The sequence below is a fragment of the Cornus florida genome, unplaced genomic scaffold, assembly GCF_030987335.1.
Source record: "Cornus florida cultivar Cherokee Brave unplaced genomic scaffold, ASM3098733v1 CherokeeBrave_3.0.0_Hap2_Chr10, whole genome shotgun sequence".
NCBI lineage: Eukaryota > Viridiplantae > Streptophyta > Magnoliopsida > Cornales > Cornaceae > Cornus > Cornus florida.
The window spans coordinates 104572141-104644207 of record NW_026775580.1 but is presented as its reverse complement, the minus strand read 5'-3'; the positions used below and the strand labels follow the sequence as shown (position 1 = coordinate 104644207).

The 72067-nt window shown below is 36.1% G+C and overlaps 3 protein-coding genes and 2 pseudogenes across 4 annotated transcripts; all 5 read right to left on the bottom strand.

Annotated features, from left to right (window-relative positions):
• Positions 1-11589: 11589 nt before the first annotated feature.
• On the bottom strand, positions 11590-18498 carry LOC132279654 (uncharacterized; annotated as a pseudogene).
• A 2607-nt stretch (positions 18499-21105) lies between these two features.
• LOC132276641 (kiwellin-1-like) lies at positions 21106-29152 on the bottom strand. 2 transcript variants are annotated; one of them, XM_059778166.1, is made up of 4 exons: positions 28697-29125; positions 24901-25050; positions 24657-24712; positions 21885-24557 (listed from the first exon to the last, which is right to left on the bottom strand). In XM_059778166.1, the coding sequence occupies exons 1-4, from the start codon at positions 29064-29066 to the stop codon at positions 24411-24413; spliced, it is 723 nt and encodes a 240-aa protein (XP_059634149.1). In that variant the 5' UTR covers positions 29067-29125; the 3' UTR covers positions 21885-24410. The 2 variants fall into 2 exon arrangements, with proteins under 2 accessions (XP_059634150.1, XP_059634149.1); XM_059778167.1 differs by having other exon boundaries at positions 21106-24557; positions 24657-25050; positions 28697-29152.
• Positions 29153-29627: 475 nt separating this feature from the next.
• LOC132276643 (kiwellin-1-like) lies at positions 29628-30194 on the bottom strand. Its single transcript, XM_059778168.1, has one exon. The coding sequence runs from the start codon at positions 30192-30194 to the stop codon at positions 29628-29630; it is 567 nt and encodes a 188-aa protein (XP_059634151.1).
• Positions 30195-31535: 1341 nt separating this feature from the next.
• LOC132276640 (putative ripening-related protein 1) lies at positions 31536-48429 on the bottom strand (annotated as a pseudogene).
• A 141-nt stretch (positions 48430-48570) lies between these two features.
• Positions 48571-54172, bottom strand: LOC132276639 (FT-interacting protein 3-like). Its single transcript, XM_059778165.1, has 2 exons — positions 53892-54172; positions 48571-51879 (listed from the first exon to the last, which is right to left on the bottom strand). Exon 2 carries the CDS (start codon positions 51781-51783, stop codon positions 48754-48756), a length of 3030 nt encoding a protein of 1009 aa, XP_059634148.1. The 5' UTR covers positions 51784-51879; positions 53892-54172; the 3' UTR covers positions 48571-48753.
• Positions 54173-72067: the final 17895 nt, after the last annotated feature.

The following is a 72067-nucleotide window of genomic DNA, read 5'->3' as shown; positions in this document are numbered from 1 at the left end:
CTCAATGGTTCCAGGATGAATTACATGTTTAAAAATAAAAACGTTATCTGTTTCATGTTAGAGTTTAACTGAAACTGAATTTGGTTTAAAAATTGTAAACTGTTTACCTTTGAACTTTCTTGTTTAATTCTTGGTTTAATCCATATTAGTAGCATAATAAGGACTGAGATAAGGGTTGGAAGCTTCTGGGATTAAGTTAAACTCTCTGAAAACCTATACTGTGAAGTGTCGGAGGCGTAAACGGCGACCGGAGAGGAGAACACGAAGAAGAGGAGGGAGAGAGCCGGCTCCTATTGGAGTGGAGCCGGCTCTCCTTGGACTGGAGGCGGCACCAATGGTCTAGGAGCCGGCTCCAGGGCCATTGGAGGCGGCTCCAATATTCTGGAGCCGGCTCCAGGTTGTTTGTTCGTGGATTTTTTGGTTCTGTTGGTTGTTTTTCCAATTTTCGGAGATTAGGCTTCATAGTGATTGTTTTAATGTGTTTTAGTAGAGAATAAATACTGTAATGGATGGTTTAGGAGTGGTCTAGAGTAAACATAAATATGCAAAGATCGGATTAACATAGAATTGGACACAAAGCATTAATCGTTAGGATTACATGGAGTTAATTACGAATATCTTGCAGACTTGTGTGGGTTTGGAGTTTCTAACTTCCAGATTATAATGTAAAATTTCTTGTGAGAGTTTGGGCACTGCTAATTGCAAATTCTTAGAGTATACCTACATACAAGGAATCTGTATTTTTGCTAAAGATTAATTGATGATTAAACTTAACATTTAATTCGTCAATTTTGTTGAATAGGAGCCTAACAGTATGATAAATTGTCTAGATTTATTATGCATGCCATGGAAATAAATATTATAACATTTGTTTAAGCTCTGTTAATTATGGATACCGGGAATAAACTTATATTTACAGACACAGTCCTGTGGGTGATCAGGTAATGGCTTATTGCTGGATTAATTAAGCATGTTTTCCTAGTATACTTTAATGTGCTTAGTTTGGAACTGTGGGTTTTGACACTGATACTGTTAGTACTTAATCAGTGGTTGGATTTATTAAAGCATGATGGTTAATCTATTCTAACATGGTTAGGTTGGAATTGTTGGTTTTGGCATTTATAAATTATTTAAATGCGTGGAATAGAGTAAATAATATTGATATTTATGTTTCCAATGTTAATCAATTTGTTGGGACTATTCAAGAACGGTTGTTACTACATTCTGATATGCTTGATATGGACTCGTTGATATTGTTATGTACGTGTATATGCTTTATCAACTATCGGACGGATTGGATTGTATGTACCAGTATGGGACGGTGACATACTAGGTTTGGATTAGCTCAAATTGCTAAGTCCTACCTATTTTGGAGTAAGGGCACGGGTTATAAAATACAATCCTCCTTATATATATAAGTCGGTACGGTTGAATACGCCGAGTGACTTACTGGATTTCTTATGGATGGTTAGAAACGGAGTTTAGATATATTTTTATGTTACCGTGTCATGAGCTTGAGGCTCAGTGTCGACGGTTAGGGTGCGTATATGCAGTTAGATGTGTAGCTGACTGTGAAGGTTGAGGTATACCCTGTTTAGGTTTAGGTATTCATGCCCACTCAGGTGCGTATTGTGTGATGCCTTCTATCCAAGTTGAGACCCCCTTCATGGCCTAGAGAGAGTCCAGTAGTGTGGATATATTTATGTACGGATTATTAGTTATTGTTGAACTATTTAGTATGTACATGCGTAACGAGTCTCTGCATGGATTGTAGTAGGATAGAACTTGTTCGTGGGCCTGACCCACTCCTATTTTTCAGGTGTACGTCAGTTCCAGGCTTGAGCTTGTTCGTGCTGAGCAGAGACGATTTTCCATTCTACCGACGATGTAGGGTTTCTTTCCAGATCTTGGATTTGGATAGACGATTTTCCATTCTACCGACGATGTAGGGTTTCTTTCCAGATCTTGGATTTGGATTTTATCTTTCATTTTACTTTTATTCAGTGTGAGATTTTTATTAGGGGTCCACTAGAGATGGATTCCCGAGTTGTTCAAATTATGGATATGTGGTTTATCAAATTTAAGTATTTAATTATTTAAGGATTATCTTTTAGTTTCTTTTCAGCTTTAAACTTTCATTTCTTAATTCATTTTGTATTCCGTGTTCGTTATAAAATATTAATTGTTTGATATTCCCTCGGGTTTGGGCCTGGGCCTGATCAATCCGTGTCCCGGATCCGAGGGGTATCACAACCACTCCCAATATAGTTCGGTGTATAGCAATTCAGCAGGAAGTTTATAGGGAATACTCCATGATATTTCCTTCGCCTGAACATTAAAAACCAATAGTGAAAACTGGTTTTCTTCAACAACTCTCTCATGAAGTGAAGAATTTAGTATCAAGGCTTTAGAGACAATAGATTATTCATTAATCTGATCAGGACCAAAGTCAGTGAGTTCGCATATGGCCGTGCATGTCCAATGAGATGAACAATGTTTATTGTTAGAATCAGGCACTTGAATAGCATTGCGACCAAAAAGTGAGTCACATACACTTAATGTCGTTCCTTGGACTCGTTGACTATTTTCGCTCTTTAAGATAGTCGGCTTTTGCTTTGCGAAACACTTGAACACCACCATGATGGATAACAAAGCTCAAATCGGTGTTGTTTAGAAGGAGGACTCAATTTCTGCTACGGTTGACACAAATCAAGTTGTTATACCCAATCAAACCCTGCAAAGAAAAAAAAAAGGGGTTAGAAAAAAAAAAAAAAAAAATTTGTTCCAGTATGCTACGTGGAGAGGAAAAAAAAAAAAAAAAATTTGGGCTCCTACATGCGTGGAGAGAGAAAAAAAAAAAAAAAAAAAGAAAAAAATTTCCTACATGCGTGGAGAGAGAGAGAGAGAAAAAAAAAAAAAAAATTGTTCTCCTACATGCGTGAAAAAAAAAGAAGAAGAAGAAGAAGAAGAAACACACGTACCAATTATTTGTGATCTGACAAGTCTTCAGAGATTTTTGGAATTGATATCAAATCCTACAATATTGAGGTTATATATAGGCAACAAGATACCTCCAAGTTGTATTGGGATTTGGACAATTCAATTTAAATAGGAACAAATGAACGAAGATCCTTTGCATAGCGCGCTGGTATGTTGATGACTTGGTGGTTAAGACACCAAAGAATTTATTGTTTTATTGTGGAGTATGTCGTCGAAGATCCTTTGTATAGCGCGCTGGTATGTTGCTCCCGCATTTTTTAGTCCAAAGGGCATAACTTTGTAACAATATATGCCTTTAGGAGTGCGAAAGGCAGTTAACTCCTCGTCCCTCGGAGTCATTCTTATCTGATTGTACCCAGAGTAACAATCCATAAAAGAGAGAGCTTCATGTCCAGTGGTTGCATCTACAGTGAGCTCAGGGATGGGAAGAGGAAAATCATCTTTTGGGTATGCCTCATTCAAATCACGAAAGTCCACACAGATTCGAATCTGTCCATTTTTCTTCTTCACTGGAACAATGCTCGAAATCCATGTTGGATATTTGACCTCATGGACAAACCCTACTTCAATCAATTTGTTGAGTTCTTCCTCTATCCTTGGAACTAGCTCTAGACGGAAGAAACGTTGAGACTGCTTAATCGGACGTGTCCCACGTTTAACAGCGAGATTGTGCACTGCAATTTTAGGATCAAGACCGGGCATCTCTTTGTATGTCCAAGCAAAGACATCCTTGTACTCAGACAATAATTGAAAGTAATCATTTTCTTCTGAAGGGTTTAGGAATGCACTAACAAAAACTGGTTTGGGTTAATCGTCAGTTCCTAAGTTGATTTCTTTGAGTTGATCAACAGTAGCCTGCCCCCCGTCTTCTAGTGTTGGTGGAGCTTTCTCGATATCATCTGGTTGTTCACAGTCAGGTTCCTCTTCAACAGTGATGTGGTATGAAGTAACACAAGACGATTCGCCAGTGCCTTCTATTCTATCCACTTCTGTTGATTGATTAGTAAATACAATGGTTCGCCTTCGAGCTTTCAATGTAACGTCATTGGTGACATCTATCTCTATCTTACGTTTCATTCGCGAAGGCATTAGGCTCTGAACCTCACTATTATTCACCACGTCAATGTTAGCTTCTTCTGACTTCACAATCTTGCTGTTTTTTAGTGGTGCATCATGGATAGTACCAATTCGAGAAAATACTGACTTTCGAGATTAAGGTTGTGCAGATTTTCTTCCTTAGTCATGAAAGCTCATTCTGTTAAAAACAGAGTTACGAGGCAAATTGCTGATATGAGAACTTGAAACATTTGATTCTCGGCTTGACAACCTGTTGAATACAGATGTTCGATCGCATGGAGCTCTTATACGGTCAAAGACTGATTTTTGATGCCCAGTCTGCTGATCTTGTTCATCCTCAACTTCTTCAAACCCAATGTATGAGGTGCTTGACTTCTTATCCCTCTTTGTGATTTGAATTCGAAGTGGCTCAGAAGCTACGAAACCGAGACCAGACTTAGGTGAAATGATTTTATGCCCTTGATCTTTTAACTTCTTCTATGTCTTATTGAGGCCGTGCACCTTCTCACCGGTGACCTCAGCATTCAGTTTTCCAAGGCTTGCAGGATTTGTAAAATCATACCTCGACTTAGCCAAGAGTTGGTATGCTTTAGGATCGAATCCTTCGTCGGTCCTTTGTTTTGGAAGTGATAAATGATCAACCATAGATTGAGAAGGCCGCACGAACCCTTTTAACGGAGACTTGGAAGGCGAAAACTTCTGAATCTTAGGGAGAGGAAGAATTAACTCTCCTTTAAGCTTTTGCATATCTTCTTTTTCCTTGGTTTGTGACATCTTTAATTTAAATTCCTTAGTTTCAATTATCTCGATAACAGGTGCCTGCCCTTCTTGTCGCTGAGATTTTGGAACATACTTTAAAATAGGTTTCGTCTGATGTGCTTTTATCGAGACCCCTCGCGTTTTAGCTACCTTTACAATGTTTGTCACTGAAACGTCTAGTGGATCACTTAATGCTTCTTTTGCTTTTGTAGATTGAATCTCTTGTGTAAACGGAAGGCTTGGGATGGGCACTTCCGAAGGTGTATCATGATCGATATAGAACTTGGCATCGGCAAAATGAGATTCTGCCTCTGTAAATGGCTTATGATCCGCCACAACCGTTTGTACGCCATTTTTGTAGAATTTGAAGCACTGATGAAGAGACGTTGGAATGACGCCATTACTATGTATCCAAGGCCTTCCCAATAACAAATTGTAGGACGTCTTTGCATCAATCACATGGAATAAGGTTTCTGCTTGGAGCTCGCCAATAGTTAGCTTTGCCCGAATCATGCCGATAGCTCTCTGTCCTCCTTGGTTAAAACCTTGAATAATAAGACGGCTACGCGATAACTCGTCAATTGTGATGCCAAGATTTTTCATCGTAAATTTTGGCATTAGATTCACCGCCGAGCCACCATCAACAAGAATACGAGTAACTCTTCGTTCTTTTATGTAACCGGAGACAAAGAGAGGACAATTGTGCGGCTTCAAACCCAACTGAAGATCCTCGTCCGTGAAAACAATTAGTGCACAACATGACTCAAACGTACCTCTGACCACTTCATCATCATCAGATTTTTCAATGATGGCTGTATTATAGTTCTCTACAGTCTGGACTTCATCTTGATCCTCGTTCTTCTCATCATCAAGGCTTGTTTTCTTAGTTGAAACCATGTAAGTTGTTACAACTTCGTCATTTAGGTATCCTTTTGGAAAGAACTCTCGCAAAGTAATAGGCTTCTGACTCTTTTTGCCTATAAAGGTGTGTTTAGTTGACTGTGTCTTCTTGACCCATTTTCTGTTATGGCCAGACTGTTTATGGTGATATTGGGGGTTCTTCTTCCTTTGCCCTATGTCAGAATAATTAGTCTGAAAAATATCAGCTTGTTGCTTCCGTGGTTTCTTTCTTGTCACCAGAGTCCATCCTTCTTCATCATCCTGAGGAAAAACCCTTCCAAATGTTGAAATATCACGTACACTCCCTTGGCCAATATAGATTGGGATTGGTTCCAATGAACCAAACTGGATACTTGTGCAAGATACCTTCGAAGTTAAAGGTTGAGAACGAGCACTCCCCACGACAGAGGTTGTCAAAGTAGCAGTAGTATGATTTGAAGTTACAACTTCGTCTGTATCAAACAAGATTTTTCCTTGTTTTGCCAGATTCATCACCACCTCCTTGAAGATAAAACACTTCTCAATTGGATGACTGATAATGCGATGATATTTGCAGTATTTTGGATCGTTGATACGTCCCATCTCTGGAGGACGTTTGCATTCAGGGAGTTCTATAACTTTACTTTCAAGTAAACATTCCAAGATGCCAGGAACATCGGAATCGGGGAAGGAGTATTCTTTCTTCTCTAACTCCTTTAGCGTAAGACGCTGTCTCTCCCTCTCTTGAAACTGGCGAGGCTTTTTATCATCCTTCTTGTCATCTTTAACGGATATCTTGATCGGGGTGGTTGAGACAGCCATTGAATCTTTAGCCGCATTTTTTGATGACTTGTCGCCCTTCTTCCAGTCCTTCTTATCTTTGCGTGGTTCTATAGTCACGGGACTTTTGCCGTCATAGGATTTCATACTGATCTCCATGTCATGGGCACGCGTAGCCAATTCCTCAAATGTGCGAGGTTTTATGCCTTGCAGAATGTAGAGCAGGCCCCAATGCATTCCCTACATACACATCTCCACAGCAGATACTTCTGACAAACGGTCCTTGCAGTCAAGAGTGAGGGCTCTCCACCGATTAATGTAGTCGATTACAGGCTCATCCTTCCATTGCTTCGTGTTAGTCAACTCTATCATACTAACAGTACGACGAGTGCTATAGAACCTGTTCAAGAATTCTCGTTCCATCTGGTCCCAACTATCAATTAATTCTGACTTTAGGTCAGTGTACCACTTGAACGCGTTTCCTTTAAGGGACCGGACAAACTGTTTGACTAGTAAGTCCCCCTCTGTTCCGGCATTGTTACAAGTCTCGACAAAATGGGCAATGTGTTGCTTGGGGTTACCTTTTCCATCAAATTGTTGAATCTTCGGAGGTTGGTATCCTACATGCATTCTCATACTGTCGATTCTCCTTGTATAGGGCTTTGAGTACATGAGAGTGCTCTGTGAGACACCACCATATTGAGCTCGGATTGTATACGTTATCATATCTTGCAATTGTTCGACAGATAATGAAGAGACTGAAGAAGAGGTATGATTGGTTTGACCAGTCGCCTGTTCTATCCCCGGCGTCTGGTTTTGACTGGTCGCTTGTTCTGTCACCGGCGTCTGTTTGGGATTCTCCCTATGAGTACCTTATGCTGTAGAATTAGGATTCTCCGTTAGTATTGCTGTGGAAGATGTAGGTTTCCCAGACGGTGGTGGTGTGAAAGTTGCACGATTCCCAGATGGCATTGGTGTTTCACCGAAGGTCTGAACTTCCAATTTATTCATTAGTGTAGCGATTTGCAAGTCCTTTTCTTCAATAGTCTTTGTGAGGTTCTCAATGGAATGAGCCATAGTTGCTAGTTGTTCCTCCACCGTAGCAGCTCCAGTTATCATAGCAGCAACCACATCTGAGTATGATAGGCCTTGAGAATCCACGTTCCTTGAAGTGATTGATTGCTCCGAAGTCTGACGTGGTGACTCTGGGGGTGAATCGACACTAGAGTGAGCATCATAGATAGAACGAAGTGAATCTGGTGGTGGAGCCTCCTCTGGAACAATGTCAAGGTTTTTGACATGTTGAGTTTTCACGTTCGCTGGTGTTGCAGGATTAGTTTTCACCACATCTTGCTGAAGTTTGAATGACGCCATCGCCTAGGACTTGCTATGTGTCACAGGGCCCGTCAAGGTACTTCCATCGCTTAATTTGGTTTTCATGCCACTTTTCATGGTGGCTTTAGCGTCGACCTTTGCAATAGCGATGTTCTTTTGGGCTTTCTTGTCTGTCTGAATCTTAGGGGGAGCCATAGAATCTGATAGAGAAAAAACTTGATGGTAAACACAAATTTTATTAATTTATGAATGTGAAGTACAGTCATTTGTAATATCTTTTACAAAAAAAGAATGGTCCTCTGATTCGATCTCCTTGTTTTTGGTTGGTTGGATCCAAGGGCTGCACGAGCTTGTTCTTGAATCACTGTGGAATTTGATGAAGAACGGCACGTTGTTGGATGTGCTTGATGTTCTTCGCTTTTGGGTTTCGATTCTGAATTTGTGTCTGAATTCTGAGTCTCTGGATTTCTGAGTCTCTGAACTTCTGAATTCTGAATTTGTGTCTGAATTTGTAAACTTCTGAATTCTGAATCCTCTCCTTGTTTTTCTTCCTCCAGGCCTTTATTTATAGGCTTCTTGGATTAATAGGATGATGACACGTGTCATCTCCTGATAAGGATAAAACTATAACTGGGCCGGGCCGGTTATATTGTGATAATTATCCTTAAAGATAATTATTCAAAATATATTTTATTAGGAATAATTATCGTTTCATTTAATTATCTGGGCTGGGCTAATTAAATAATTTAAGTGGACCAAGCCTAGTAAATTAAATAATTTATTTAAACATTAGGCCTATATTTAATGGGTCCATTCGTTAAAACCAAAGCCCACTAAATTTTAGTGTCTACATGGACCAACAATTCGTCCTTTTGAAATGTATTCTCCCTCCATTTTAAGATGCAGTGCAATCAATCAAAATAATGTTAAAAAAAATACAATCAGAAACATTACCAAAAAAATAAACTTCTTCACCTCTGGAACGTTTCATCACTAATCGGAATTTTTGTATTAGAAAATCAAGTGTTAAAAAATTAAATCGATGATTTGAATTGAATTCATGACTTGATACCAACCACATTGCAAAATGTTATCTACCTGTTATACAATTGTTCTCTCATGTAATGCAAAACAAAGGTTGCTTATATGATTTTTTTATTTTTTTTGGGATCTCATTTTCTGATCTTAATTTTGCATCTCAATTTCTGATCCGTCTAACTTGAAGAAATAATGGAGAGTGAATACCTTTCAAATTGAAGAATTCAAGAAGAATTATTGGTCCATGATGAATTTCTATTTAGTTTTTATATCAATTTATAATCTATGGTTTTTTTCTTAGTTTTTATTTTCTGTGAATTATTTTTATTTTTTTCACTTTTGTGTAAATTATGATCATCTCATATTTTCAATTTAGTGCAACAGAACTTTCCAAAACCTGTAAAAAAAGAACTTTTATCACACATATAACTAAATTAGAAAAAAAAAAAAAAAGTACAAGAATAATGTAGACAATAATGTAATAATTATTAATTATTTTGTAGCTCTTGCTTTGAGGGAGAGGTTATTTTGAGAGGTGAAAGAGATTTTTATTTATTTAGGTAATTACCATTTATTATTATAATTAGTAATATTGGTAAATATTAAATTTGGAAACTAGAAATTTGAATAGTGGTTTTGTATTAAAAGGAAATTATATAAGTGGGTTTGAAAGTTGACCAATAGATTAAATTTAATGACCACTATAAAAAGTGCGGATGATTTTTCTTACTCTATGGAAACCAATTGTGTCGTGGATTTCAAATTCAAACCCAATTATATCGTGGATTTCAAATTTGGATTGTTATTGATCTCTTGTAGCTAGGGTCCTAGGGAGGATTGTAATAATAACTTTGTGAGTTCAGATAAAGGTTAATGTTAGAGGAGATTTGTACACTTTAAATTCTAGATGATAAAGGGCTTGAATATATATGGATGGCATGCAACATTACTTAACAATTTAAACTTTTAAATTAAAAAAGTGAGAGTTTTTACAATATCAGTTTAGGATAAATTTAAATACATTAATATATTATTTTCGCCAAAAGTAACCATCACTTTAACACTAAAATTTAAACTTCTCACCCCAGTAGGTGTTTAAGGGTGTAATTTGCAAGTTTTATTAAATTGAAAGTGTTTTTTTGTCAATAAAAATATAAAAAAAAAAAAAAAAAAGTAGAGGAAGGTATTTTATAATTTTTTTAGCATAGAGGGGTTTAATGTAATTTAGTCTCATTTTCATTTAAATTTAGATATAATATTAAATATTTTTAATTTAAAAGTAGAGTTAAACGAAAAAGGATAATGAAAATTTTTGTATTTTACTGACTAATTTGGTAACACAGGAAATTAATGAGAATGAAAAGGAGGAGAAAACATAAATTATTAAAGTTTTACTTTGTATAGTAACTTTTTCAGGGAAAAAAAAAAAAAAAAAAAATTTCATGTGACTTAAATTGATCGCTGTTGAAGTTGATGGGAGCAAGAAGCACACCTCATTTTTTTATTTTTATTTTTATTTTTAATAAAAGAGAGAACAAAAAAATAATAATAAAATAAAAAAAAATTATAAGAACAAGATGCAGAGTACCCTTTAAACGGAGTATCACTTTTTAACAGATTACTCTCTTAAATATCAAATAAATAAATAAATAATCTTGAGTTAATGAAAAATATTCCAATCACCCCACTGTCTCAACTTGCGGTAAAGAATCACGGTTTTTCTTCATAGTTTAAGAAAAAAACCAGAATGATCTGTCTTTATTAGAAGTTTTGTTTGCTAGAACTAACTTATTTGTATTGCCATTGTATTTATTATTATTATTATCATTATTTTATGAGATACAACACCCACCCTAGAGGGATAATGGGTTATATAGCTTAACAACCATTTTGTCCGAAAATAATAACTTTTTTTTATTATATCTTTTTTTCTAATTGACGTTGTAAATAAAATGTGTTGTTTTGCAGTATATGTAATATTTTGCCTTCATAAGTGGCTCATGCTATATGTGTGGTTTTGCATCATATGTAATATTTTGCCTTCATAGTGGCTCATAGCGTGACAAACTTTAGGTTGTACTGGCTGCGAGTGCTAGATTCTTGGTATGCTCTATAAATCTTTCAATCCATTAGTTGAACTTGAATGGTAAGCTTCATAGTGAACTTAAAAATTTCAATGGTTTTCACTTCATCTCGATCTCCTCGTTCTCTCTGTGTCTCAGCTTTCTTTTTCTGAACCTCTCTCTCTTTCGCTCTCTATATCTATATTAGGGTTTGATGTTGTGGTACGTAAATGGGTAATTTTGTATATGTAATATGGATTGTAATTTTTATCCAAATTAACCCATTAGAGATGGGTTTAATCCATTTTTTAATTTAAGACACATGTTAGTTTTTTTTCCGGACCACAAGAAACTTCATTCTTATATAACCTAAGGCAAGCATTGTCCAATTTTTATGCCATTCATGCCGCGCTAACCAAGATGCTCACTGTGTTGCACATCATGCTCTTCCTTTGCGCTGCTGCCTGCGACACACATACTGGTCAATCATATTATATATTATACAATATTTAGTACACAAACACATGCACAATACAAGCAGTTCTAGATTTCATACCACCAAGAAATTGATGAGAACACAACAACAGAAATACTAAGAAAAAGGAGGAAACAGGAGACATGCAGCATTTTATGACTCTAGCAATCTGTACGTAAAACTTCAAGCATCAGACCAGGTAACATCCAACAAGCCCCTCTCATCGCGAGGAACACCCAAGGCTTCCCAAACTGCATTCGAGGCATCAACGATATTATTAGCACGCGGAGGCTGAAAATCATTGCCGGACTGCATCACATCCCACAGTGGAGTCACACTTGTCAACTACCATAGCCTTTACACTTCGCCCATTACCACTTATGATGATTCTGTCGAGGCACCTTCTCCCGTTGTTGTACCATCCGGTCGATAGTTCCACAACTGGTGTGTTGTCAAAGTGAAACTTGTAGTCGCATTCCGATGGTCCTCCACCATCTCCACCTGTCTCCAAACTGTTGAGAGTAAGAACCGGCTTAGTGTGACTCGTCACACGTGGTGAACACATAATAGTATTGTAAAGTTTACCTTGCACACAGCACTCGGAGTCATTCTCCCGGTTGCATAGTCCAGGAGGAGGTTTCTTCCCCCAAAGTTTGCCACTTGGTCTGCAAACTTGAGCTTCAGCTTCTAGACAATGAGCAATATGAGCAGCACAGGTGCTCCAAAGCTGAAGTTCTTCATCGTGTCTCTCTACTTGTATTGTATTGTTTGGTGCCAAACAGGATCTCAAGTGTTGGGCTATATATAATACCTGCTGAGGGGCAATCTGGTCAATTAGAAGTAGCTTGCTGTTTCTTCGGGCGACCGTTGACGCCTTCAGCCAAATAACAGCTTTTGCTTCTTGACATAAATAATGATACAAAGACATAATTTGAAAAATTCATTAAGAATGTGTAGTATGACATTCAGTTTTGATCTGTTTCTTATTGGGCTTTACAATATTTACAATGACAAGAGGTCAAATATAATAATATTTTGGGAAAATATGGAGACAAAAATGTAGTCTTTATTATGTGCAAATTATATCCTAGAACGTGTCAGGCTGAAGATTATTTCTAATGTGCAAGTGAAGGCAATTTCACACTACTCAATATCCTATGCTGGGTTAAGTGCAAAAAATCTGCTTATATATATATAGACTTTGTGCAAAATTGGTTCTTACTTTTTAAAAATATGCACGCAAGTTTACAAAATTTAAAAAAAGTGCATAACCGGTCCCTCTGACAACTTTTTACAAAAAATGAAACTAAAAATCCCATTTTATCCTTTTGTTACCCATTTTGCCCCTCACTATTTGTGCATAAAAGCCCATCAGCATTTGTGCATAAAAGGACCCCCACCCCTAAACCCAATTCATCTCTCTCTCTCTCCATGTCTGCTTCAATTCTTTGGGCTGTAAGAATAGTTCCTCGATGTGAGATAGATATACACACACACACACACATATATATATAAGTATAAAATGGTGCATCTCCATTGTGTGTGTATTTAACTAAAGTCAGCCGCAAAAAAGAAGAAGATGGCCGTCGCGGAGAGATGGTAGTCGAAGAGAATGGCCGTCATAGAGGCCCTCATCGCCGTCGATCCAAGGATGGCCGTCGGTACGTTTGGAGCTCACCTGAATTGGGTCACCCAAGGCTTGCCGGAACCGTGTTCTGTACTCATCACCGGACTGATACAAAAGGAAGCTCGCCGGACTGTACACTGAATTCTTCACTCGTTTTGGGTTTTTAATGGTGTTCACCGGAGATAGAACTGAAACGCACCGGAAAGGACCTATTCACAATGATCACCTGAACTGATTGCTAAGCCATGGTCGCCAAAGCTCTGTAATCTCACCGGAGTTGATCTCTAAAATTTTCTATGTTCCTACCGGCGACCTAACCAAGAAGATGTGTTAAAATTTTGAGGAACAGTTGGCTGAATATGGTTGCTACAGGCTTAAAAGTTTTCATCCAAACACAATTTGAGCTTAAATCGAACTGATGCTAGAAAGAGCTTATAGAGAAAATCTTTACACAGAGACAAAAATCCAATTGTCAGTTATTGTTTTGACATACATCAAACCATGATTGGATGATGTTGGGCTTCAATTTTGATTCCTTTCATCTTCCTTATAAAATCCTCACATTTCTTGTTCAGTTCCTCTGCACTCAACAACCCAATTCCTTCTCCCTCTTCTTCCACATCATGAAACTCTACTTCATCTTCATCTTCATCTTGTGCAGTCAAGAGCCTATTTTCATCACACTTTGCCGTAACCGAAATTCCATTTTCACTTCCATGATCTTCTTCATCTTCCACAATAACAACTTCATTAACCAATGCTTTTGGTTCAGAAAATTTAGGCACTATTGATCGCCGATCTTCGCCGTCCTTCTTGATGTGTTTGCCATCAACATCACTACCCAGTTGAGGGTTAGTGATCAGACCAGAGCTGGTGATCAGAAAAACAAGAATTCCATTGCAGAGGAGGAATATGTAGTTCCTGTGAATGGTAAAGGAAACTGTTTGGATGGAAAATGAAGTAACATCATGATTGAAGGAATGGAGAAGGAAAGGAAGTGGTGAGTAGTAAGAAAACAGGAAGGAAAATAGTGAGAGTGAGAGTAGAATTGGGATGGCTTTCTTCAAGAACTGGAATTGGCTGAATTGGCTCACAATCGTGGAGGCGGAGGCTGAAATGATTTGCCCTAAAACCCATAGATTTGTCCTAATGATATATAGTGCGCACACACACACACACACACACACACATATATATATGACAAATTTATTTATATTTTAAAATATGAAAGGGCATGTTTGGTCTTAGATTTAATTAGATTCAGGTTTAGGTTATCTCAATTTTATACAATTTGAGGTTTATACTATCCTTCTGCCAAACAAATCCCATTTTATACAAATTTGGACAAAAAAGTAAGTTTTATATGGCCTGTGTTATAATCATTAATTTATTCAACTGAAGCGAGGGTATTATTGTCATTTTACACCACCAGGGACCCAATCGCACCAAATTGATAGTATATGGGGATTTTTTACCACACAGGAACTAATATGCACTATATCGATAGTAGAGGGGTTTTTTTTTCACTTAACCCATTCTATGTTCTTGAAATGCTCAAGTGAAAACCAGTGTATTATCAAAAATGAATTTAATGAGAATATATTATCGTCATTTTACACCACCAGGGGCCCATTCGCACCAAATTGATAGTATAGGGGGATTTTTTACCACACAGGAACTAATATGCACTATATCAGTAGTAGAGGGGTTTTTTTGCACTTAACCCATTCTATGTTCTTGAAATGCTCAAGTGAAAACCGGTGTATTATCAAAAATGAATTTAATGAGAATATGTGAAGGCCTTGTCAAACTTGATTAATAATCATAGGAGATCAAAAGTAACATACAAAATGAAATTTAAAGAATCATAGGATTCAGAGCATCCAATGCAAAATAATTAGATATTGTAAGTTCATTTATACTAATAAGTATATGATAAAGCATATAAAACATAGGAGCAATTCATTATCAACCTCTACATTTACAGAAAAAGGAATTGAGTTGAATAAAGTAACAAGATAAAATGACCAAAAGGCGTTTACGATAAAAATCAAGCAGACTGTTTCACCATTAAGCAGACTCTAAGAAGAAATCAAAGGATTTAAAATTTGGTTAGAATCAAATTTTCAAAATACATGATCAGATCGCAATTATGAAGGACATGACGAGCAGCTTTGAGCCCTATAAAATATTTGACCTTTATCTATAAATAATCAAGAAAAACATTCGGATTCTGAAACCAAATTCTGATCTAGGAAAATTATGGAGAATCATCTAGGAGTAATTAGTCATTCAAGCAGAAAAAAGAAATCACAAGAGAATTGAGAAAGGACGCTGAAATTGAGATCATTACACAATCAAAATACTTGCAAATAAGTCCTCAACAAGTTCACATACTATTTCCTATTCAATTGAACTCAATTCTTTGATTAATTGGAGCAATTCAAAATGATAATTTTAGTATTTAGAATGTCAGAAACTTAGTTGAAATTAACAGAGACACTAATAGTGCAATTCGAGAGTAATAGAATCGAATTTGCACATAAAAGAGTGCAGAAATTTGATGTCTGTGAGGACTTTGCTCAGTGCATGGTGCACACCTACAATAAACCACAAGTACAAAGAAAATAATTGAAATATTCATGGACATGGTAGTTGAAATGGGTGGGAGTGGGACACCACAATTATGTTTCTTTGAATCCCAACCATTTTTCTCATCCTGACCGAGCATCCAGTTTGAGCTTGCTTTGGTTCCTCTCATTCTCTATGGTCTATCAAAAACAAAAAATAGATTTCAGGTAATCAAGTGAGTATATGAGTGTGGGTGCGAGCGTGTTAAAAAACAAGACAACTCTGCCTCAAGAACAACCAAAACCCAGGAAGAGGAAAACAAAGAATGAAATAAGTTTTGGGTTTTTTTCTTTTCTTTTTTTTTTCAAATCAGATTTTTGAAACTCAAATTCAAGTCGATACGGACAATATAATAGATAGAGAAAAAGCTTTATTTGCAGAGAAGAGAAAAAAAGTTAACCGTTGGGAGAGAGGCCGTTTGTCTTCCTTCTGCTCGACGTGTACAATATTTACTTGCATGGTTTTCTATGATTGGCCGAGAGCATATATATATATATATAAAATGAGAAATGATAAGCCTTTCGATTACAATTGACTATTCATCCTCCGAATATAATGTGATTGGATGATATTAGAACTCTTAAAACAAAATCCCGTAAAGATTTCTTTCTTTTTGGCTCATTCCTAACCATATTGTACTCGGAGAATGAATCAGTAATTGAAGTCGGAAGACATATCACTTCTCATATAAAATATATAAGGTACTAGTCAGGAGCACCTAATAATTTCTCACCTTAAAAAAAAAGGGCATTTATGTAATTTGAAGAACTTAACATCCCCACTTTCTCTTCGATGTTTTTCCACGCTTTAATCTGAACCTGAACCAGGTCGCCGCCCGAACTTGCCGTCGCCAAGCCGAGACCGTACTCTCTGCCGCCTCCGAGCGCCAGAACTTCGCTATGGGGTTGTCCCCGTCGTCTATGGAATTATCGCCGGAATATAACTTAGTTACTTCAGCTATGGGGTTTTTGATGGCGGTGGTTTTGGGGGTGGGAATGATGCTGGTGGTTTTGGGGGTGAGGACGGTGGTGGTGGCGCCACAGGTTGTGGCAGTATTGTTGGTGATTCATTCGCCGAAATACACTGTTGGTGGTGGTTATATGGGTGGGGATGGTGGTAGTTGTTTTGGGGTAAGTATGGTGGTGGCGCCGGCGCCGCGGTTGTGGTATTGGTGAAAAGATACACATTTACATTCGGAAAAAAACAAGAGGCACATTGGTCTGACATTAAACAAGAGACACCTTTATTATTAGAGGATTATAAGGGCTAGTTTGGCATTTTGCATTTTTTGCTCAGGTCTTGTAGGAAACAAAGAAACACTGAACGTATTTGGTAATGTTTGCTATTTGAATAGTATTAAAGTGCTTCCGAAAAAGAGATCAAACCCCGCAGTATAAAATGCTTTTGGTTGCTTGCTCTCTCACTATTGCAAAAAGCATTGCTCTCAGGGAAAAAAAAATAAACAAAAAATAAATAAATAAACAAAAACTTTAAAATGACATTTTAACTGGCAACACTTTTTTACCAAATATGCTTTCATGTTTTTGTTTCCAAAAATCTTATAACAAATTTAAGTTACCAAATAAGCTTCAGAATAATGTTAAACATACTCTGAAGTAAAAACATTTCTGCTTTTGTTTAAAGCAAAAGTCGTTGCCAAACTGACTCTAATGATCGAGGCCATGTTTTTTTTTTTTTAATTTTTTATTTTAACATCTTGTTCATGATGGGGAGATATATATATATATATATATATATATATATTTGGCAAATTAAGGGAAAGAAGGACTCGAAAACGCTTTACCAATTAGGTAACTGGATAATGCCTGTGGAAAATATATGGAATGAATATGTCAACTCTCACTGCTTACTACCTAAGTATCGGTCTGAAAAGAAGTGCGACCGGTTAGACTTGTCCAGATATGTGTCACCCTAAATATAAAATGTCATGTACTAATTGATGTTCCATCCAATCTATCCAATCAAACGGTACGAGGCACATGCAATTCAGTTTTGACAATCAAGATGCAAGATAAATCAAAAGTTACACCTTGGTAATCAAATTTTGAATTCGAAATTTGCGGATTACAATATATTGCCTATTTGAACTTCACAATACAATACATTATTAAACAAAAAGCATATGCACAGCACAAGTAGTTCTAGATCTCATAATACCACCAAGAAATGGAAACACAACAACAGAGATGCTAGGAAATGGAGGAAAACAGGAGACAACATTTTATAATACAATCAATCTATAAAACTTAAGCATCAGACCAGGTAATATCCAACCAGCCCCACTCCTCCAGAGGAACACCCAAGGCTTTCCAAACTGCTTTTGAGGCATCAACAATATTATTAGCACATGGAGGCTGATAATCGTGGACTTTATCACATCCCATGGTGGAGTCACACTCGTCAACTACCATAGCCTTTACACTTCGCCAATTACCACTTATGGTGATGTTGTTGAGGCACCTTCCCCCTTTCTTGTACCATCCGGTCGATAGCGCCACGACTGGTTTGTCATCAGAGTGGTACTTCTTGTCACATTCCGATGGTCCTCCACCATCTCCACCCTTCTGGAAACTGTTGAGAGTAAGAACTGCCTTAGTGTTACTTGACACACGTGGTGAGCACGTATAAGTAGTGTAAAGTTTGCCTTGCACACAGCAGTCAGAGTCATTCTCCTGGTTGCATTCACCAGGAGGAGGTTTTATACCTTTAATTTTGCCACTTGGTCTGCAGACTTGAGCTTCAGCTCCTAGACAATGTGTAACAAGGACAATGAGCAGTATGAGCACAGATGCTCCTAAGCTGAAGTTCTTCATGATCTGTGTGTGTGTGTGTGTGTGTTTGCATTGTATTGCTTGATGCCAAGCAGGATCATAAGTGGTAGGCTTTATATAAGATCTCCCGGGTTGTTATGCCAGTGGAATTTGCAGGAAAAGGACAATAAAGATTTCAAAGTGTGGGAAGATCAGCTTGCTGTTTTCTTAGACAAATGTTGATGAATTTGGCCAAAATAATAGCAATTGCCTCTTGAATGGACTAATGATTCAAAACCATAGTTTTAACTTATCAGTTATAATATAGTGGAGTAATGTATATCTAGAGTTGTAGAATTTTGATCTGTTTTTTGCTTTGGGGTGATAATATCCACAGTGACAAGAGTTGAGTTGAATATTTTTTGGAACACATACAGACAAAGTTGTAGTCTCAATTATGTGTAAATTACTTATATGAGGATGGATGAAGAAGGGTGCACTAGCTGAAAATTAGTTGTTCAGTTTATGTAAAACGGGAAATAAAGCACAGTGACGAGACTCTCACCATTGTGTGATTTACGGAGGGTCGGATGTATGCAATCTTACCTCCGCGTGAAGAGGCCGTTTCTATTTCTGCTGCTCATTTGTAATTGCTAAAACTAGAACTCTTTATGTCCAAGAGTGAAATAGATGAGAAGATGTAAGGACTATATGACTTGATTATTGATCATAACCTACAAATCGAATTTCAACAATGATAGGATTATGAGCATTCCATCCATGAAAGATTAATTCTTGTATAATATTTTTTACTAAAAAATGAGTGTCTTTGAATTTCCATTAAACATTTTTCTGTGACAGGCAAATTCAGCCTTAATGACCATTATTTTGGCCATTTTTGTTCCTTCAAATTTGTTTAGATTAATTCAAGGCCAACAAAGAGAACATTTTATTATGTAGTACAATACGAACAAGTAGAAGATGTATCAGAAATGCTATTTCAGAACACATTTTATAAAAACTTCTTTATGTTATCAGAGCCTTCCTCATAGACTACAATAACATTCCAGTCAACTATTCCAGTTCTTTAACTGTTTGTATTTTTAGATGATGAATATTTACAATTTGAAATTCTGATTCCAGTTAACCACATTATGCAGATTCACAAGAAGAAATGAAATGCAAATAATTTAATCATTATATTGAGGGCTAAAATCTGAAAACCCCCCTCTTGTTTACAAAAACTATCTACTAACCTCTCAGAAATTATCATAAAACCCCTCAATGTTTTAAAAAGTCTATCATAATGACCCCTCCCGTTAATTTTCCGTCACAAACTAACAGATCAGATCACATGATTGTCACGTGCCACAATATTTCATTTGAATATAACCATACTACCCTTTAACCACTTAATGACTAAACTGCCCCTACCTAAGTCTAAAGAATCTCTCCTCTCTTCAACAACGTCACTCCATGTTTTCCGGCGTGTTTCAGCAGTGGCCAACGTGAGTCCAAACAAGTCCGATCCACTCCTTTTCCAGATGAAACAAAGACCCAACATATTGCTTTATCTGTTGGAAAAAAAAATCTCGAATAAATGGAATAAGAGGGGTGAATTATTATTATTATTATTTTTATTTGTTCTTTTTTAGGTTAAAGTCAGAACTCAAAAGTTAGATGGGGCGTTTGCCACAATAAACCCTAGCAGCTTCAACCCAAAAAAAAGTTACTAGCTTCTCTTGCTTCCCCAAATCCTCAGCTCTTCTTTAGTGTCTGGTTCATCAATGGCGGGTGGTAAGATCAAGAAGGAGAAGTCTCGCCGTGGAGTGTTGGCACCGTTGAACCCACACTACCAGGGAGGCATACCCTTCCACAAATCGAAGGGACAACACATTCTCAGGAACCCTTTGCTCATCGACACCATCGTCGAGAAATCCAGTTCAATTGCCCTATTCCGTCCAAGAAACCCTAGGGCAATTATCCTATGTCATGCCGTTGATGTTGCTATTTATTGTTAATTGGCTTTTTCGTTTGCAGATAATGGAGGATATGTTGCTATATGTGTGTGAATATATGTGTATATATAATTCCTATATACTAGTAATTACTATAATTATAGTAATTATAATTATATAAATATAATTATTAAAAATACTATAATTATATATAAATATATATAATTACTATAATTATATTTAAATAAATATTAATATACTATCAAGGGCATTCTTGTCATTTTGCAGGAACTTAACGGTTCTTTGACGGAATGAGAGTAATGTGATAGTTTATGTTATATTAAGAGATTTTTTAATATTCGAGGGAGTTAGTAGATAATTTCGATGAACAACAAGGGTTTTTCAAATTTTAGCCCTCTTATCGATGAACACAATGATGATAGCTACTTGAGGGACTACGCAGTTTTCTTTCTTTCTGGTGAGACTAGCCATTATTCGCTTACTGATTCAAAATGACACACTTAGTCACTTACAGTCTAAAAGGCCACTGAAACCAAGAATGATTGAAAGTTGTTTCTTTTCACCAAAATTTGAATGGTTTGATCCATATGAAGTACTGTTGTAAACATCTTACAGAGTCATTTAAGACCAAGTTCTGGTCTTGAAAGTCATATATTTGACCTGTCAAGCATTGTACACCTATATCCGAAAGTTTTGCTCGTGTTTCATAATATCTGAAATTTTACAACATTTTTATTTAAAACACCAAGAATACATACAATACAAGATACATAATTTAGGATTTCATACCACAATGAACTGATACAATGAAAACATCTATCAGAAAGAAGAAAAAAAAGTGGGTGGGGGAAGACATAAAAAGTAGACAAGATTTTAGAACACAAGTAATAGGTTAGGTTAATTTCAAGCATCAGACCAAGTGATATCCAACTCGCCCCAGTTATCGGAGGGCACACCTAAGGCTTCCCACACAGCTTTTGAGGCATCAACAATATTATTGTTGCATGGAGGCTGATAATCATGGTCTTCATCGCATCCCATTGTGGAGTCACACTCATCAACAACCATAGCGTTTACACTCCGTCCATTAGCACTTATGGTGATGTTGTTGAGACACCTTCCCCCTTTGTTGTACCATCCGGTTGACAGTGCCACGACTGGCGTGTTATCTGGGTGGTACTTATTATCACACTCTGATGGTCCTCCACCATCTCCACCCTGCTGGAAACTGTTAATAGTAAGAACCGCCTTAGTGTTACTTGACACACCTGGTGAACACTTGTAAGTGGTGTAAAGTTTGCCCTGCACACAGCACTCCGAGTCATTCTCCTGGTTGCATTGTCCAGGAGGAGGTTTTATACCTCTAATTTTGCCACTTGGTCTGCAGACTTGAGCTTCAGCTTCTAGACAATGTGTAACAAGGACAATGAGCAATACGAGCACAGGTGCTCCTAAGCTGAAGTTCTTCATGATCTGTCTCTCTGTGATTGTGTGTGTGTAATTCTTGATGCTAAGTGGTATCACTAGTGATGGCTATATATAGGGGTTGCTTTTTCAAATTGCCTGTGCTTTCTACAAAATTATGGTTCAACCTTGGATACGTGGTCAATTTTAATTAGAATATTGGTCTTTTGGATGGGCAGTTTGGTTGTTTTGGATGGGCAGTTCAGTTGTTTAGGATGAAACTTGGAATTATTTTATTGGAACTCGCAGGAAATGGACAAAATAGACTTCAATTTGCAAGTAGCAAGATATGTTCTATGGGCTGATAAGTTAAAATATTATTCAAGATCTCAATACTTTGTTCAACTGTCTTAGAAGTTTCATACATACTTCAAAAATGATAACTTGTCTCTGACATTTTGCCAATTCATTAGCCTCCTCACCTACTTTGTAGTCATTCCTCCACTTCACAATTTCCTCATCTTCTTGTAATTTGGCATATATAATTAAACACAAACACACACACACACACACACACATGTACAAATTGTATTTTTAACACACACATATATACATTGTATTTATAATCCAAAATGACAAGTACTCGAAAATCCTTCTTTTACATATTGGACTGTAGTAGTAGTAAACTCAATTGTAAATGTCAAGGTCATTGCAGAGCATTTAGTTCTTCCAGTGTAAAGGATTATTAGAGTTCGAGTTGGAATCAGAACCTGGATTTCTACAAGCTTGTCACTTCATCTTTCATTATATTCGAAGGAAACACTTAATAGAATTATATTATAGGAATAGTTACACTGAAGAACGATAAGGAAGAGTAAGTTGATCTGGGAGTAATTCTTCAATTTTCAGTGAAGGAAATCCTTAAACTGAAGCAACAATCTCTATGGTCAGAAGTAATTTTGGTAATAACATATAATGAACCTATCAGTATTGATCCTTCATGTCTACTGATCATTGTTTGAATTGTGAAGCTTCAGTACTTAACTGCTAAATGTGTAGTCTGCGAGAACATGTATATGTGACATTATCAAAATCCTTAATGACTACTGATCATAAGTCACCCATTAAAGACGTCAACCTTGTATTTGCAAGGAGGACTAGGTACCACTTGGACTAAACCCTTTGGTGGCCTCCTCTCTATCTTGTTCCCATTCCCTCAGCTCAGGCAATTCAGTTAAAAAGAGAGCCCTCTGCACCATCTTACTACTACTATGAAGGAATTTGATGCCAGCAAGCAATCACCATTGTAGTTTTTGGGGATAAGGGTTCCAAACTTAGACATAGTTTTTCTTCTAATGGTATTTTGACCTAGAAAACAGCCCTTGACCATCTCGTGCAGACATCTAAGTTCTCTTTTTTCACTTACCTTGTCACAAATCTCATACAGTATCCTTATTTCGGAATTTATGGCTAAGTTGAGAGCTACTAGTCAATATTTAGGGTATGTGTTAACTTGTGCCGTAAATCAATCTGTCATTGAGGAATCATAGTTAGGATAACAAGGACTCTCAAGAAATTATATACTTGCAATAAGCAGTTAGAAGTAGTTTTTTACAATTAATTCAAGTATCCAATAATGCCAAAACATCATACAAGACTACAAATACCTCCAATCTACTCACTAACACTTTGACACCCAATAGTAACTAATTTTAAGCATACAAGTATAGATCCAAATTAATTTGTACGACACTAGTTTATAAAGTACATGGAAGATTGAAACTATTCCTAAAACTAGCAACCTGTTCTTAGTAATTCTATAGCCATATTATGCAACTCGATGCATCATGTACAACTGTCCGTACAATTATTTGATGTGTCAATAGCCATTTCTTCTTTGACAATAACAAAATCCTTCTTATATGTTAAAGTTGTTTCTATCACATATATTTTTCTTACATCTATTGCTTTCTCCATTCTGTCTTTCATTCTTGCATCTTACAGGTTATAAAGTATAAACGGAATGCAAGATCAGGAGGTAGAGGTGTTGAGCTTTTGTATTTTTTAAATGTTTAGGGAATATAACAAATTATAATTTAGTAAATAAATTGGGAAATCTTCAGACATTTATAATCTGTATGTGAAATTATTGAATTAGTAAGTTATATGCAGCAAAATTTGTTCACGAGCTGTCTGCAAAGGAACATATGTTTAACGTGTATGATTAAACACAGTGAAAAAGCTTAAAGTATTATTTACTGACAAAAAAAAAAAAATAAGCAAGGACTAGAAATATATGGAGATTATAAATATATGCCATGTATGGAAACATAAGGAATATTACATGATCAGGGTGGAATTCACTTTTGTTCTATTCATTTTATCATAAAAGGGGAAATAATACAATAAATTAACATGAAAAGCATCCATTTGCATTTAACTGAGCCTGTTTCCAGAAGGTATTTCAGTTGCTTAACAATAGTTGTGTTAATTGGACCAAGTACATAATAATTCATATGAAAACTATACATAACAATAATGTTAAGCATATTAACATATCTCAATTAGAACTTATCAAAAAATATATATATCTCAATTAGGGGATCTGGTATACCTCCGCAATGTGTACTTATATACTAGTTCTGCTATCATTGGGAGTATCTGCACATAATAAAAAGGCCATAATAGGACACAAGTCACGAAATATTCTGATTCATGCCATGCCACACCATGCCCGACCTGATAAAAAAACATGAACATGAGAAAGATGTACGATGTGGAATGATTTCATCAACTAGAATTCGAATAAATCACACCCATACATACATACATACATACCTCATGTCCTAGAAAAGTTGCTATCTCTGCATCTGAATTGCAAAAGTCAAGCATCCCTGTATAAATAACAATCTTCCCGTTATAGAGGTAAAGATCATTTATCTCAGAAGATTCCACCACCAGCACTTCCCAATTCAATCCTTCCAAATGCCTAGTCCCTGATTTTATCATACATTTCTGATCTGGCCTCTTTTGGCAATCCTGGTCTATCCTCGATATAAGTAAAGTGTCTTCAGATCCATACCTTGAAACATTGCAGTCATTTTAATAAGTAAACCAGTGAGCATTCCTTGAACTATGTCTCTCAATATGGACTGCACACGAACACATTGTGGGTGTGTTGGAGGAAGTATTCTCCCTTGGTATTCCTTCTCCTTAATCTTCCAGTGCCATCCTATAAATCCATCCAATTTGTCAGGGGGATATGGCCATATGGATTCGATTCAAGAATGGACCTCTCTCCAAACTGGCAAACAGTATAGTAAGTATGATAGAGATGCGTATAAAATTGTGGGGTCGAAGCCATTGCCACTATGATGTTCTACCTATGCAAACTTGAAAAGGGTAGCGATTTGTATGGCAAAATCTTCTTGCACAAGCAGCACAACCAAAAGATACTGATTAATATGTTTGAGTCCATAAATATAAGAACTTGCATTCATGGGACTGATAGCATTCTCAACCAGATACTGATGAGAGTGAGACACAAACTTGTTCCAACATAGAGTTGAGTAAGAATTTAACTGAACAAGTCTTGATTTCAGGCAAGAGAAACCCATAACTTTGATAATGGAAACCTATACAATAATTCTTCTAACAATGAAAAAAGAAGAACAATGTTGTTCAATAAACAGAGTATAAGATAGTATAGTATAGAAGATTGAAATCGTGTGTATGGGCTCGCACGCACACACAAGTAAAAATATGCTTGTTAAAAAAGACACCCTGCTTCTAGAACACCCAAAATCCAGGAAAATAAAAAAATAAAAAATAAAAAAAAAACCGTATAATTTCTTCTCCTATTCCTATTGTGTTTCTTGGTTTGATTGATTGGGCATTTATGTAATTTTATGAACATGACCTCACCCAACTTTCCTCTCTGTTTTTCCACGCTCTCCTAAATCTGAACCAGAACCAGGCCACCGACCGAACTTGCGGTCGCCAAGCCCTTATTTATTCACTTATTGATTCAAAATGACACACTTAGCAGTCTCAACGACCTCTGAAACCAAGAATGACTGAAAGTTGTCTCTTTGACACCAAAATTTGAATGGTTTGATCCATATGAAGTACTGTTGTAAACATCTTACAGAGTTATTTAAGACCAAGGTCTGGTCTTGAAAGTTATATATTTGAGACGTATTGTAAACTTAGACGCAAAAGTTTCTGTTCGTGTTTCATAATATCTGAAATTTTACAACATTGTCTTTTTAAACACCAAGAATGCATACAAATACAAGATACATAATTTAGGATTTCATACCACAATGAACTAATAACAACATAAACATCTATCAAAAAAAAAAAAAAAAAAAAAACTTTTTGGAGATGGAGAAAGACACAGAAGGTAGACAAGTAATAGGTTAATTTCAAGCATCAGACCAAGTGATATCCAACTCGCCCCAGTTATCGGAGGGCACACCTAAGGCTTCCCACACAGCTTTTGAGGCATCAACAATATTATTGTTGCATGGAGGCTGATAATCATGGTCTTCATCGCATCCCATTGTGGAGTCACACTCATCAACAACCATAGCGTTTACACTCCGTCCATTAGCACTTATGGTGATGTTGTTGAGACACCTTCCCCCTTTGTTGTACCATCCGGTTGACAGTGCCACGACTGGCGTGTTATCTGGGTGGTACTTATTATCACACTCTGATGGTCCTCCACCATCTCCACCCTGCTGGAAACTGTTAATAGTAAGAACCGCCTTAGTGTTACTTGACACACCTGGTGAACACTTGTAAGTGGTGTAAAGTTTGCCCTGCACACAGCACTCCGAGTCATTCTCCTGGTTGCATTGTCCAGGAGGAGGTTTTATACCTCTAATTTTGCCACTTGGTCTGCAGACTTGAGCTTCAGCTTCTAGACAATGTGTAACAAGGACAATGAGCAATACGTGCACAGGTGCTCCTAAGCTGAAGTTCTTCATGATCTGTCTCTCTGTGATTGTGTGTGTGTGTGTGTGTGCGTGTGTAATTCTTGATGCTAAGAGGTATCACTAGTGATGGCTATATATAGGGGTTGCTTTTTCAAATTGCCTGTGCTTTCTACAAAATTATGGTTCAACCTTGGATAAGTGGTCGATTTTAATAAGAATATAGGTCTTTTGGATGGACAGTTTGGTTGTTTGGGATGAAACTTGAAATTATTTTATTGGAACTTGCAGGAAATGGACAAAATAGACTTCAATTTGCAAGTAGCAAGATATGTTCTATGGGCTGATAAGTTAAAATATTATTCAAGATCTCAATACTTAGTTCAACTGTTCTTAGAAGTTTCATATATACTTCCAAAATAACAAATTGTCTCACATTTTTGCAATTATTAGCCTCCTACCCTTACTTTGTAGTCATTCCACCACTTCACAATTTCCTCATCATCTTGTAATCTGGCATATATAATTAAATATACAGACATATATATACACACACACACACATTGTATTTTTAACACACACACATACATTGTATTTACAATCGAAAATGACAAGTTCTTGAAAATCCTTCTGAAACGTATTGGACTGGAGTAGTAGTAGCCTGAATTGTAAATGTCAAGGTCATTGCAGAGCATTTAGTTCTTCTACTGTAAATGAATATTAGAATTTGAGTTGGAATCAGAACCTGGATTTCTACAAGCTTGTCACTTCCTCTTTCATTATATTCAAAGTAAAACTTACTAGGATTATATTATAGGAATAGTTACACTGAAGATCGATGAGGAAGGGTAAGTTGATCTGGGAGTAATTCTTCAATTTTCAGTGAAGGGAATCCTTAAACTGAAGCAAGAATCTCTATGGTCATAAGTAATTTTGGTAAGAACATATAATGAACCTATCAGTATTGATCCTTCATGTCTACTGATCATTGTTTGACTTGTGAAGCTTCAGTACCTAACTGCTAAATGTGTAGCCTGCAAGAACATGTATACGTGACATTATCAAAATCCTTAATGTCTACTGATCATAAGTCACACACACACACGGCGCCCCCATATTGTCCTATTAAATTCCTCAGCCTTGTATTTGCAAGGAGGACTAGGTACCACTTGGACTAAGCCCTTTGGTGGCTTCTCTCTCTATCTTGTTCCCATTCCTCAGCTCAGGCAATTCAGTTAAAAAGAGAGCCCTCTGCACAATCGTTTGATGCCAGCAAGCAATCACCATTGTAATTTTTGGGGAGAAGGGTTCCAAACTTGGACACCGTTTTTCTTCTAATGGTATTTTGACCCAGAAAACAGCCCTTAACCATCTCGTGCAGGCATCTAAGTTCTCTTTTTTCACTTACGTTGTCACTAATCTCAGAATTTATGGCTAAGTTGAGAGCTACTAGTCAATATATTCTGCAAATTATTGGCAAAACTATTAATTTGCATGAATAATATGCAAAAGGACAAGGAGGTAAATTGTTTATATCTTGCTAAGTTGTTGAGAGTGAGTATAACTATAGAACAGAACTGAAACAAGGATCCATTAAGTATTCAGACAATAAATTCAATTATCCAAGAATACCAGCATCATAAAAGACTACAAATACCTTCAATCTACTCACTAACACTGTGACATCCAATATTACCTAATTTTGTGCATACATATATAAAATATCCAAAATAATTTGTTTGGGACTACTTTATAAAGTTCATGAAAAATTGCACCTAAGATTGAAACTATTCCAAAAATTGGCTGCCTGTTCTTAGTTATTCTATAATTATACCATACAACTGTGGAAGCATCATGTACAACGGTCTGTAGAATAATCTATCACCTTCGTTTATCATTAAAAAAAGTTAGGCATTTATGTAATTTTAAGAACTTAACCTCGCCCAACTTTCCTCTCTGTTTTTCCACGCTCTCCCAAATCTGAACCGAGCTTGCCGTCGCCAAACCTGCCGCCGCCAAGCGCGAGAACTTCGGCTATGGGGTTGTCACCGTCGTTTTTGGACTTCCTTCTCCGGAATACCACCAAGTCACCGTCGGCTATGGGGTTTTGAGGGTAAGGATAGTGGTGGTGGCACCACAACCTGTGGCGGCGTTGGCGGTGGTTCATTCGCCGGAATTCACTGTCAATGGTGGCGGCCGTGGTGGCGGCGAGGCCGATTGTTGTGGAGGTATTATTGTTGGTGTGATGGTGAAAAGAAACACATTGATCTGACATTGTAAACTGACTAAAATAACCCTCATCAATCATCAACTAGGCCATATTTGTCTCTTAAAAATTAGTAAGGGAAATAAAATATTTTTACTTTTCAAGCCAATATTACAATACGACGTAGGCTCCGTTTGCTGGGCTTTCTGGGACTCCAAAACGTACTTCTGTTGAAAAAAATCTCCTTATGATTAGAACCAAGTTGTGGGCTATATTTACAGTATTGGAAAGATAATTATTTTTGCTTTAGTGAATTTTTCATCTAATACTTTTGGAATGTGTTGTATTGTAATATAGACCTAAAATTTAATAATTTTAACAAATGAGAAAGCTAATATTAACAAACGTTAGAAGAAGAGTTCCAAGTTTAATTTGTCCTACAAACTTTCTTTCGAGTCTAGTAGTCTTGTAAAATATTGTTTGCCAAATGCCAATCATATCATAGTATATATTTTAAGGAACGTCTCATTCATATTTAATATTAAGTGAACATCACAGTACAATACATCAGTAAAACAAAAAAGCATATGCAGAATACAAGTAGTTCTAGAATCTCATAAAACCACCAAGAAAAGGAGAAAACAGGAGACCAATCCGTCAAACTCAAGCATCAGACCAGGTAATATCCAACCAGCCCCACTCATCCTGAGGAACACCCAAGGCTTCCCAAACTGCTTTTGAGGCATCAACAATGTTATTAGCACATGGAGGCTGATAATCGTGGACTTTATCACATCCCATGGTGGAGTCGCACTCGTCAACTACCATAGCCTTTACACTTCGCCCATTACCACTTATGGTGATGTTGTTGAGGCACCTTCCTCCTTTCTTGTACCATCCAGTTGATAGCGCCACCACTGGTTTGTCATCAGGGTGGTACTTCTTATCACATTCCGATGGTCCTCCACCATCTCCACCCTTTTGGAAACTGTTGAGGGTAAGAACCGCCTTAGTGTTACTCGACACACGCGGTGAGCACGTGTAAGTAGTGTAAAATTTGCCTCGCACGCAGCAGTCGGAGTCATTCTCCTGGTTGCATTCACCAGGAGGAGGTTTTATACCCTTAATTTTGCCACTTGGTCTGCACACTTGAGCTTCAGTTCCTAGACAATGTGCAACAAGGACAATGAGCAACATGAGCACAGGTGCTCCTAAGCTGAAGTTCTTCATGATGTGTGTGTGTGTTTGTATTGTATTGCTTGATGCCAAGCAGGATCATTAGTGGTAGGCTTTATATAAGATATCATGAGTTGTTATGCCAGTAGAATTTGCAGGAAATGGACAATAAAGATTTCAAACTACGGAAAAGCAAATTGATGTTTTCTTAGACAGATGTTGATGCATTTGGCCAAAATAATAGCTACTGCCTCTTGAATTAATTAACTAATGATTCGAAGCCATAGTTTTAACTTACATATAATAGTACAGAGTTATGTATATCTAGAGTTGTAGAATTTTGATCTGTTTTTTGCTTTGGGTGATAATATCCACAATGACAAGAGTTGAGTAGAATATTTTTTTGGAACGCAGAGAGACAAAGTTGCAGTCTCAATTATGTGCAAATTACTTTTATGAGGATGGATGAAGAAGGGTGCACTAGCTAAAAATGTAATGACTATATTTTGTATAGCATTTTACTAAAGAATGAGTGTCTTTGAATATCCATTAAACATTTTTCTGTGACAAGTAAATTCAGCCTTAATGACCATTATTTTGAGCCTCATTTTGGCTTTTTTTTTTTTTTTTTTTCTTTTTTCTTTTTTCCTTTAATTAGTTTAGATCAATTCAAGGCCAACAAGGAGAACATTTACTTAGCAAAGTTTTCACTAATTTAAGCATAACAAGAGATTCATTTTTTATAATGGGAAAGGTGAAATTCTCACAAGCAATCACAACATTATAATAACCACTTTTGATGCAAGTTTTATGCACAATGTTCCAAACACCTTTCTATATTCACAAACTTAAATAATTATGTAGTACAATACTAAGTGAAGATGTATCAGAAATGTAATTTTAGAACACATTTTATATAGCTCCTATTTTTTCTTCCTTCCCCCACGGCGAACCTTAGATTGATGCTTCATGGGACACCAAGGCCAACTGACTTTCCACTTGAGCCAACCCCTTGGGTGTCATTTTATATAACTAATTTATGTTATCAGACCCTTCCTCACAGATACAGTAACATTCCAGTCAACTATTCCAGTTCTTATTGCTTGCCTGGACTATATTGAGATTAGTAGTATATTTTCTGTAGCTCCTAGCATCCTAATTGGGACTTTGCAATTTTCTTTCTTTCTGGTGGGACTAGCCATGCCCTTGTTTATTCACTTATTCACGCAAAATGACACAATTAGCAGTTTAAAGGACCTCTGAAACCAAGAATCATTGAAAGTTGTTTCTTCCAGAGTCATTTAAGACCAAGTTCTGGTCTTGAAAGATATATATATATATATATTTGAGCTGTCAAGCATTGTAAACTTATATCCGAAAGTTTTTGTTCGTGTTTCATAATATCTGAAATTTTACAACATTGTCATTTAAAACACCAAGAATACATACTATAGTCTATACAAGATACATAATTTAGGATTTCATACCACAATGAACTGATAACAATGAAAACATCTATCAAAAAAAAAACTTTCTGGGGGTGGAGAAAGGCACAGAAGGTAGAGTAGACTAGATTTTAGAACACAAGTAATAGGTTAATTTCAAGCATCAGACCAAGTGATATCCAACTCGCCCCAGTTATCGGAGGGTACACCTAAGGCTTCCCACACAGCTTTTGACGCATCAACAATGTTATTGTTGCATGGAGGCTGATAATCATGGTCTTCATCGCATCCCATTGTGGAGTCACACTCATCAACAACCATGGCGTTTACACTCCTTCCATTAGCGCTTATGGTGATGTTGTTGAGACACCTTCCCCCTTTGTTGTACCATCCAGTCGACAGTGCCACGACTGGTGTGTTATCGGGGTGGTACTTGTTATCACACTCTGATGGTCCTCCACCATCTCCACCCTTCTGGAAACTGTTGATGGTAAGAACCGCCTTAGTGTTACTCGACACACCTGGTGAACACTTGTAAGTGGTGTAAAGTTTGCCCTGCGCACAGCACTCAGAGTCATTCTCCTGGTTGCATTGTCCAGGAGGAGGTTTTATACCTCTAATTTTGCCACTTGGTCTGCAGACTTGAGCTTCAGCTTCTAGACAATGTGTAACAAGGACAATGAGCAATATGAGCACAGGTGCTCCTGAGCTGAAGTTCTTCATGATCTGTGTGAGTGTGTGTGTGTGTGTGTGTACGTGTAATTCTTGATGCTAAGAAGTATCACTAGTGATGGCTATATATAGGGATTGCTTTTTCAAATTGCCTGTGCTTTCTACAAAAATATTCAAACTTGGATAAGTAGTCAATTATTATTTTATTGAACTTGCAGGAAAAGAACAAAATAGACTTCAATTTGCAAGTAGCTTACCATTTCAGCAGTCAACTGTTGATGCCGTCTGCAAGATATCTTCTATGGGCTGATAAGTTAAAATATGATTCAAGATCTCAATACCCAGTTCAATTGTTCTTTAACGTTTCATATATACTTCCAAAATGATAAATTGTGTCTCACATGTTTGCAATTCATTAGCCCTTCACAATTTCATCATCATCTTGTAATTTGGCATATATTGTTAAATACAAACACATATATTGTATTTATAATCCACAATGATAAGTTCTTTAAAAATCCTTCTGAATCATATTGGACTGAAGTAGTAGCCTCAATTGTAGATGCCAAGGTCATTGCAGAGCATTTAGTTCTTCCCAGTGTAAAGGAATATTAAAATTCAAGTTGGAATCAGAACCTGGATTTCTACAAGGTTGTCACTTAATCTTTCATTATCTTGAAAGTAAACACTTCTTAGTATCATATTATAGGACTAGTTACACTGAAGAATGGTGAGGAAGAGAGAGTTAATCTGGGAGAGATTCTTCAATTTTCAGTGAAGGGAATCCTTAATCTGAAGCAAGAATCTCTACGGTCATAAGTAATTTTGGTAATAACATATAATGAACCTATCAGTATTGATCCTTCATGTCTGCTGGTCATTGTTTGAATTGTGAAGCTTCAGTACCTAACTGCTATAAATGTGTAGTCTGCGAGAACATGTATATGTGACATTATCAAAATCCTTAATGTCTACCGATCATAAGTCACACACAAAAACGGCGCCCCCATACTGTCCCATTAAAGACCTCAGCCTTGTATTTGCAAGGAGGACAAGGTACCACTTGGACTATGCCATTCGGTGGCTTCTCTTTCTATGTTGTTCCCGATCCCTCAGCTCAGGATATTCAGTTCAAAGAAGAGCTCTATGCACCATCTTACTACTAACATGAAGGGCTTTGATGCCAGCAAGCAATCACAACTGTAGTTTTTGGGGAGAAGGGTTCCAAAATTAGACTCTGTTTTTCTTCTAATGGTATTTTGACCTAGAAAACAGCCCTTAACCTTCTCGTGCAGACATCTAAGTTCTCTTTTTTCACTTTCCTTGTCACTAATCTTCATACAGTATCCTTATTTCAGAATTTATGGCTAAGTTGACAGATACTAGTCAATATATTCTGTGAATTCTTGGCAAAACTAGTAATTTGCATGAATAATATGCAAAAGGACAAGCGTTGATGGGTCTAACCCATCGCACCCGCATCACACAAACTCAAACTCGTGTGGTAAATTATTCATATCTTGCTAAGTTGTCGAGAGTGAATATAACTATAGAACAGTACTGAAACAAGGAGCTATTAAGTATTCAGAGTAAACCTATCAAACACAGTAGATAAAACCAGAAGAAAATCTCAACATCACATGCTTTATACAGAGTAGGTGCATTTTCAGAACAAAAGACTAGAAAGAGAACCAACTATAATGAATTCTGTTGGCAAATGTATTCTATTATCTCTAGCAAGTCCTTTATTCATGACAACGGATAAATTTGTTTAACCTTTTATTTACAACAAAAAAGAGAAGGAGCATGTTATAAATAATTAAAAGAGTAATAATATATACTCATCAAAAAAATAAAAAAAAAAAAAATAAAAATAAAAAAAAAAAAAAAAAAGAGTGTAATAATATTAGCAATAATATATACCTAGTAAAAATGAAATAATTTATGTCAAGTAACAGTGATGTAACATAAAAATCACCATTTAAATGAAGAGTGATGAAATTCTGGAGAAATCAAACATTCTATTTCTAGTAATTAACATTAATGAAGTGTTACCATCAGTAGCTCAATAACAAATTGAATAGCAACCACTATGCTGCTCTTGCAGGAAATCATTCATGTAGCATTCACCCTTTTGCTATTGAAAATTTGGATTAAACAAAGCACTTGACCCTTTGTCCAGACCTCACTTCCTTGTATATTGCCAGTGCTTCTCCCATCGCTTTGTTTTCGTCCAGCAACCTAGCTCTCCTTTCTCCAGATGGGTGAGTTGATAACCAATCCTCTTCAGAATCACCAAGCCTCTCATAATATTTTGGTGCAACTTGAGGGTCATACCCAGCTGAAGCCATCAACATTAATCCAATGTAATCTGCTTCCAATTCCCTCCTACCAAAAAATATATATATATACACAATTAAAAAAGAAAAAGATAAACAGAGAAGGAAAAGAGGAAAGAAGCATGAGAGAAAAGTGTGAAGCATGTACGTGTTCACTCTAATTATTGTAAACTTGCAAACAAAAATCATTTAAATATTTAGGGCATATGCTATCTTGTGCCTTAAAATCAATTTGTCATTGAGGCAGCATAGTTAGAAAACAAGGACTCTCGAGGAAGAAATTATACACTTATAATAAGCATCTAGGAGTAACTGTGACAATAAAGTCAAGTATCCAAGAATCCCAAACGTCAAACAAGACTAAAAATACCTCCAATATTACCTAATTTTGAAAAAACATATATAGATCCAAATTAATTTGTTTGAGACTAGTTGATAAAGTACATGAAAATTTTCACTTTCAGATTGAAACTATTCCAAAAATTGGCAATCTGTTCTTTATTTCTATAATTATACTATACAACTGTGGAAGCATCATGTACAACTGTCTGTAGAATTATCTGATCTGGCAATAGTCACTTCTATTTAAACAATGACAACATCCCTGGTTCAGACTTTGTAAGACTCTCAGACCTGGATGAACGTGGATGCAAGTTCCTTGTACACCGTTCTCCCAAATGCAGCAATATCTGCTCTCTAACGCCTCTTGGTGTCATCAATCGGCGTCGCTTTTACATCTATTGCTTTCTCCATTTTGTCTTTCATTCTTGCATCTTACCAGTTACAAAGTATAATGAGAATGCAAGATCAGGAGGAAGAGGGTGGGGGGTTGAGCTTATGTCTTCTTCTTGAAAGGTTAGGGAATATCACAGATTATAATTTAGTGGATAAATTGGGAATTCTTTAGACATTAATAATCTGTGTGCGTAATTATTGAAAGTTCAATGCAGCAAAATTTGGTTACGAACTGTCAACACTGGAACATAGGCAGAATATGTTTGATTAAACACAGTGAAAAGCTTAAAAAATTATTTACTTACAAAAAAGGCATCAGCAAGGACTATAAATAATTAAATATATGCGATATATGGGAACATTAGAATATTACATGATTAAAGTGTAATACACTTCTGTTCTATTTATATATTATCATAAAAGGAGAAATGATACAAGAAATTAACATGAAAGCACCCATTTGCATTTACTGAGCCTGTTTCCAGAAGATATTTCAGTTGCCAAACTATAGTTCTGCTAATTGCAGCAATGCCAAAATGGAAACTATACACATCTCAATTAGGGGATCAGAACAGATGGTATACCTCCGTGAAATGTACATATATAGTTGTCTTGATATAACTATGAGCGGAAGCCAATGAAGAAAAGGACATGTTAGGGAAACAGTCCAGAGTACCCTCATCAAGTGTTCTGCTCCATGCCTTGCCACACCATGCCCAACCTGATTAGAAAAAAAAAAAAAAAAAAAAAAAAAAAAAAAAAAAAAAAAAATTTGAACATAAGAAAGATGTGTGGGAATTACACTAAAGACCTCCAATGCAGAAGGATTTCAACAACTATAATTAGAATAAATCACACCCATGCATACATAGCTCATGTGCTAGAACAGTTGCTACCTCTGCATCTGAATTGCAAAAGTCAAGCAACCCTGTATAAATAACAATCTTCCCGTTGGGGAGGTACTCAGCATTATCCCGATAAGAGTCCACCACCATCACTTTCCAATTCAATCCTTCCAAATTCCTAGTCCCAAATTTATGATAGAATTCTTTGGCCTCTCTTGGTTGTCCTGGTGTACCATTGATACAAGTAAAGTGCCTTCAGATCCATACCTGTCACTTTTAGGAACATATCCTGAAACATTGCAATCATGTTCAAGCACTAAACCAGTGTGCATTGCTTGAACTATCCCTCTCAATATGGACAGAACATGAACACTTTGTGGGTGTGTTGGAGGAAGTATTCTCCCTTCGTATTCCCACTCCCTCTTCTTCCAGAAAAGCCATCCTATAACTCCTTCCAATTTATCGGAGTATTTGGCCAAATGGAGTCTATTCGAGTATGGAACTCTCTCCAAACTGGCAAACAGTATAGTAAGTATGATAGAGAAGTTTATAAAACCATACTTGCGGGTTCCAAGCCATTGCCACCATGATGTTCTAGCTATGTAAAATTGAAAAGGGTATGGATTTGCATGGTAAAATCTTCTTCCAGAACCAAGTAAAAGGTATGGATTGATATGTTTGACTCCATAAATACATGAACTTGAATCCATGGTATTCTCAACTAGATAGTGATGAGAGTGAGATACAAACTTGTTCAAACATAAAGTTGAGTAAGGATGTACCTGAACAAGCCTTGATTTCAGGTAAGAGAAACCCATATGGTTGATAATGGAAACCAATAAAACAATTCTTCAACAATGAAAAAAGAAGAACTATGTTCTTCAATAAACAGAGAATAAGAACATAAAAGAAGAAGAACGACCTATGCTATGAAATTGATGCTATTGTGGATGTGAGTTTGAGTGTACACAGGAACAAATATGCTTGTTAAACAAGACACCTCTGCTCTGCCTATAGAACACCCTAAATCCAAGAAGAGTTAAAAACAAAATGAAAGAAGTTTTGGGTTTTTATTTTTATTTTTTGTGAAATCAGATATTGAAACTCAAATTCAATGTCTTAGAGATATGGACAATGTAGCTTTGTAGAGAGAAAAAGCAGACGTTTGCAGAGAGGAGAGAGAGAGAGAGAGAGAGTTGATGTTGTGAGAGAAAATGGTTTTGGATTTTTGGACTGCCGACCTGTAATATTTTTTTATCTTTTATGTGTTACATGGTTTTATATGATTGGACGGGATCATATGTGAAGTGCACCACCAAATAATTTCTCACTTGGACAAAAAATGGCTCACTATCATTAAAAAAAAAAAGTGGGGGCATTTATGTAATTTCAATAACTTAACCTCCCAACCTTTTCCACGCTCACCTAAATGAATCAGAACCCAGGCCGCCGACCAAACTTGCCGTCGCCAAGCCGAGACCGGTCTCCCTGCCGCCGCCGAGCGCGGTAACTTCGACTATGGGGTTGTCATCCTCGTCTATGGGATTTGTTCGCCTGAATATCACCAAGTCACCGTCGGCTATGGGGTTTTGGTGCGGTGGTTTTGGGGGTAATGATGGTGGTGGTGGTGCCACGGTTTGTGGCGGTTTTGGTGGTCGTTCATTCGCCGGGATGCACTGGTGGTGGTTATAGGGTTGGGGATGATGGTGGTGGTTATAGGGTTGGGGATGATGGTGGTGGTGGCGCGGCCGATTGTGGTGGTTGTGGGGCCGCGGTTGTGGGGTTGTTACTGTGGACCTGTGATAGTGGAAAGAAACACATTGGTCTGACATTGTAAATTTACTAAAATAGCCCTCATCACAATAGGATTAGAACCAATGTGCCATATTTGTAGCTCGCAAAAATGGGACAAAGCTCATCTCGGTCAAGCTAATTGGCCTTCACATTTCAATTTTTTTTTTTTTTTTTTTTTTTTTGTGGCAAACAGCAAACAACAACTCAAGTCAAGCTACGCACAATGGAGGATATCCTGCAGGATGTGAGAAAGATATGACTTCTAGAGAGTTTAGCAATCATATGTGCCACCTCGTTGTCATGTCTACGCACATGGCTCAGCCGAAACGAGAGAATTCTCTGAAGCCCATACTGAATATCATGAATAATAGCTATCATTTCCACAGAGCAAATAACAATATCAAAAACAGTCTTGCAAACAATAAAAGAGTTAGTCTCGAACCAACAACAAGGAAGCAAAAGTTGATGAGCCCAAAGAATTGCTTTACGAAGGCACACAGCTTCAACAATAGAAGCATTCTAAGCTTTGAAAGAACAAAACACAACTGCATGAAGATTGAACCCATTGTCATCACAAAACACAGCCCCCCCACCACCCTGAAAGGAATTAGAAGAAAACGAGGCATCAACATTACATTTGACCTCTCCAACACGTGGGAGAGCCCAGCTAGAGGTTGAGGGAAAAAGATTGTTGTTTCCCTTGGCATCAACCGTAGAGGGAGAGAGACCAGACTCCGAAACTTCCAAGAATTCCCAATAAAAAGAGCAAGCTAAGTTCACAATCCGAAGATCATCCCAACATTCATTATTGAAAATGACAGAGTTTCGAGCTTTCCAAATTTGCCAACAAATATTGGCAACAAGACCAAGAGCTTTAAGCCCTTCCTCTATAAGACCCCACAAAGAAATTAAGTTCCCCCACCAAATTTGAAAAGAATAAGGTTGACTCGAAGCAAAATTAAAACGAAACGGCGACAATTTCCAAACACTAACAGACTTGGGGTAGGAGAAAAGAAGATGAATTATAGTTTCAACTACAAGACCTTGTTGACATATAGGGTCCTCGCCAATGCCTTGGGAAACAAGGTTAGCATAAACGGAAAGAGCATTTTTGTAGCATTTCCGCACAAAGAGCTTGATTTTCTCTTTACCTTTACATCGCCAAATTCCACGCCACACTTTTTTGGAAGATCCTAGTAAATGACCACCATCATTTGATGGAAGAGGCACAAAACTACCCACACTCAAGATTTTAGCAGCAAGATAATACGCGGATCTAACCGAAAAATTTTCTTTCGAGTCCGGAGCCCAAAATTGTATATCTTCAATATTAAAGAAGCTAAAATAACAGCTCTGAATATGATTAACAACCGAAATGGATAGCCATTGAACCACCTCATGCATGTTCCAAGTGTTTGAATAAGGATTAATAAGCTTAGAAACTTTTTGGGGACAATTCAGGGATGATGGCTTTGGAAGCGTACCTGAAAATTTAGGGACTTATTTATTTGACCATATATCAATGACTGGCTATTCCTAACGATCCAGTGGGTTTCTTCTTTTAAAAGGCTCTGCGTGGACCAAATGCTTCTCCATGCCCAGGATGGATTGGACCCAAAGGAAGCTTTGAAAAAAGAACAATTTTTAAAGTATTTAGCTTTGAAAAGCTGGAAAGCTAGCCCTTGTTTCTGCACCTGAAAATTCCACCCATGTTTAGCGAGAAGTGCCACATTATAACTTTCAAACTTACAGAAACCCAAATCACTAACTTCCTTGCTTGTATAGAGATCTTCCCACTTCACCCAACATATTTTCCTAGAAGAATTCTGGGAACCCCACCAAAATCGATGGACAACAGATGTTAAAAATAAACAAAGCTTACATGGAAGTTTAAAGCAAGACATCACATAGGTCGGGGAGCACTTAACACGGCTTTAATGAGAACCTCTCGTCCTGCTGAAGAAAGAAAGCAGGATTTCTAGCTTGCCAAACGATCGACCATTCTTTAATAGATAAAATGAAATACATCCCACTTAGATCTCCCAATGATGGTTGGCATACCTAGATATTTCTCCTTCAGACCTTCTTCACAAATGCCTAGAATATTGCATATTTCTTTTTTCTCCTGATGAGTAATATTTTAGAAAAGAAAATGAATGATTTGAGGAAATTAACTTGCTGACCTGATGAATGCTCCTATGAAGAATATTTTTTATAGATGTAACTTCAGACTTGGAAGCTTTGTAAAAAATAATTGAGTCATCTGTAAAAAAGAGATGGGAAATTTTCGGAGCCTGTCTGCAAATTTTAATGCCTGAAATAACTCGGTTATGACAAGCAACTCGCAAAGAACATGATAACGCTTCAGCACAAAAAATAAATTAGTATGGAAAAAGAGGATCACCTTGCCGCAAGCCTCAGGATGGTTTAAAGAAGCCCACAGGATTACTATTAAAGACAACTGACATTGATACAGTTGAAATACAGTCATAATAAAGTTAATCCAATGAGCATGAAACCCAAGTTTTTCCATCATGGCTTTCAAAAAAGACCATTCAATACAATCATACACCTTACTCATATCAAGTTTTAAGGCAAGAAATTTTTTTTTTTTTTTTCCTTTTTCGTTTATTTTTCAAGTAATGAAGAACCTCATGAGTGACTAGAATATTATCTGTTATTTGACGACCCGAAACAAAAGTGCTTTGGGACTCAGTAATAATTTGATTAAGGAAGGGTTTTAATCTATTTGCCAGCACTTTAGCAATGATTTTATAAGAGACATTACATAACGCAATAGGCCTAAAATGTGATACTTGTATTGGAACCTCAGTTTTGGGTATAAGAACAAGTTAGTATGATTCAAACATTTAGGTAAATTTCCAGAATGCATGAAACTAGTTACAGCACCAACCACATCATTTTTAATTAACTTCCCAAAACTTTGATAAAGTAAAGGGGTCATACCATCTGAACCAGGAGCTTTACAGGTAGGGATGCAAATAAGCCAAGCCGAGCCGAGCTTTGGCTTGCTCGGGCTCGTCCGAGCTAGACTTAGGTAAGCTCAAGCTCGGCTCGCCAATATTTGAACGAGCTCAGGCTCGACTCGATTCAAGCTCGCATTTCAGAAATTTTCTTCTTAATCATCGTCATCTCTGCAAATTATCTCTACAAATCTGTCTACTTTATCATCGTCATCTCTACAAACCAGTCTACATTCTTCACTGACTCATAACTCCATCAAAAGTAAGAAAAAAAAATGGGTATGAAGAAAAAAAAAACATGGTTGAGAGAGATGAAAACATGTCTCAAAGAAGGAGTTGTTGTCGGAGCAAGTTTATCGCATCAATCATCCGTAGATTAAATGGATCTGCGATTGAGAAATCTCATGGCGTTACCAAATACCAAGCTTGCTGCCCTAATAGCTGGTCTTGGCTAGAGAGACGAGAGAGAGAATGTGAAAGTGTATAATAAGTTGGTAAAGTGATGGGTTAGTTTAATGCTTCATTTGCTAGATTGCCAAGTAAGAATAAACATGGACACATGTCATTATAAGGACATAACAAATAGATTGCAAAGAGATAAAGTGGCACGGTTTTTTAAAGATAAGGCTTTCAAATTTGATTTGTATATTATTATTTTTTATGTTTAAAAAATAAGTTGATGGCTTTTAGTAATCTATATATTCATAAGAGTTTGTAATTTACAATGTGTACGAGCCTTATACGAGCTTGTGTTCACGAACACAAATGAGCCTAAAACAAGCTCATGTTCACGAGCCTATATGAGCCGAGCTCAACACTGCTCGGGCTCGGTTCATTTAGTAAACGAGCCTATGAATTGAGTTCGAGCTCGGCTTGTTTGCTTAACGAACGAGCCTGACCCGAGCCCTTAGCGAGCCGAGCCCAAGCTGTTCATGAACAGCTCGGTTCATTTGCAGCCCTATTCACAGGACTGCATTTCAAACACGACGTGCTTTATTTCAACTTCAGTTGGAAGACGGAGAAAGCTCTGGTTCATATCATTTGTAGCACATTGAGGGACCTTCTATATGAATTGATCAATGCCCTTCGGGCTTTGAGATTGAAAATATTAGATAAAGATGCTCTGCACATTGGGTTCTTGATCAACCCAATGCTTATCCATGTCCTTAATTCCCAAAATGAAATTTCTCTGACAACGTCTCATTGTGGAAGCATGGAAAAATTTAGAATTTCGATCACCTAACTTTATCAAACCACAGAGAGCTTTGTGGGGTTTGGGGCGGCGCTAGAAAGAAAAACCCTAAACCTTTCAGATCCTCCAACTCTTCTTTCCATTTTGATCCAGTTTTTTATTCTCTGTTCATCAGAGTTTTCTTTTCTCCTTTGCATAAGAGCTTTCTCTTTTCTTAAGAGATTCTCTGTTTGTCAGAGTGTTTTTTTTCTGGATTTCATCTTGTTCTTTTGTTCCTGATGGTTTCCTCTTTGGTGTTTTTGGGTCTTCCTTTCATTCCTTGTCGAACCGGCAACTGTGCGCAACGAGATGTGAATCCGGGGATTTTCTATTTTGGAAGATTTGATAACCCATCAGTGCAAAAAAAAATTTTAGATCCGGGTATTGCTATAAGTTCTTGTATTTTTATGTTAGTGTTATTTTATCTTGGTGTCTTTTGCCTTTCAGATCTCGTGGTTTGCCTCCCTTCTCTTTCTGGGTGAAGGCTTCACCGTTTCAGACTTGATCGGTGAAATCAATTTCTCCTACTTCTCGATTGCCAACGCATCTGGGTTATCCTAGTGGGATGCTCTGTTCTTTGATTTGTTGGCCCGTGGTGAAGAAATTTGGGGTACACAGTTTCTGTTGGGTATTCAAAAATGGATGTTGTTATTGGTGTTTTCTAGTCATGGGGTTCAGTTTAGGCAGTCCGTGGCCTGGTCAGTGATTCGGCTCCTTTCACCGGCGGCGTGCTCATGGGGTTGCTGGTTTGTGATTGTCGGTGGCTTGGTGACTGGGTCGGCTTTTGCTTCTTTGGCTGGGGATGCCATGACGTCATGGCTGATGTCATGCACATTTTCTCTAGAAGTTGCCTTTTGTTTTTCGTGGGCCATGGTCATGAGTGTTTTTGGACCGTGTGTGAGGCGGTGTAATTTGATAAGTAATATTTTAAGTGCTTTTGTGGGTCCAAAATCTGACTATTCTGAACATTACAGTGATCTGTTTGGGGGTACTAACAATCCCATTCTCACTTTAGGGATGTTAGTTTAGATAGTTTTGTGTTCTTGGCACTGAATGTATTTCTCTGTTGTGATATGCTTTCATGTTCTTGCCTATAAATGTTGTATGGCTTTTTTCTTGCCAAGGTAAAAAATAAAAATAAAAAACCTTTAGCCATTGGATTCTGGATTTTTGAGACCAATAAAGCTCCTCATCCTTCCAAAGATCGTGTAGTTGTTGTTCCACAAACTGCACCTAATCTGGATCATAAGGAAAAAAACCTCCTCCTTGAGATGCTTGAGATTATGTTCAGCTTCCACAATCCTCCTACTCGAATTGAACCCTCTGCATAGTGCCCACGGAATAAGAGCTTTCTTGCATAGTTGTAATTTCTTCGACGATTTAAACATTCGAGATCCATGAATGTGCACATCCCATGCTCCCTGAATGACTTCTTTGCACTTTTCATCGGACACCTATCTAGTATCAAAATAAAATTGTTTCGCTTGACACTTGAAACTGGGCAGCAGATCAAGAAAGATAACACAATGATCAGATCCCGCCACCATTAAGGCTCAGTTTGGTAGAGTGGGTTTGAAGGGAAAGGGAAGGGAAGGTGATGGAGGGTTATAAAAAAATTGTGTTTGGGTAAAATTGGTGGAAGGGAAGGAAATGAGAGGGAAGGGTTTGGAGGGTTAAGGCAAGGCTTGGACAGTAGATTTGTTAACCTCTCAAAAATGGGCAGAAACGGAAGGAAAAGGAAGGCAATGGCACATGTGATACTTGCGATGCCAATTTTACCCACACAAAATCAAGGATTTAGTTAAGCAAAACAAGAATTACAGACCTTGATTGGTTGATTTAGCAAAACAAAACCCATACATATAAGTTAGCCGTTGCAGAGAGAAAGAGAGGGGGAAAGCTTACAGCGGCTGAAACTTGCGTACAGCGAACCCGAACTGGAACAGCCGGCGATGGAAACAACGAACCCGGACTGGAACAGCGGGCAAGGGAAACTGAGAGATATGGGTTTTGATTTTTGGAACAATCTGAAACAATATGCCGATATGGGTTTTGAACCTTTGATTCTTGCAAACGATAGATAAACATATGGGTTTAGAACTTGGATTGTTGTAGTTTTGTGGTTTGCAGTTGCAAAAGAGAGAGAGAAAGAGTGTTGCAGAGACAGAACGAGAATAAAGATGGAGGCGGGGACCCTAAAATAATTAACCCTAAAAATATTATATTTATATTCATATTTTTCTTTTCTTTTTTTTTTTTTTTCTTTTTTACAAATATTACATACTTAAGTTTATTAATTTTTATTTTAAATTATAAAAGGGTATAATAGTAAATTTACTGAAATACTTTCCTTTCCTTTCTTTCCCTAAACATAATTATTATCCTTCTCTCATTCCTTAATCAACCAAACACAATACCAAATTAAAATTATCATTCCCTTCCCTTTCCTTCCATTTCCCTCATAACTAATCTTATCCTTCCCCTTCAAACCCACCCTACCAAATTAAAATTATCATTCGGAAACAAACCTCTCCATGCTTCACCAGCCGGAGCCCGGTCCAGACGCTCTTGAATATTTGCCATACCACCCCTTTGATTACACCAAGTGTAAGGATAGCCAACATATCCCATCGGACAATGAGCATTCCTCCAACAAAGTCTTGAAATTCTTGAGAACCCACACTGGTTTAGCACTTCCACCTTGCTTCTCAGCCGGCACTAAAATTTCATTAAAACCACCCAATATAATCCATCGATCACCCCCAACAAGTCTTTTTAGACTCCAGATAATTCCATTGGGTTGCCCTGATCTGATTCACAGAACTGGCGTAAAAGACACTCAGGAACCAGTTCCCTTGACTTGGAGTTTGGAGCTCCATATTGATTTGAAAATTAGTCCAATCAATTTGTTCAATTCTATTCCCTATGTTAGTATTTTAAACACAAAAATAACTTTTATTTATTTTGGAAAAAACTTATTTTAGTCTTCATTTGTTCAATATAAAACATTTCAAATGTACATTCAGCAATCTCTCTATAAGCTGCTGTGTGTTGCTCTCTCGCCCGCGCTTTCTCTTCTTTGTGCTTCGGACCTCATCAGTGTCTTTTCCTTTCGCTCGATCTTCTCGCAATTCTTCGATGGCTGGAGGCAAACTTCATCTTCCTGACGATCTCCTCTCCCCAAAACCGTCCATTCCTCAGTCTTGGACCGCCAAAGGTTAGGTTTTATTTTCTAATTCGAATCATTTCTTTGTTGCTGGTAGATTAGGGCTTATTGATCTGATTGTATTAAAAATTGTGGATGTGGCTTAATTTGTTGTCTTTTTGAACGTCACTTTTGAATTTTAGGCTTCTCAATCGTTGAAAGGTTTTGACATGTTTTTTTAGTTTGTTTCTTGGTGGTATTTCAGATCATGTGCCTTTTGATTATGGATTTTGCATAATTTTTAATGATTACTCGCAAAAATGGGAAAAGGCACTGATGAGGTCCGAAGCACAAAGAAGAGAAAGTGCAGGCGAGAGAACAACACAGAGCAGCTTATAGAGAGATTGCTGAATGTACATTTAAAATGTTTTATATTGAAACAAATGAAGACTAAAATAAGTTTTTTCCAAAATAAAATAAAAGTTATTTTTGTGTTTAAAATACATGACAGATTATGATTATGGTTGTCTTAATTTTATATGAATAGGGTATGTGACATTATTGTTATTTTTTTTCTTTATTTTAAAAAAAAAAATAAAAAATTTGTGATTTCTCTCTTTAAAATTTTCTATTATATGTCATTTTATTTATTATATTTAATCTTTTAAAATCATATAAATAGATTCAACGAAGGAGTAAAAGTTAAGACTGACAAGGGGAGAAGAAAGAATGCAGCTAATTTTGGTTCAATTCAGCCTTAATGACCATTATTTGTGTTCCTTTAATTTGTTTAGATTAATTCAAGGCCAACAAAGAAAATATTTACTAAAACTTAAAAAAGAGAAGGCAATTCAAATTTCATGCACCATGCAGATTTACAAGAAGCAAAGAAATGCAAATAATTTAATCATTTTATTAATGAACTGGTTGGTACCCAAACGATGACAGTTAATTATTTGAGGGCCTGCAATTTTCTCTTCTTTCGCTGAAGACTACTGATGCCCTAAGTTATTCATTTATTCATTCAAAATGACAGAAATCTAAAGGACCACCTTTGAATCCAAGAATGATTGAAAGTTGTTTCTTTGACACCAAAATTTGAATGCTTTGATCCATATGAAATTTTCTGGAAAACATCTTACAGAGTTCTTTAAGACCATATTTGTAGTCTGGTCTTGGAAAGTTATATATTTGAGCCATCCACCATTGGAAATTTATATTCACTAGTTCGTGTTTCCTAATATATATCTGGAAATTTCACAAGAAGAAGACTACAATACAAGATGCATAGTTTAGGACTTCATTCCACAATGAACTAATAACAACATAAACATCTAAAAATACAAAATAAAAAAAACTTTTTGGGGGTGGGGTAAGACAGAGAAGGTAGACAAGAATTTAGAACACAAATAATAGGTTAATTTCGAGCCTCAGACCAAGTGATATCCAACTCGCCCCAGTTATCAGAAGGCACACCTAAGGCTTCCCACACAGCTTTTGAGGCATCAACAATGTTATTGTTGAATGGAGGCTGATAATCATGGTCTTCATCACATCCCATTGTGGAGTCACACTCATCAACCACCATGACGTCTACACTCCTTCCATTAGCACTTATGGTGGTGTTGTTGAGACACCTTCTTCCTTTGTTGTACCATCCCTTTGGCAGTGCCACGACTGTCAACTGGCGTGTTATCGGGGTGGTACTTGTTATCACACTCTGATGGTCCTCCACCATCTCCATCCTTCTCGAAACTGTTGATAGTAAGAACTGCCTTAGTGTTACCCGACACACGTGGTGAACACTTGTTAAGTCGTGTAAAGTTTGCTCATTTTCCTGGTTGCATTGTCCAGGAGGAGGTTTTATACCCTTAATTTTGCCACTTGGTCTGCAGACTTGAGCTTCAGCTTCTAGACAATGTGTAACAAGGACAATAAGCAATATGAGCACACCTAAGCTGAAGTTCTTCATGATGTCTGTGTGTGTGTGTGTGTGTAATTCCTGATGCTATGTAATTCCTTATGCTAAGCAGTATCACTGGGGATGGCTATATATAGGGGTTGTTTTTTCAAAATGCCTGTGTTTTTTAGGATGAAACTTGAGAGTTATTATTTTAATTGGAACCTGCAGGAAAAGAACAATATAGACTTCAATTTGCAAGTAGCTTACTGTCTCAGCAGGCAACCGTCTGAAAGACATGCTCTATGGGCTGATAAGTTAGAATACGATTCAAGATCACATCAATACTTGGTTCAATTAAGTTTTATATTGTGTCTCACATTTTTGCAATTCATTACTCATTGATGATCATGTAATAACATCTTCGAATCAACATAATGTACGAAGAATTCAGTTTTTAACAACAAATAATTTAACATACATGATTCACAAAATATCATAAAATGAATACTTTACTTCAACCATAACTCTCACAAATTGTCCACGATAAATGGCACCATCATCATCAATAGAAACAGGTTTAGAAAAGGTCGAACAAGCAGAAGCCCTTGTTCTCATATTTGCCACTCCTTGACACACCCTTCTGGGACAAGGGGGCTAGAATGAGAAATCGAGTAAGACAGTGGCTTTGCCATAGAGGAAGACCTTTCAGCAAAATCAATTTAAATTTATAAAAATTCAATATTTATTCAATGATTTCTAATCTTACAATCAATTATGCTACATCTGAGACATAATTTTCATTCTCCAAATCTTGACAACCATGGATATCAAACATTACATAACAAAATCTTGAAGCAAAAATGGGTTCTAAGACTTTATCACTGCAAAAGTGCAAATATATTTGCATGTAACAAGTATTAAATAATTTACTCAATTCAACATGCAAAATGAAAGGATGACACTGAAACAGAAATATACTCGGAAATCATTATTTGAAACTAGGTGCCTAATCAGAATTAGGGGTCATTTAAAACTTGGCAATAAATCTGGAGACCCCTTGAAAGATAGGTTAATGCATGAACCCTACCTACGAATACGATCACAAAGGCAATTGACAACATCAAGTTTTCGATCTTTGCTCAATGGAATCACTACATTATTAACTAAAGTCAGTAACTTGAAAATTGGAAGAATTGAATTGTCCATATAGCAATGTCTCCTTAATCTATATATTTTATGAACACTTCATAACATATGCACATCAACAACAGAACACTGTTGCTTCAATGTACCACTTTTTTTAATCAAGAACCAGTGAACCACCCATATACCTCTGGTTGCTGAACACAAAATCTACATAACAATAATCAGTTCCCAGTATGTCATAGTTGCATACACTTCCACGACAATGACAGAGTCAAAACAAATTACACAAGTACCAGAAATATACATGAAATAGCAAGAAAAGGCGGGTTTTGATATACAGGCAGACAAAGACTTGCCTGGAAAACCCAGCTTTATTACAGCATGCTGTCTGTCCTGGCTGGTAGACGGCGGAAAAAGTTGAGTGGTGCAGAGGGCAACTTATGCCGAAACCTGGGATGCCTCATCACATAAAATCCAGTCAGAACAGCCAGTACCTGGAAAGGTGTCGTGTATAACACGATGGCAGCTACAAGACAGAATGTCACAAATATAGCTGTGGCGCGTGGGTCTCGCCAGCTGAGGAGTGCCTGAACCCGCTCAGCTTGTGAAGCCACATCACCCACAACAGTCTGAATCCTTCCAGCTATACTCCTTAACCGATCATACCTAAGTCGGACCAGCTCTGTACCCCGTGATGTTGGAAATGTATCAAATTCTTCATCAAGCTCATCAGGGTGTACAGCATCAGCATAAGATATTCTCGTGTTCATGTGAGGAGGGTACCTTGGACGGAATCGGTAATTCCAAAGCCCTATTAGAAACATGTAAAGGAACACTGTTGGTAAAATCAGTTCTGGGAAGCAGACAAGCATCAAAAAAAGGACATGTACTAATACAGTAGTGACAGGGTTCCTCCACATGCAAAGTTCACCAAACCATTTCCCAACAGCAAATAATCCATTGAAAACTGATATTAGCCGGAAAAAGTTTGCCTTGCTGCGCCTCATGCTCCAAAGATGTGAATTTGCATCGGCCATGTAATCAACTACTTCCTTCCTGAGAGGGGGTTCTGACCGGCTGAGCCGAGCTGCCACTAAGTTGACAGCTTGGTGCCGCAACATTTCAAGCTGTATTACGGTCAATGGCCGTAAATAGTGCATTTTTGGTAAAAGGGGTTTTGAATATATATGCATCATGTTCATCATAGATGTGCATGAAAACCGAATTGCTAGATGTATTTCCCCCATCTTCTTTACCCCAGAGGGGTGAAGGACTAGCAATGGATAAGAGTGTGTATAAACACGACCAGTTTCAAGGGTAGACATCCGAATTCGAACCTTCCCAATTCTCATGTCCTTGTTACCATTTGAACCCTTTTCGCCGAGATGGCTGTTATCAAAGACGCCCACAGTGAGAACTGTGGCTGGGTCATAAACTTCCCATGTATACTGCTCATTGAATTTCGGGTTCAAGCTATCAATGACTGTTCGGGTCCTAATCCATTTGTGACCATACTTTGCTACACAATATGTGTCAGTCGTACCCCTTCCATCTCTTGTTTTAATTGGGTGAAGACCATCTGCGTTTAAAATGCCAAGTTCTAGGATACCTATTGATGGCTTCCACAGCTGTTTAGCTGAGGGCCGGAGATCACTACTATACTGAGTTGACTCGTCGAGCACATGGTAACCTCCATCAAGGCAGACACGAAGATTGAGTCTACTAGCAAACTTATCTTTCTTAGTCTGTTCCGCATCGTCAGCACTTGGCTTTTGGAGGTTGACCCACCGGGGTTGGACAACTCGATCATGATCATCAGCACGCCTGTCAACAGCTTTCAATGGTATAAAGACCTTCCCGATGATCTCATCTTTATTGGGGCCCATACTATCTTCAACAGAAAGAACCAAGTGATCTTCAAAGGGTTCAGCAGCAACAAACATCAGATCCTCATTCCAAAATGCATTCATGTTCCGAGCTTGAACAGTTTTTGTCTTCAAAATCTGGTTACCAATTTGTACCTTAACATATACATCCGGGAAACGAGTCTTCTCAGTTACAACCAAGTCTTGTGCCTCAATCACATTCACACGGACATACCATAATCTTGGAGAATGGTAAACTTTTGAGCGCGTATGTGAGGAGGCTTCTGAGCTATCAATAGAACTAACTGTACCCAAATGGTAAGCATCAGGAAAAGCCTCGTCAGCTTGTGTGCCAATCCAGACAGCAAGCATTAATTCTGCTTTCGTTTTCTCTCTTTTATTGTCTTCAAGCCGATACCATTCTGGAGCCAATGGACTATCTGGAGGAACTCGTGTGGGAACCTCATGGAGATCAAACCGAAGAATCCCAACAAAGTCATCTTTCACCAGATCCTTATCCTTAACCACAACATGCAACTCAGAGGATTGCATTATATCTTTTGAAAAGGCAAACACCACATTCCACTCAGGGTTTTTAGTCTTGTTAAAGTGCTTCGTGATTCCTTTATAGTTCCCAATTATTACTTCAACATAAGGATCGAGACTGCCTGTAACATCTTTGGTAGGGAGGTCACGAGCTTTCACAACTCGTACAAAAAGGTACTGCATTGGTTCAACAAGATCATATGTGGTAGATGGCCTGTCTCCACGAATAACTCGGCCACCAACAATTTGTCCCCCTCCAAGGAAGGGGTTTGTCTCCTTGAGTGCATATTCAACTGGTTGTGATGACGAACCTGAGTACATGCGGACAATTTTTGCAGGCTGTGGGTCAGATCTCATTTCATCAACTCCATATTTCATTGGTTGTTGGATGGCTGCTGAAGAAGAAAGATGCTGTTGTTTGGTATGGTTTGAGTTCGGCAGATGATGAAATGTGTGTCTTGACTGGGGTTTATTATTAGAAATGTTTTGGACCAAGTTTGGAACTTGTTGATCAGAAGCTTGAGCATGGGTTGAGTGTGGATTTGTAAAGGGAAAAGCTTCCATTGCAGGAAGTGGGTTTGAGGACTTGATGGAAGGGTCATCGGTGATAAAAACTTTAAGGCCAAGCTCCCCTCTTATACGTGAGAAAATGCTTTTTTTGTCTAAAGGATAATGAAATATAACGGCATCAGAATATGGGACAAATGATGTTCCACTGATGTGAACCTTCCCAAGGAATGATTTGGATTGGGTGGCTTTCATGTTGTTGTAGACATAAGCATCAAGGGTGAGGTTAGATAGGTTGTCTGGATCAGAGATGTTGAAATAGAAAGTCTCGTTCCAAACTGGATCAAGATCCTTTTCTTTGATTGTGGTGCGAAATCTTTGACCATCAAAGTGAAGCTCCACAAAGGCATTGGAAGAGCCCTGCCCATCTTTGGGCATAAGGTTGTGGGCGCTCACAACCTCCACTCCTAGCTTGAGATTGCTCATAGAGCCTTATCAAAAAGAATTTCACAAATTGTTGAGGTGCTGATGAGAGTAAATTCAAGTACCCGCTGTCAAGAAGTGATGGGAAATGAGTTACACCTGAAAAGAAAAAAAGAAAAATATTATTTGTTGTAAACGGTGATAAGAACAACCACTTGGATCAATGCGACAGAAAAAGTAAAAAGACACTAGTCCGAAATTTGAAAGATATGAAACAAAGGGAAAACTGAACTCATCAGTGTGAAGTGAAAATATATAAGTAATGGATGAGACACTGTTAAGAAGAAAATATTTTTGGGACGTACATACTACATGCAACATTGGTATGAGCACACAGCAGACTTACAATTGAAGCATAGCTGAAATTGAGTCCTCTCAAATCTCAATTAACAAAATTTATCTAACAATTATAAACTAATAAGGCACACAGATTTATCAAAAATTAGTTTTCAAGCAAAACTGCCTAAAATTGGAATATATGAAATTCAAAATGAAAACCATAAAACCTCAACTGAACACCCAACACTCTGAAAAACCAATCCAACAGATAGAGGTTAGGCATGGAAGTCCTGGTTCACCATATCATTTTGTCAAGGGAAATATTTTGTTAAGTCAGAGGTTGTCATGGGTAATTAGGTCCCTCCCTACAATCTCAACCCATCCCTAATAAATAAAACTGAGATTTTTAAATTGTCGTATAACACAGATGTAGAGAAGAGATGTGGAACAATATGTAAACATAAAATAGCTTATTCACATATAATTGTAGACACAGCAAGCGAAATGTGGCAGATAAGGTGATTAATTCAAGATGCCAGCCACACAAAAGGTAATATAAATCAAGTAGAAAATAGTCATATTAACCTGCATCAACCCAATTAAACGATGGCAGACATGACATTTTCACTATCTATAAATTTACTGGCAAGGTAAATATTGACACAGCCCCAAACCGTGATTGACTGGCAATTAACAGAGTAATTAAGAAAAAAATAATAATTTTATTGTTTAGAGGGATTCAATTCGGTAAATTGTTCCCATCAAGAATAAAGAAAAATAAAATAAAAAGTTACAGAATCAAATGACAAGAAGATGCTCCATCTTTAAGCGAGAGCACAACACCAATTTCACAACAATCACTTTTTCATTACTGGAGGGAAAGTAATAAAATTAAAGTAGCAGATAGATGGTCCATCTTTGAGCACTAGGCTAAGCTAGTTTCTGAGATATTGCCTTTTCAGCTGATTCACCAACATATAGATGCACTCTCGTGAGTGCGAACACAACACCCTTAAGCAGGTCTACATATTAAAATTGTGAAAATCAAAAGAAGCAATAGAATATCCGATAAACCTATATGAATCCCATCCCAGAGATATAGAAAAAGTTCAATACGGCTTTCAGATATAAAGTGATTAAAAAGAATGTAGATTCTCAGTAAAAGCTACAACACTTTTAGCTCCTTCATCAAACATTTGCAAATTCCGAAAACCATAACAACCAGCCAAACATTCTACAACTGTTTATGATACAAAAACAACCATATCATCCAATCCCCTCTCTGAATCAGTAACTAAAAGGGAGGACTGGAAAATTCAGAATCTTTCAATAGGATTTTCCTCAGCTTTATATATACGCATCAAACTGAACTTTAACATAAACGGGAAAATAGTAAGAAAGGAGGAACAAAGACAAGGCTCTGTTTTCTCCAAGAGGAAAATTTCCAGGAGAATATTCTCAACGATCTATTTTCTAGCTTCGCATAAAATTGTCATAATTTTCACATATGGTTTCAACTTTAATCGAATCTATAGCTCCAATAGAACTCATTTGATTATTAAACAAACACATAAAATCCGTCATTAACAACTATATATATATATATATATATATACACTAATTTTCATATATACAAATATTAACAACTATATATATATATATACAAATTTTCATATATACAAATATTAACAACTATATATGGTTTCGAATTTTATGCAAACTATAGCTTTGATTTAACTTTATCATCATCGAAGAAACGCATCAAATCCTTCATTAACAACTAATTCAGCAGAAAAGAAAACACAAAGTAGTTCAGATAAGAAAAAAATTACCTATTTTCAGCTTTATCGATCGGTTGTTATAAATCTTTTGAGTTCACAGGCAGAAGAAGAAAAAAGCTCGTAGATTGTTCTTCGATGCTAAGTGTGCCGATAGATAGATGTTTCAGATATAGAGATAGAGAGACTTATAGAAAATCGAAAGACTGGAAATTAACAAGAGGAGGAAATGAAACCCTAGAAAATGTGTACTTTCTGCGATGTTTCACAGAGAGAATGGGAGAGAGACATTTGAAAACGAGTTAATCGTTGTGCATATAGATGGAAGGTGAGGATGGTCCAAGTCTTCTCTGCTTGTCTGTTTGTGTGGCGTCTTCATCCTCAACACGCTTTGTAGGCTTGTACCTTTTTTAAATCGAAATATCTACCAATAAACAAGTAGTACTATAAACTATGACCACTCAAAATACTTGTATAACGTATGACACTCGCTTGTTTATTGGAAACGTATGACACTCGCTTCTTCTGTCAGACACGTGTGCGTGGGCGGATGTTTTTTGTAACACTTGTACTTCGTATGAGTATATATTTTATAGCATTGTGTTTGGGACAAGATATGGACATATTTGTCCAAGAAAGTGAGTAATTTTCTTTACATTTTCCTAGAAAGGGAATTTTATTTTTTTTTTATTATTATTTTTTTTTAATTTTATTTTCGGGTTCACTCGGCAAAGTTGACCCTTCCTTAACGCGTGTATGGAACGAAGGATGATTTTGGTTGTTGAGTTGGTATCCAATCTTTTCTCACTCATGAGCAACATGAAAAAATAGAAAGGACAAAATGAGAAAAGATGATGACCAATTCAACTCAGTGGTACTAACACATACTACTATTTGTCAAAAAATAATTATGGATGGATATTTCCACCACCTTTTGTCTTTCAAATCAAAAGTTAAATGTTGAGGTTCGTTACAATTAATTATTACATGATTTAATTTGGGATTGTATGTCTGGTAAAATTTTAAAGAAGATTGACATATTTCTTTATGGTTGAACGGTGTTTAGTGAGGATTATGGATACGGATTTTTTATTTGGGACATCTTTTTTTTTTTACTTTTTTTAAAATTAATTTGAAGGTTAATATTAAAATACGATATTTGCCACATTTAGAAAGAGAGAAAGTGAAATGTGGTAAATGACGTGTCTTAATATTAGTTTTCAAATTAATTTTAGAGAGAACAAAATTATATAAATACGTGAGTTTCTTAAAAAATAAAAATAAATAAAAACAACCACAACCACCACTACCACGAGATTTCGGAGGGGACGGAGGAAAACTGAGTACAATGAAAAAGATGAATTTTGGTTTGCGCAAAATGGCAATTTTCCATATCATGCTCGTCCAGTTGTCCATATCATCCGGTGAAACAATGTAATGTAATTGTAAGTGAAGTGTAGGTCTATAAATTGGAGTCAGAATTGAGATTGAATCCAAAGTTCTCTCTGATTGAGAGTGCTGTAAGGAAAAAACATTGTTATCTACTTTCATTGTTTTTGACGAATAGAAGAAGGAAGGAGAGATCATGACAATCACCCACATAAGAAGCCAAGAAACAACTCAAAACTCACCTTACCATCTTCTGTATTAATATAGTCCCTAAGCTTTTAAACTATTAGGCTATTATTAGATTTATTGATTTAGGTTATAAGCAAATTTTAAATCTCGAAATCAGTCTGTCTCATTTGGATACCTAATTTGAAGTATGGAATATAAACCACAGCATATCACATGTGAAATGAATGTGAGTGAGTCGTGAATTTGAAATAACATCTCATGACATATTAATTTGAATTTGTCCATTTCTGACTCTTCGGTATCGCCCATCAAATTTTTGATATATATATATATATATATATATATATATATATGTATAGAGAGAGAGAGAGAGAGAGAGGGGGGTTACGTTTCACAATCAGAATTGTTGCTTTTGTTAGACCCCAAGCAAAACATTATTTATATTTTGAAGTGTGTTTAATACTATTTAAATTTAAAAGTATGTTTAATAACATATATTTGTTGTAAGATTTTTTAAAGTAAAAAAATGAAAATATGTTTGGTAAAAAAAATGTTAAAAGTTAAAAAAATTAAATAGTTAGTTAAAATGTCATTTTAAAGGTTTTTTTTTTTTTTTTTTTTTAACAATGCCTTTGGCTACTGTGCGAAACAATCCGAAGTATCAATTTTTTGCTTTTCAATTTTACCCTCTTTCTTGGAAAGGCTTTGATATTATTCAAATCGCAACAAACATTATCAAACACATTTCTTACTTTTGCTTCACTACAATATATTGATAGAAGCAAAAAACACGAAGTAAAAACGGTGGCCAAACAAACCATGGAGAGCCCATTAGACTTGTCACTTACCATATGGGGGCAAGTTAAAATGAATTGGTGTAGCCCGTCATGTGATGAGCCCCACACCACTTTATTTTGGTCACTACAGCGTATGATGCAATTATGGCCAAGATTTGGCCATCTAGCCAATCAAAACAAGTGGTGTGGGGCCCATCAATTGCGAGTCCAACACACTGGCTAGCCACAACACAACTAAGTCTGTCAATGGATTGGATTCGGATCAATCGATCAAATCCATATCCGATTTGTTAACTAAACAAATTATCGATTCGGATCATTAACGGATTATCAGATTGAATGTCCCGATCCATATCCTATTTAGCTCGAACTCGGATTGAATCGGATTCGAATTCGAATTAAAATCATATTTACTAACATATATAATTATAAAGTTAAATTAAGAGAAGAAGTGCTAATATACAAAATGTTACATAATATAATTATGCAACAAAATGAATATAATGATAAATAATTAATATATATAAAAATTTAGTAATATATAACTAATATATATAACATTGATGAAAACACCACACCACTAGTATGTAAATTAAGATACTTATTAGCGTGTAAATGAGAACACCACACTATTGTATATATAATATTATGATTTTATTTTGAGATTTTTAATTACCTCTTATACAATTCTAAGATATTATGATTTTTTTTTGAAATTTTTGGGATTTTGAGCGAAGGAAAAAAATTTCCTCGAAAAAAAAGGAGAGAGTGATAGTGTTCGAATGTTATTTTATCATAAATAATATGTTGTTTATCAACGAGTAAAAAATTTATCAAACATCAAATACAATTCTGATATGTTTGTTATGTTTTATTTTTATTTTTAATTACCTTATAAAACTTAAACCTATCATGCTTGATATTTAAAAAATGGCTGAAGTGCAGAAAACACCCCTCTAGTATAGATGTAATGCATATCACACCTTTCACGTGCATAAAACACCCCTAAAGTTTTAATTTTGTACAAATAAGTCCATCTGACACATTAAAAATAGAATTTGTCTAAATTACCCTCACCCATACATTTTACAAATAATTTAAAAATACATTATGTTGTGAAATGACGAAAAAGGACACAAAAAACCAAGTGACATCGTTTGGCCCATCATTGTATTTCCCACTCACCTCACCCATTTGCATCAGTCTCTGACGGGCAGGAACTGAAGATCACCGGAGGTTCATCGGAACTGTTACATGTTGGCATTGTACCTCTGTGCTCTCAATTTGGCTAGCTTAAAATTCTCAGGTGGTGGTGGTCTGAAATTGCTACTCTCACTAGATGGTCTGGACTGAGGTCGCCGGACAGAGCTGAAGCTTTGCGACTCACCGGAACTGATAAGGCTTCGATGTACTCTTCATGGTCTCTACAGGTTCATGGATTTCAATGGTTCAATTGGTGATGATTAAAAGCAATTCGGTTGGGTCGGTGATTATTAGAAGCTATTCGGTTGGGTCGGTGATGATCAGAGACACATAGTCTTTATCAAAAGACCACCTATGTTCCAAAGACACAGAGCCTTTATAATTAATCATCTCTTTGATATAGACCACCTATGTTAGAGAGAAGGGGGATCATGTGAAAGAAAATTTAAGAGAGAAAGGAGGTGAATCTGCCGCCACCGGAGAAGATGAAGTTGAAGGTGTTATCATCAACTGGATGATGAATTTCCTAACCTGAAATCACATGTGGCTTCAACGCCTTCTTGAAAATTCTGATTTGAGTCTGAAATGCCGATCTGTCAAAGCGAACACCATCGGCATTTCAAATGCAGAGCGACTTCGAATCCGGCATTTAATTAACATATAGGAAATTTTAATTTATATACACACTTGAGGCTTCGGAATTATGAAACTGAAAGCTTTAGCAACAGCAACCAAACTGGACGATGAAGAGACCCCACAGTTTTAGCGAAACCAAAACAGTGGATTCGCCGGAGCTTCTGGTGATCCTTAGTTCCAGCAAGCTTCGGTACTTCTCGCCGGTCTTCACGGTCACTAAGGTTATGGTCTTCCCAGTGATGGAGATGATACCCATTTTCTTCACCCGGTTGTGCACAAGTTTGCCGGAATTGTTTTTCGCTGTTGCAGCAATTTGGGTCCTTGTTGATGGGTGTCTCTCTCTATTGATATATATATCAGTTTAAGCACCTTCGCTACTTTCTACTCCAATTCCGAGTCAAGCATCCTACCTAACAGTTTGGATTTGGATTCCGAAGGTAAAAAAAACAGAGTATTCTCCTGCAAGTTGAAACATGAAAAATCAGAAAAGGTGAACGACGATCCTCTGTCTGAGGAGAAGTACTTGGGGAATTACTATGGCTACATGGACCCAGCAAGTATTACTTTTGTAGAATCAGATACTAATAACTTGTTTTCTGCTATATAAGAAGGTATACATATAATTCATGTTGTTAAAGCTTTAAAACTTCTATCAAAAGAAACATTAAAGCTACATAATTTAATTATTAAATTGTGCTTCACATGCACTAAACGTTACAAAACAGTTGTTATACTTGTATAGTAAGTGGAAAATTTGACATGAAAATGTTGATCGGCCTGTGCTGGTAATGGTGTAAATTCAGGACCTTTTGCAAGGCATCAATTGTCTACTTTTCTTATATAATTTTTCCTTAGTTAAATAAAATTATCCAGAAGTCTAATTAGAACTTGAAAAGATGATAAATAGGGGAAGAAATACAATGTTGAGAGAAAAAAAAATGTTGGAGAGTGAAAACACTAAATGTTAAATATATATATAAAGAAAAAAAAGTTTAAGATAATGTGCACAAAAAACTCCTATAGTATGAGATTCATAACATATATATCTTCTTGAGCATTTTGGGAAGAATAAAAGGATAAAATAGGTATTACAACACAAATTTATGTCAGATTTTTGATGGAGAGGTAATTTTGCACAATTTTAAAAAATTTGGGATGTTTATTACACATTTTTTTAAATAGAGAGTAAAAGTGTTACAAAAAGTATACTTCAAGGGTGTTTTTTACACTTCCTCTTAAAAAATTGATTGCTAACCAATGAGCAATAAATCATTACTCGCATTATTATAAAATTATACAAAGGACCAAATAATAATTTGGGTTGAATTTTTGTACTATGATTTTTTAACACGAACTGATCTTGTAAAAAAATGTTGGGAATATCATGCATGGGAACTTGAGTTTGAATCACAGGCCACTTCTACAAACAATAATATCAAATATTAGATATGATGGCCAATAGGTCCCACTCAACAGTTTTGATTGACAAGGATTGCACCGACTAAGAAATGACCTTCTCTGACCCCTCGATATCAAATACTACTATTATATTTGATAGGGAATACGTTCCATTCAATGACGTCTATTAGTTAGCAAGAATTGCGCACTGATTAATGACCTTCTATGACTCCTCGTATGCATCATTATTGTTAGAGAAGTCTTATCCCGGATTCGGATAGGAAGCAAGCAATGGAATATACATGATCAATTGTTAACGCCATCTTGTAGTTTGAATTTTTGGGCCGGATTGCGACACTAGATTCAACTCTTAATTTAGTGTTATATTAAAGTTCAATTCCAATTGAAAAGGTGTTCAGGTCTGCTCACTTGGATAGATTAGAGTGGTCAGATACGGTTGGAAACAGGGATATTAAAAATATAAATTTTGAAAGAGATTTTGAATAAATCTGCTAAAAAAATTTTGCGAATCTATAGACGCGCGCGTTTCTCTCTACAAGGAGATGAACGTAGTATATTTACTTTCTCAAATCTGTTTCCAGATGAATGAGAAATTAGCTCCAAAGTAAAGTGTTTGATAAAGCCTAAATGTGTTTGCAAAATATGGAAAATGTTTGTTCCACATCAGAAAATTATTAAAACCAATTTAAGTTTAAATAAGCCTAGTAAGAGATTTGGGTTTGGGCCCAAGGGGCACCCAAGTTTTAAGAGGGGGAGGACCTAGGCAAGCTTGGGTCCGAACCAACTACCACACGAGCGTCGTCCGCTCGGTCCAAGCTTAGGGCGGGGCTTGATTGTGAAATATGTTTAATTTTTTATTAAACAAAATTGGGCTTGTGTGATTGGATTTTAATTTTATAGTTTTGGTATTTAATTTAAATTAAAACCATAAAACAGTTTTTTATGAACCATTATGAACCAATGGTTACACCCTTTTGCAAAAATAAACCACCTGCAGTTTTTCCTGAATCATTGTGAACCAATGGTTGCACCCATTCGAAAAAGACACCATCTAGCCTATAAATACCCCTCCTTGGGTTCATTCCAAATAACACCAAAATTCAGAGAATTCTTCTATTCTTCTGAATTTTCTTCTTCCTCCTCCCTCTTTAGTCTGTGGGTTCGAGCCTTAGTATTTGGGTTCAAGTCTTAGTCAGTCACTCCGAGTCCGAATTCGAGTCAGAGAGTACTACACCGAGCCGATTCGCCTATTCCTTTGGTTTGCAATGCTACTACCGAAGAAAGATAAGTCGTTGTATCTTGGGAGATAAACGCCACCGAGTCCGTTAGCACCATAGCAGGACGAATATATCTTAAGGACATAGAATCAAATTCTAGCCTCAACTTTTAATCTGGTTCATTTATTTTATAGTATTATTTGATTATATTAAACTACATATTATAAGAAATTATATATTTATAGATTATTATTTTATATTTACAGATAATATTTAAATAAATAATACTATAGTATACAGTATAATTAGACCATATTTTGGATAACATTCTTAAGACAGATTCTGCTTATACTATAGTTTAATTATTTAAATATTGTTGTTATTTTATTTCTATAAATTTGACTGTGGTCTGTATATTTAATATATAATCAGATAAATGGCAAGTACGAGTACTTCTACACCTAATGTTCTCGTCAGTCATGGAGAGAAGCCCAAAAAATTCAATGGGGTGGAGTTTAAAAGATGGCAACAGAAAATGACGTTCTACTTTACAACTCTGAATCTAAGCAAGTATCTAACTGAGATTGCCCCAATGCTAGATGAGGATGAGACTAACATTACCAAGCTAGGAGCTGTTGATATATGGAAGCATGGAGACTTCCTATGCAAGAACTACATCCTCAATGCATTGGACAACACTTTATATAATGTATACAGTCCAATAAATACTGTTAAAGAGCTCTGGGAGTCACTAGACAAAAAGTACAAAACAGAGGATGCTGGCTTAAAGAAGTTCGTGGTCGGACAATTTCTGGACTTCAAAATAATAGATTCCAAGACAGTCATGAGCCAAGTACACGAGCTCTAGCTGATCCTACATGAGATACATGTTGAGAAGATGACATTGAGTGAATCCTTTCAAGTAGCTTCAATCATTGAAAAGCTGCCACCTACTTGGAAAGATTTCAAAAACTACTTGAAGCATAAGCGCAAGGAAATGGGGATCGAAGACCTGATTGTCAGGCTAAGAATTAAAGAAGATAACCGCACATTTTAAAAGAAAGTCGGGAATTCTTCAATGGTGTCAAAGGCAAATGTAGTGGAGCTGGACAGAAGAATAAGAAGAAGAAGTACTCTAGCGAAAGTCCCAGCCAAGGAAACTACAAGAGGTTCACTGGGAAGTGCTTCATATGCGGCAACCTAGGACACCGAGCTAAAGACTGTCATAACCGCAAAGCACAATAGAACCCCAAGAAAAAGACCACTAAGGTGCATATTGCTAAAGAAGATAAGTTGATAGCTAATGTGTCAGAGCTAAATCTTTCAGCTGTGGTTTCTGAAATTAACTTGGTGAGCAACAATAGAGAATGACGGGTGGACACATGAGCCACTCGTCATGTTTGCTCTGAAAAGAGGATGTTCACTACCTATGAAGCTATAGATAATGAAGAACAACTCTACATGGAGAACTTTTCTATTACAAAGGTTGAAGGACAAGGAAAGATCAAGCTACTAATGACCTCAGGGAAAGATGTAATACCTCTAATTTCAAAAGGGTAGTTCTGGTATTTAATTTATTGTTTAAGTTGCATTTTATTTGTTTATTTGTTAATTTGGTTTGTTTAATTGATTATTTGATTTCTTATTTTATGTGAATTATTTAAATTATTTAGATTATGACTTAATTGTGTTAATTAGTTAATTGTTTTAATTGAATTTATTGTGTTAGTTAATTTATTGTTTTAATTGAATTTCTTTAATTTAATTTAATTTTTGTTTCTTACTTAGCGTTACTATATTTGTAGTTACACATTAGGTTTAAATTTCACGTATGTGCCGACATGTTTATATCATACGCTGGTTTATGGGCCGGGTAAGTCGATTAAGGTCTAAATTGAACCTAGGATTTATTTGGCCTATAAATATACGATGACTACTCTGCCTAGGGTTTAAGATTTTAGTCACGATATAGTAAAGGCAGAGGAAATTTGGAGAAGGCTGGGAAGCATAGGGAACTAGTTACGCCAGAAAACTCAGGAAGACGACATAGAGATTTTAATTCGAAATCTCGCAAGCAAGTTCTAATCCTAACTCCTTCCCTTTGCCTCGTGTTCTTTGCATGTCTAATACAACTCCAGGGAAACAAGAAGGATTGAAATTAAACTAAATTTTCCATGTCTCTTTTGTTTTAAAAAATGGACGTATTTACAAGTGATGTTATTTGTTTTAAATTTGTCTTTGCATAGATTCTGTTTTGCTTCATGTAAATTGATGAATTATGAATTTAATTGGTTCTATAACATGTTGGGACACACTGGAATTAAGTTAGGTTGCAAGACTTATTTGCTAAAACAGTTGATGTTCGTGCGTGATTAAATTACGCATATTAAATCCTTTTTGCAAAACTCATGTTTTAACTGATTTTGGTAACTGAACAAAGGATTTAATGGATTCTGGAACATGTTGGAACTTAATTTAAAACACTTAAGAATCCTAGGAATTGCAGGCAATTCATCAGAAATTCACCAAAGTTGAAAACGATGAAGAACAAGGAGGGAGGCGGCTCACAGGTTGAAGGAGCAGGCTCTTGGAGTCCAAGAGCCGGCTCTTGGGGGCCTTGGAGCTGGCTCCAAGGTTAGGAGAGCTGGCTCCAAGCATGCTAGAGCAGGCTCTCTCTTTTAAAGAGCAGGCTCTTTCAACAGGTGTTCAGTTTTTCGTTTTTCTGCGACTGTATGGGCTACGGGGCTTGGATTTTCATATTTTCAGATTCTGTTGGAAACTGTATTGGAGTGTTTAAAGATGTTCTAAGCCTTGTTAAACTTTAGGGAGTGGGTTAATGCATAATAAAGCAGTAGATGTTCATAGCTTGAACAGTGGTTAAGTCTGGAATAAACTGTTATTAATTCAGTTGGGAAGTATTTCAAATCTATTAAGCCTTGGTTTAGATCATTCTCTGTAAATGAAATTTGATTAATTTGGGATTATTAATAGTCACATGGAATTAGTAGGTTGAACAGTATATAATTTTAAGTAAATATGAGAACTGTTCTTGGGGATAGAGGATTTAAATTGCATAACTTTTTGTGTAGCAATTTATCTGTGAAAGGAATTATTGTTTATTATGTTTCCATGGTATAATATAAGCTTGTTAGATTACGGAATGACTGTATGCTTATAAGGGATAAATTTACTGATACATATGTTAAATGTATTAGTAAAGCTTGGATAACTGTATAGTAACGTAAAGTAAGCATGTTCAATTAAATATTTTGACTCTGCTTGTTATGAATTAGTTGGTATTTACATTCTTGATCTGTACTATCAACTTCTGGATGGATGGATTGTATGCACCGGTATGAGACGGTGACATACCAGGATTGGTTTGGTTTCAAAACAATACTAAATCCAACCTGTATTGGAATAAGGGAATGGATTATAAATAAATCATATTTATATTTATGCTAAGTCAAAGAAGCTGTACAAGCTGAATGACTAGCTGGATTACTTGTTATCTGTGTTAAGTCGTGCAGTTGAATAAGTTGAACGACTTGCTAAATTTATTATGGATGGTTATGAACGGATTTTAAATATATTATTATGGTACCGTAACATGAGCTTGAGTCTCAGAGTCAACGGTTAGAGAGCGTATATGCAGTAGGACGCATAGCTGGCTATGCTGGTTGTGGTGTACCCTGTTAGGCTTAGGTAGTCATGCCCACTCAGGTACGTTTTTGTATGTTGCCTTCTACTCAGGTTGAGACCCATATCATAGTCCAACGAGAGTCCATAGTGTGGATATATATATATATATACATGACTTATATAGTTATTATTGAGTTGGTTAGAGTGTATATGCATATCGAGTCTCTACTTGGATTATAGTAGGTTAAAACTTGTTCGTGGGCCTGACCCACTCCTATTTTTCAGGTGTACGTCAGTTCCAGGCTTGAGCTTATTCGCGCTGAGCAAAGACGGTCACTCATTCTTCCGACGACGTAGGATCTCTCTCTATGATTTAATTATGGATTTCTTCTAGTTTTATTTCAGTTTGGTTTTCTTATTAGGGGTCCACTAGATGGATTCCCGAGTTGTACCCTTGGAGGTTTTGGAGTTAGATTATTATTATTCGGGTCTTTTTTTAGTATTTAATTTTAAAGGATTTTAGATTTTAGATTTCTTTCAGCTTTTAATATTTATACTTATTTCAATTTGTCATCTGTGTTCGCTTTTAAAATATTAATTGTTTGATATTCCCCCGGGTTTGGGCTTGGGCCTGATCAACCCGTGTCTCGGATCCGAGGGGTATCACAAAAGAGCTCACTCTTAATAATGTGCTGCATGTACCAGAGATCAGGAAGAACTTGGTCTCTAGGTCACTTCTAAGCAAGAATGGGTTCAAGCTGGTATTTGCATCTGACAAATTTGTGCTGACTAAGAATGGGGTGTATATAGGCAAATGGTATCTAAGTAATGGACTATTTAAGTTTAATGTAATGACTGTTGTACCCAAAACTATTAATAATAATAATAAAGATAATGCTTCTTTTGCTTATATGATTGAATCATCTGATGTGTGGCATGGTAGATTAGGACATGTTAATTATGATACGATTCGTAGATTAATTAACATGGAGTTTATACCTAAATTTAGTATTGATTTAAATAAAAAATGTTAAACATGTGTAGAAGCAAAATGTGATATCCCTCGGATCCGAGACATGGATTGATCAGGCCCAAGCCCAAACCCAAGGAAAATATCAAACAATTAATATTTAAAACGAACACAGATTGCAAAATGAATTAAGAATAAATATTAAAAGCTGAAAGATCTCTAAATATAAAATCCTCAAATATTAAAGATTAATAAAATCCAAATCCTTCCAAAACCTCCAACAGTTTAAACAACTTGGGAATCCATCTCTAGTGGACCCCTAATAAAAATTCAAACTGAAATGTAAATAACTGAAAGAACATCTAAAGCTAAACCACGGAGAGAAGTTCTACATCGTCGGAAGAGTGAGTGATAGTCTTTGCTCAGCACGATCAAGTCTACGACTGGAACTGTCGAACACCTGAAAAAAATAGAAGTGGGTCAGGCCCACGAACAAGTTCTATCATACTACAATCCGAACAGAGACTTGATGCGTATGTACATCCTAAACAATTCAACAATAGCTATGTAGTCCGTATATATATATATCCACACTACGGGACTCTCACTGGACTATGAAGAGGGTCTCAACTTGAACAGAAGGCAACATGCAAAACGCACTTGAGTAGGTATGCATACCTAAGCCTAAACAGGGTATACCTCAACTAACACAGCCAGCTAAGCATCCTACTGCATATACGCTCCCTAGCCGTCGATCCTGAGGCTCAAACTCATATCGTAATACCATAAATATATACTTAAAGTCCTATCCTATCCATCCAAAACAATCCAATTAGTCATTCAGCTTGTGCAGCTTCTTTGACTTAACATAGATGGCAAGTAGTCCAGTTAGTTATTCAACTTGTGCAACTTCTTTGACTTAAATATAAGTAAGATTTGTTTTATAATCCATTCCCTTATTTTGTATTGGTAGGATTTAGTATTTTGAAACTAATCCATCCATAGTATGTCACCGTCCCATACCGGTGCATACAATCCATCCATCCAGCAGTTGATAATACAGTCCATACATGTAAATATCAACTAATCCATAAATCCAATAATTGAGAATAAAAATATTAAATTTAAACATCAATTGTTCCATAATGAGCATACCAAAGTTATGTATTTTAATATGTTGATTTTACACTACACAACCAAAAATCCAGCAATATATTGACAATATAACAGTATATGTAAATATCAATTTATCCCCAGAATACAATTGAGAGAACATAAATAAATGTCTACATCAATTAATCCATAGCAAGCATAATAAACATTGGCCAATTATCATGCTCATATTACTAGTCCAACCATTAATGCTATAAATGCTGAAATTTAAATATCAATTATTCCTTAACAAACATAGTAAAAATATATAGATTTTAAACTACTTATTTTATACCACTAATACATTATTAGAATTTGATAATTATTTACAGGAAATTGCTAGAACAACATAAGCAATTTAAACCACTTGCATTGTGATACCACCGGATTTCCGAATGCGGGTTGGCCAGGCCCACGCCCGAATACCTGAGGATATCAAAACAAATTGATAATAAACGAACACAGAGTACAAAAGAATAAAGAAGAATAAATAAAATGCTGACAAGAAACTAAAATGATAATCTAATAATAAACCTCATAATATATTTCCATTAATTAATAAACTCTTCTGATACAACTGATCCTCCAAAATACAACCCGGGAATCCATTCTGTGTGGACCCCTAGAAAATCCAAACTAAACAAATGACAGTAATCTAAAACAGGAAACTGAATCATAAAGGAACTCCTATGTAGCATCGGATGAATGAAGTAGACTGATCCCCGCTCAGCACGAACAACCTCTACTCGTGACGAATACCTGAAAAATAATAGTGGGTCAGGCCCACAAACAAATTCTACTCTACTACAGTCCAAGCAGAGATCCGATACACGTATACATCCTAGTCAATCCAACTGTAACTAGTATTCCGTATATATATATATACACACTAAAGGAACCTCACTAGACTATAGGGTTGTCTCAACCTGAATAGTAGGCAACATGCAAAACGCACATATAGTGGGCATGAGTACCTAGACCTACCAGGGTACACAACTACACTATATCTAGCTACACATCCCTGGCGATATACGCGCCTTAATCATTGATCCTGAGACTCAAGCTCATATCATGGCACCATACTTATATATATATAATTTAGTAACCATCCTATCCAGTATAAATTAATCCTCCATAAGTCATTCAACTTGTTCAGCTGACCTGACTTGAATATAAGTAGGACTTAACATTTTAGTTAATCCATTCCCTTATATAATAAATTAATCCTCCATAAGTCATTCAACTTGTTCAGCTGACCTGACTTAAATATAAGGAGGACTTAACATTTTAGTTAATCCATTCTCTTATAAAATAGGTAGGACTTAACTGATAAGTTAATCTATCCCTAGAATGCCACCGTCCCATACCGGTGCATTAAACCACACAATCCAACAATTGATGTAACAATTAAGGAAATACATCTAACATTTCATAAATAACTATGATAAATATGATATCAAGTTATCACATAATAGGAATGACTTATTATTTCTTTAAACTTCCTATATCATATGTCCTACACAAATTGAATCTTATACATGATGATATTTTATTATACCATTAAATAAGGATTTTCTGTATCCAATTCATCCTACACATTTAATCTCAATTGCTAAAATATTTTAAAAGATTAAATCCATTCGTTTGTTTAAAACATTCAAATAGCAAACATCATTATGATTGAGTCTATTTAAATTTATTAAAACCCAAACCTAGTCCCTATTTAATGTTCAGGAATCTTAGGCATGTTTCTACGTTCCATCATTCTACAGATATGAAAAATACATAATTTAAACATGTAAAAATTCACACCGGAAATTAAATCAAAATCATGCATTTATCAATTCATAACACAAGAACAGATATGAACAAAATTCATTAAAGCTATGTTCTAATCCAATTAAACATGCATAATTATTTAATTTTATGTGTTTAATAAATCCTGGAATTTCTTAGGCATGTACAGAAACATGAATCAAAGGGAAAAAGATAGAAGAAGAACTTGCCTTAAACTTTCGGATCGAAAGTTAAACTTCTTCTTCCTTGATCTTCTCTCTATATGGTTTTTCTCCTCATTCCTTCCTTTTCCTCCTTCCCTCTCTAACACTATCTCTCCAGTATATATCACGTTAATATTTCTAACCCCCTTTTACAACCTATAGCTATATATTTATAGGCTAAATAAAATAACCCTAACCCTTTTCCCAAACTAAGTCAACTAAAAAAAAATGAAAATAAAAATATTAAAAAGGTAAGCAAAATATGTTACGTGTATAATTTATGTATATGTTTATTAAATAAATAAATTATACACATTCCATTATTTATTAATAGATTATCCAATAATATTTAAGTTACCATAATATTATAAAGTAACTTAAAACATAACACGTATCAAATCTATGTATATTTTTATTATTTAAATAAACATATACATCAGATTAAATATTACTACCTAAATTACCATAAAAGTAATTAATAAATTACTTTCTCTTTTATATATATATTAAAAAGGTAAGTAAAATATGTTACGTATATAATTTATGTGTATGTTTATTAAATAAATAAATTATACACATTTCATTATTTATTAATGGATTATCCAATAATACTTAAGTTACCATAATATTATAAAGTAACTTCAAACATAACACGTATCAAATCTATGTATATTTTTATTATTTAAATATAAAACATATACATCAGATTAAATATTACTACCCAAGTTACCATAAAAATAATTAATAAATTACTTTCCTTTTTCTATATGTATATAATATATATCTATATATATTCATACATTATCCATGAGTAATAATCCATACACATCCAACCTCCTATCCAAGTAGTCCATGGGACCCAATTGGTTAGTCCATTACTACTAACCATAACCATAAAAGAAAAATAAAATAAAATAATAAAAGAAAAGAAAACATTTAATTTACAATTAATCAAAACACCATTTAAGCACATAATCTAATTAAACAATTAACACATAGACAAATACAAATAATACATAGACACATAATCAAATAATCAAGTAATACCTAATTCAATTAAATACATAAACAATTAGTCAAATAATTAATTAAATAATTAAAAAATACAATTAAAACAAATAAATAAATACCGAGACTATCCTTTTAAAATTAGGGGTATTACATGCATCCACTAACAGTTTGCATAACTTGTTAAGAACTGTTTACTGTTCAACCTATAAACCCTAAGTGGTTTATTATTCATTCCCACACCTTCTGGAGCTTTATTACAACCTTAGAACTCATCTAGGTTTTGATGTACAGTCCCTAAATAGTGTGGAGCCGCCTCCACTCAAGAAGGAGGCGGCTTCCCATGTGGGGGAGGCGGCTCCTCCCCCTTTTAATTTGTTTTTGGCATATTTTTGCTTCTGGGATTGGTTTTTGATCTTTCTAGGGTATTTAGGGACTGTACATGAGAACCTAGATGAGTTCTGAGGTTGTATTAAAGCTCCAGATGGTGTGGGAATGAATAATAAACCACTTAGGGTTTATAGGTTGAACAGTAAACAGTTCTTAGCAAGTTATGCAAACTGTTAGTAGATGCAGTGGTTTAAATTGCTTATGTTTTTCTAGCAATTTCCTGTGAATAATTATCAAATTCTAATCATGTATTAGTGGTATAAAATAAGCATGTTAAAATCTATATATTTTTACTATGCTTGTTAAGGAATAATTGATATTTAAATTTCAGCATTTATCGCATCAATGGTTGGATTGATAATATGAGTAGGGCTGCAACTCGGGCAGGTTGGAGACTTAATTCAGGCTCAGCCCATGTACAAAATCTTTTGCCCAAGCCCAGCCCGAGCCCGCTTAAAGCCCAATCCCAGCCACCAAAGTCCAACCTATAATTAACTTCCCCTGCCCATGAGCCCACGCCTCTGTATTCAGAATGTAAAAAATAAGAAATTTGTGCAGCTATAAGGACTCAAACAACATTTCTCCAAGAAAAATCCCGAACACACTACCAACTAAGCTATTATATACTTGTGAAATAACATAGTTTTAAAATAAATATACCCTTTCCGGGCTCGGGCTAGGCTTCGGGCTTTATATAATATCAACCCAAGCCCAGCCCGAATTTAATTCGGGTTCAGAATATCTAGCCCAAGCCCAGACCTAGAACAGAAAAACACTGCCCAAGCCCTGAAAATTTCAGCCTGGCCTCGGGTAAATTCGGGTAGGCCCAGCCCGAGTTGCAGCCTAAATATGAGCATGATAATTGGCCAATGTTTATTATGCTTGCTATGGAATTAATTGATGTAGACATTTATTTATGTTCTCTCAATTGTATTCTGGAGATAAATTGATATTTACATATATTGTTGTATGAGAATTGCTGGATTTTTGATTGTGTAGTGTAAAATCAGTATATTAAAATACATAACTTTGGTATGCTCATTATAGAACAATTGATGTTTAAATTTAATATTTTTATTCTCAATTGTTGGATTTATGGATAAGTTGATATTTACATGCATAGATTATATTATCAACAGCTGGATGTATGGATTGTATGCATCGGTATGGGACGGTGGCATATTAGGGACAGATTAGTTTCAAAATACTAAATCCTACCTATACGGAATAAGGGAATGGATTATAAAACAAATCCTACTTATATTTAAGTCAAAGAAACTGCACAAGTTGAATGACTAACTGGACTACTTGCCATCTATGTTAAGTCAAAGAAGCTGTACAAGTTGAATGACTAACTGGATTGCTTTTGGATGGATGTGATAGGACTTTAAGTATATATTTATGGTACCGTGTAATACCCCTAATATTTAAAAGGATATAGTTGGAATTTAAATTAAATTTTCTTTGAATTTTGTTTTCATTTTTATTTAATTATTTGGATTTTGTGTTTTGTGTGAGTATTTAGCTATATGTTTAATTAGCATTATTTTGTGTTAAATTAATTGCTTATTTGTTTTAATTTAATTGGATAATTAATTGGTATTTTAAAGTAATTGATTATTTGTTTTAATTTAATTGATTGATTAATTGGTTTTAACTGACGTGTGTTGTATATGGCTTATAAGGTTTATAAATTAAGTTTAGGGTTTATGTGGTATAGCCGTCATATAATGAGTCATGGAAATTAGGATTAGGGTTTTAATGGAGCCTATATATATAAGTTGTAGGTCTGGCAAGGGTTTTAAAAAAAAACAAACTATGTTCCCGTAACTAGAGAAAAAGAGAAACAGAGAGGCTGAGGGGTAAAACATGAAAGGAAAACTGGGGAAAGGCTTTCAGCAATGTAACTGAAGGTCGTATCAAGGAGGAAGGAATGGTTTATTGTGAGATTGATCTGGAGCAGTGATTAGAGGAATGAACAGTCTTGGAGAAGCTCTGAAACTTAGAGACGACGATGAAGATTTCAAACCGGAATCTTAAGGCAAGTTTCAGTCTATTCCTCTCCTGTAAACTTGTGTTCTGTGCATCTTATATAGACTCCAGGAACGTAATTAAACTTTTAAAAACGGACTTTATGCATGCTAGATGTTTTTCTGTAATCTGTTCTGCGTTTTTTTAAAGTTTAAACTTATTGTTGCATAAACTGTTCTGTTGTAAG

What these genes read in the sequence shown, in the direction of transcription:
- LOC132276641 (XM_059778166.1), bottom strand. Translation starts at nt 29,066, where the DNA reads ATGATTGATGAGGGTTATTTTAGTCAGTTTACAATGTCAGATCAATGT. An exon ending in AATGACTGCAATGTTTCAAG is followed by an intron (nt 24,713 to 24,900) that starts GTATGGATCTGA and finishes TTATTTATACAG; the next exon opens with GGATGCTTGACTTTTGCAAT. An exon ending in CAACTTTTCTAGGACATGAG is followed by an intron (nt 24,558 to 24,656) that starts GTATGTATGTAT and finishes TTTTTTTATCAG; the next exon opens with GTCGGGCATGGTGTGGCATG.
- LOC132276643 (XM_059778168.1), bottom strand. Translation starts at nt 30,194, where the DNA reads ATGAAGAACTTCAGCTTAGGAGCACCTGTGCTCATGTTGCTCATTGTC.
- LOC132276639 (XM_059778165.1), bottom strand. Translation starts at nt 51,783, where the DNA reads ATGAGCAATCTCAAGCTAGGAGTGGAGGTTGTGAGCGCCCACAACCTT.